The 72,089-nt window shown below is 37.3% G+C and overlaps 2 protein-coding genes across 2 annotated transcripts; one reads left to right on the top strand and one right to left on the bottom strand.

Annotated features, from left to right (window-relative positions):
* Window positions 1-28,151: 28,151 nt before the first annotated feature.
* On the bottom strand, window positions 28,152-34,006 carry LOC131166784 (uncharacterized). Its single transcript, XM_058125355.1, has 5 exons — window positions 33,859-34,006; window positions 30,670-30,965; window positions 29,433-29,681; window positions 28,894-29,345; window positions 28,152-28,704 (listed from the first exon to the last, which is right to left on the bottom strand). Exons 1-5 carry the CDS (start codon window positions 34,004-34,006, stop codon window positions 28,152-28,154), a joined length of 1,698 nt encoding a protein of 565 aa, XP_057981338.1.
* A 3,305-nt stretch (window positions 34,007-37,311) lies between these two features.
* Window positions 37,312-57,063, top strand: LOC131166783 (subtilisin-like protease SBT1.8). Its single transcript, XM_058125354.1, has 3 exons — window positions 37,312-37,619; window positions 38,075-39,366; window positions 56,405-57,063. Exons 1-3 carry the CDS (start codon window positions 37,312-37,314, stop codon window positions 57,061-57,063), a joined length of 2,259 nt encoding a protein of 752 aa, XP_057981337.1.
* The last annotated feature ends 15,026 nt before the right edge of the window (window positions 57,064-72,089 follow it).

Here is a 72,089-nt window from a genome sequence, read left to right as displayed (position 1 = left end):
AGATATAAAATGCCCCAAGAACACGACCTTCTCAAGCCAAAATTCACATTTACTGAACTTGGCATACAACTTCTTTTCCCGAAGTGTCTGCAAAACCTGCCTCAGTTGCTTCTCATGCTCCTCATAGCTCCTCGAATAGACCAGTACATCATCAATAAAAACAACAACAAACTGGTCTAGGTATTGATGAAAGACTCTATTCATTAAGTCCATAAATACCGCAGGAGCATTCGTCAATCCAAACGGCATAACGAGAAACTTGTAATGCCCGTACCGGGTCCTGAAGGCTGTCTTCGAGACGTCTTCTACTTTCACTTTCACTTGATGGTATCCGGATCTAAAGTCAATCTTCGAATACACTCGTGTACCCTGGAGCTGGTCAAACAAATCGTCAATACGGGATAAAGGATACTTGTTCTTGATTATTACTTTATTAATTTCCCTATAGTCTACACACATCCTCATAGTCCCATCTTTCTTCTTCACAAATAACACTGGAGCTCTGCACGGAGATACACTGGGTCGTATGAAGCCCTTATCAAGTAGATCTTGCAACTGATTTTTTTAATTCTGCCAACTCTACTGGCGCCATTCGATAAGGTACTTTGGACATAGGCGATCTACCTGGAAGTAGATCTATTGAAAAATCTACCTCTCGATCGAGTAGCAAGCCTGGTAACTCATCTGAGAAAACATCTGTAAACTCCTTTACTACAGGCATGCTAGCAAGTTTCAATTCATTTTCTGACATCTCTTTCACCATAGCCACAAACCCTTGACACCCACTCAGTAATAGTCTCCTGGCCTAAATAGCTGAAACTAGCCGAGGCGGGGATTTGTACTTGCGACCCTATGAACTTAAATTCTGCTTCCCCTGGAGATCTGAATATCAATTATTGTGCACAGCAATCTATGCTAACAAAATTAGCTACTAGCCAATCCATCCCAAATATAACATTAAACCCGTGCATGTCTAGTACTATCAAATCGACAGACAAAGCCTTCCCTTGAATACCAACTGGACAATCTCGAAGTACCCTACTACATCTTACTACTGACCCAGTCGGTGTAGATACCAACAGTTCAACATCTAATGATTGTGTTTTAGCCCCACATAATTTAACACACCCCAAAGACATGAACGAGTGTGTAGCTCCTGAATCAAATAATGCAATAACTTTAAAAGAAAGCATAATGACAATACCTATCACTACGTCACCTAACGTCTCAGCCTCACTTGGAGTTAGAGTAAACACCCTAGCTAGTGTCGTATTCCTCTACTGGCCCCCACATGGCCCCTGATAGCCTCCCCGATGTGGTCTAGGAGCTGGAACTACATTTGGTGGGGTAGGACAATCTCGTACCATGTGCCTCGATCTACCACAGTGATAGCACACCGGAGCTACATCCGGTGGGGTAGGACAATCTCGCACTATATGCCCCGATCTAACGCAGCGATAGCATACTACACCACTAACTCGACACTCTCCCCGGTGCCTCCTACCACAAATCTGACGGACTGGAGGACCCTGCCCTTTTTGCACCTCGCGTCCTCCCATCTCCTTTCTCCGTCCTCTGCCATGGTTTCCTCTTCTCCACTGGCTCGGTTTATGACCCTATTGGTAGCCGGTAGATGCAGATCTCTTCCTCTATTCCTGCTCCTCTGCATCGAGTCACTCACCAACCTCTGCCAAGGCTGCCCTATCAACTAACCTAGCAAAGTCCTAGATCCACAGCACCACTACCTTCTTGAATATACTCTGCATCAAACCTCTCTCAAACTGCCTCGCCTTCTTCACCTTATTAAGAACAATGTATGGGGTGAAACGAGAGAGCTCGATAAAATGTGTTGCATACTGCTGGATGAATAACTATCCCTACTTCAGACTCAGGAACTCTTCTATCTTAGCCTCCCTCATAGTAGCTGGAAAATATCTATCAAAGAACAGATCTTTAAACCGGTCCCATGTCATAGCTATCAGAGTCACCCTCTGCTGCTCCAATAGTCTCATCGCAGTCCACCACCTCTCAGCCTCTCCTGTCAATCTATAGGTGGCAAAGAGGACCCTCTGTTCCTTAGTACACTGCAGTACAGCCAATATCTTCTCAATCTCCTGCATCCAGTTCTCAGCGGCTACAGGATCAACTCCACTTGAGAACGCCAGAGGATTCATCTTCATGAACTTCTCTATGGTCCACCCATGGCCTGTAGATGGACCACTCTACTTCCTCGAACTCCTAGCGATCTCAGCCATAACCTGTTAAGTCACGCTACGTAATACCGCGTCAGAGTCGGTCCCAGCTGCACCTGATGGTCCTGCTCCATCACTGCCACTCGCATGGGCACTATTTCCTTCTGGATCCATCTTGAAAAATAGCAGTTGCAATTCAGTAATCCCATCCTCATAATTTACCCACCTATCCTCACCACTTATCCCAAATTTTTTTTTTTAACTCATTTCTAATCCGAAGTCCTACATTCTAGGAACACAACCCGACAATAGCTTACTATGATTTTCCTGAAATCGTCATCCCAAGAAAAACACAGAAACTACCACAAAAGTCCTGCCTCTAGATTGTAGAATAAAATCAAATCATTTCCTAAACTCTGGTATTGTTTCCGTTGCATTCTAAAGTCTACAAAACCTAGCAACCTAGGCTCTGATGCCAGACTTTCACGACCTGCTTAATTTCCACATATTTTTTTTTAATAATAATAACAAAATCAACATCACATATTCTAACTCAACAGATCATAGACCACCTGGACCCGTGGGTACTAGGGATACATTAGAGCACAAAACGAAAGCCTAAGCAGCAAAAAATATACATACCGTCATATCATACATCATAATATACCAGAGTTACTACAATCACTGTACTTCCATATATACATCCCAAAAATGAAATCTAGAGACCATTCCCACAAAACCATACTATCCTTACCAAAAACTTACCCTTCAAAAAGGGCCGATAAACCACTCTAGATCAGTGGGGCTTTTCCCGCTCTCCTATTAGGGGCTCCTGACAAGTTTGTAAAATTTAGGGGTGAGACACCTCTCAGTAAGGGAAATAAACTAATATTAGTGTGTGGCAACATAAGTATTCTGTGTTCAACATATACCATACATAACATGTTCAGTACTAATTATCAAATTTGGGAAAACATACATATACCATCAAAACATGGCAGAACATACTGCATTTTTCATAATCATATTTCATCTCATATAATAATAATTACATAAAAACATTCTTGGTAGGTTAGCTAGCTGTTGTCATGTATTACCCCCACATGACTGGGTTGTTTGGCCCGAAGGCGGGACCTGACAATGGTTGGTCGACCACTGCCAAGTCAATCATAAGTCTGTAAGTCCGATGGGTCTGCCAGACCTGATCCGTACACCAGGGGCGGTCAGCACACTTCTTATAAACCACATCGACCATCCAATCTCACACCACTCCGTACAGCGGAGTTAACACAAATATCATGATCACGAAGACCATGGACACATAGCAATGGTACCGTGCAAGTGCTAGCCTAAACCAAGCCAACCAGGTTCTGATACTATATAACATATGTTAAAACTATGATACAGGGATATCTCATATCGTTAATTAATAGATTAATCACATCATTTTGCATATATACATATATCATGAAAATCATCGGCCCGTATATCGGTATTACACATTTTATCATAGCACGGCCCGTACGTTGGCAATCACATCATAGCACAGCTCGTATGCTGGCAAATCACAACATAGCATGGCCCATATGCCGACAAACCATATCATAGCACAGCCCGTACGCTAGCAAATCACAACATAGCACGCTCGTACGCCGACAAACCACATATATAAAAATGTCGGCCCGTACACTGATTTTCCCATTGTAAAACCCATACCATAATCCCATTCCAGAAAATAGTATTTCACAACATTTTATACTCATGCCACACTGAACAAGTTTTCTATAATCAACTTACGATCATATTCAACAATATTTCCCAAATATAAATCATATATATATATATATATATATATATTTCCAAGAATTAAATGCTATATATATATATATTCTCAAAAAGAACTAGTTTAGTTTATCCCCTTACTTGATTCCTACAAAACCCCTAAGAAAATCTTCCCTACACCCGCAGGGTTCCCAACTCAGCAACCCTGGAAACGAAAACTTGTAGAATTAAAGTTCAGTATTTTTGGATGTACAACATTTTCTATAACTTCCACAAAGTCAAATTTGGCTTAGAAAGTCTTACCTCAACTTAGGGATGATTTCTAATGTTCCCAACTAACACCCCTAAAAAAGAAAATTCTCAATATTAAAGTTTAGTATTTTTACGCGTATATCACTTTCTTTAACTGTCAAAAATCCAAATATTGAGTATAAAATCTTACCTTGGATTTGCGATGAAATCCAACTTCGTTTCCCTAACGATCCGCTCTGGCAGACTTGTAGAGAACTTCGCCAGGAGCATCGTGGTGGCTTCGATTTGTCGATTTGGCGTAAAACTGGCCCGAAATCGAAGAGAGAGAGAGAGAGAGAGAGAGAGAGAGAGAGAGAGAGAGAGAGAGAGAACAATGGGGCTTCCTAGGGAGGCTTGTACAATTATATATATATTAATATTATAATAACTTACTAATTGAAGCAAAGTTTCTTGGAGAAGCTTGTACAACTTTATATATATATATTAATATTATCATAACTTACTAATTGAAGCAAAGCTTCTTGGAGAAGCTTGTACAACTTTTTATATATTACATATATATCATAATAACTTATATATATATATATATATATATTTTCCTTATCATACTATTCATTTTACTTGTTAATTTAATTAATTTATTTCATTTTTTTTTTCCTAGTTACTACATAAACATTTATAAATAGCCCCAAACTTCAAAGATTTTTACACCAAGAAATTTCCAACAATCAAAGTTCTCTAAAAAGCTCTTAAACTCTCTTGTGTTCATCCAACTTCAAATACTAAATTGCGGTTGATTTAAACTCCGTAGTAAAGCTTTCAAAGTCTGAATCTTTCAATACTTGGAAGATATTTGGTGATCTAAATTCAGTATTGAGCTTCAATTCTTTGATATTTGAATTACTTTGAAGTATTCTTGTGTTGAATGTTGTACTAACCTACTCTACTATGAGAGTATTTTCTTGTACACAAACTTTTCAATATCTTGATTCTTGTTTATAGACGATTGAAGGTTGTAGAATCGTTGGACCGAACGAGGGAATATCGTTTAGAGAGGCAGGCTCTAGCCTAAAGGAAGGAGTGATTGTAATCGGTATTGTTCCACCCATCAATGGAATTGAACTAGTGAATCCTTTAGTGGTTTTCCAAAGGCGAGAACATAGGCTGGGTATAAGCCGAATCTCGTAAAACCGTGTGTCTCTCTTTTCTTCCTTACTCTTTATTTTTCAGCAATACTTACAACCTGCGTGTATGCTTTAAATTGTTAAATTCTGAGTGTATGGTTGTTAAATAGACTGGAGGATAATACGTTTTTGGTTGATCATCCTAAACTTATTAATCTGAAAGTTTGTTTAAAAACTAAACACAAAGAAGAAGTGTGAGTTTGGAATAACACAGGGCTTACATAAATTCAGCATGCTTTACAATTTATTACAGGGCTATTGATACAAAGAACAAGATTTTGATTATCTTGTTGATTGGATGTGGTTGAATTGTTTTTGTATTTACTTGTTGTGATTTTTGATATACGACAAAGAATTAAACTTGAAATAATTTTAAAAATCCAATTCACCCCCCCCCCCCTTTCTTGGGAAGCTATCCTAATTTCAAGAAGGTTTTCAAGCAATATATATAACCATGAATATATGCTCAAACCTCTCTTGCGTAACTCACAAGTTTTTCTCCAAAGAAATTTTTCAAATGAAAATATGAGAAACTTGCTCTATGAAAATTTCACAATATTAAGAAGTCTTTCAAGCAATCTATATGATTTGATATATGCTCAAGACTCTCAAGAACAACTCAAAAATGATTTCTCCAAAAAATATTTTCAAAATGAAGAGTAGGAGAAATATAGACTTTAAAATCTCACAAGAGTAAGAAGGCTTTCAAGCTAAATACATGAGCAGAGATAATATGTAACAACCTGTTTTTTCATGCTATATATATTTTTTTTTCCTACATATATTAAATGTAAAATTTCTACTAAGAAATATATAGTTATATACTGTGAAATTTCACTACTCTGATACCTTTTAATATAAATCAAACCCTCATCATGAGAGTGTTAGAATATGAGACACAACAAACAACCTAAGCAACGATAAGCTGAATTCATTAAACCATAACCATGTATATACAATGTCAGAGTGTCAGAATATTTCCAAAAATAGCGTACAGTATAGCTCATACCTATGTTACTTAACATAATTGTCTTTGTGAATTTTCTATTCACTATACTTCTAATATTCATTGATACATCTATTATTTCTGTAAATCTAAATATACATTTAATAACTGAGAAAATTTCCCTGAATGGATAACTGTATGTCATGATTTAACCCCTCATGATAGGGTTGTGCGGCCTATAGGCAGGACCTATCAGGATAAGTCACTAAACTCTAAAAGTTAGATCGGCCTCGTCAACCCTAACTAACAGAGAGCCTGTCCACTATATAGGCACGATCGACTGCTGTAAATCCACATACTATCTGAGTTATGTGGTTGCACTCTGAACTATAAATAGCTACGATATTGTGCTCTGTAAATTGATCTGTAATGGTCCATCGGGGTCTGATACTATATAATACATTTCTATATAAAATCTATCTGTTTTACCATGATTCTGTATCAACTGTATTAACCATGATGCTGTAATAAATTGTATTTCTGTATGTCATGGTTCTATGATCTGTATATCATTGTTCTGTGAAACTGTATAGTCATGGTACTATGAAAACTGTAACGTGTTCCTATCTGTATATACTATAAATCATGAAATTATAGAGACTGTATTTCTAAATAAAATTGTATATCTATATAAATTGAATATCTGTATAAAACTATATATCTGAATAGCTGTAATTCTATAATTCAAAACTATTTATTCTATGAAAAATAATTCTATAAATATATATACTCGTGATTCTGTAAAAGCTGCGTAGAGCACTGTACTATACCAGTATTTCTCATGCCACACAAGTAAATAATACTCATTAACCATAGTCAAAAAAATTGTATAATTCTTGCTCTGGAAGATCCATAAACAAATACTATATTTTTTTGGTGAAAATATCAGATTTACTAGCATAGCATATTTCCTTTACTTGACTATTGGAAAGCCCCTAGTATGACAGGTCCTACACCCGCAGGGTTTCCCGATCAACACCCTGAAAAAAAACATCTCTCAGAGCAAAATTTCAGTATTTCTCCGTGTACTACATTTCTTAAAACTATGAAAAAGCCAAATACCAAATAAAAACCCTTACCTTGAATTTGAGGTAGAATTCAAGTTAACCCTACTAGGGATACACTCTAACAGATTTGAAGAGAACTTTCCTAGGAGTGTCGTGGTGGTCTTGGATCATCGAACCAACAAGAATCCGGCACAGAAACTTAAAGAGAATGGGGTAAGGACAAAGAGGAGAGAGAGAGAGAGAGAGAGAGAGAGAGAGAGAGAGAGAGAGAGGGTTTCAGCGTGAAATTTCTACTGCAAAAATTGAGTTTGAGTTATTTATACACTAGCCTTAATCGACAAGGCATGTCACCTCATCGACGAGGTCACGAAGGAAGTTTGTCGACGATGCTTATTCTTTGTCAATGAAATTCAATGTTGAGAAATAACCTCTCGGTATTTTCTCATCGACGACCCTATTCAATTTAATTTACAATTTCTTTTCTCTCCTCCCTATATTATTTAAATACCATAATTCTTTGGGTCATTACATAATAGCTCAAGCCTTTCAAGAAACCCCATAAAAATTTTCTCCAAGAAATATTTTCAAAAGATGAATGGGATAAATTAAACTTTGTTTTTCAAAAGCAGTATAAAATATATGGAATAATCAAATAATATTCAACTAGGTTTTTCAAATAAAGATCTAACCTCCTCCAAGTGATTTGGCCATCTATTTATAGGAAATTTCAAAATATGGTCGTTATATGACAATTAGGCATTAAAATAATATTATTTTCAAAAAATCTGACCATTATATGCCCTAAAATTCAAAATCCTGAGAGGTCCGGTCAATTGGGATAGGCTCCAGTCGACTAGCCTTAGGCAATTTTCCAAATCCCTGAGCTTTGGTCGAATGGGCACTATGATCTGGTCTGCCAGATAGAAGTTCAGTCGATTGGGCTTTTACTAGCTTTGAAGAGGTGAGTCAACTGGGGCTTTACATTCTAGCTGTTTGGTATTACCAGTTGACTAGGCTGTGAGGTCCAATTGACTGGGGCTTTACGAAAAATGAATTCTGGCTAAGAGGTATGGCCGGTCGACTGGGCCTCTCAGGCTGGTCGATTGGGTCCTTTAAAAACATGATTTTTGCCATTATTTAAGTTCAAAACCAATTAAAATCTTTTGTAAAAGATTAATCATTTTAAATAAAATGCTTTTTCAAAAACTTGGAGGTCCTAAAGTCAGTTGTGAGCTTCAAAATAAATAATGAGAAATGCATGCACATATAAAACCTAATTACTATTATAACTTAAAAATGTAAAGTCTTCATGCTTTTGCTCTTCTGATGTCCATGGAATACACCAAAATGATGTGAGCAATGTAAGTATATCATGGCTTCCATATTGCATCATCATCTATACTTTCTAAGATTTAACATGTTCAACACTTAGCACACAAATAAGATGCTGTAATTTGTAATAATCAAAACATGGATAGGGCTCAAAAAGTCAACACCCTATTTTGTTCAAGACCCAATGTAAAAAATTAGGCATTCTCTATGTTCATGGGGGTTCGGAATATTGAATTTTAGGAAAATATATCAAAGAAATGCCATGGAATACAAGAAAAATAAAAAAGGGAATATGCAGAAACATTTAGTTAAATTGAACGATTTACAATAAAGAAGGATGATTTGTTTCCTAATTCAATTTACTTGCTTGATATTTACATGGAAATAAATCAATAGGAAACATCCAGTTGAGCCTATGATGGAAACTCTCTACAAATGGAAAGCACACGCATAGAAAGAAAGGAAATTGCCTAAGATGGTTTGATTTGCTTTTAATGTGAATAAAACCCTAGCACTATAAGAAGAATGCATCCGTAGGGGGAGTGAGGGCCACACAAGAAGATAGGAGTAGAAAAAAAAGAGTTTTGTGCATCCTTGGGATAGCTTAGAAAGAGTGAGGGAGAAAAGAAAATTGTTTGCTAAAAATTCAGCATTGGAGGTGCCTGCATATTCAACTTGATCTTGATGATCAGATAGTGATTTCTCATTCGACTGAGCTCAAATTTTTGCCAAGTTGTTTGTGACTCATCCTTCTTCATTCTGGTTTGTCAAATTGTCATTTGGAGCTTTATAAATTTGGTTTTGTCGCTTGGAAATCAGCCCCATTGCGGGAGCAACTTCCGGATTGGGGGAGAAGAGATCAAAAAAAGAGAAAAAGGAAAGGGAAGCTAAGGCTACAAACCAATAAAAAGAAAAGAAAGCGAAGAAGGCACACAAAAAGGGGTACATCTTCAAAAGGTATGAGTTCCATGCAAAATAGCATTTTTATGTTTATACTTTGAGGATTGCTTGCATCATGTTGATTTCTCTTGTTTATTTGTGTTTAAAAAAATGATCTTTAGTATTTTTATGTTTATAATTTCATGATTGCTTACTTCATGTTTGATTTATCTTGTGTATTTGTGTTTAAAAGAGTGAACTTTGAAGGTATGAGTTCCATGCAAAATAGCATTTTTATATTTATACTTTAATGATTGCTTGCTTCTTGTTTGATTTATCATGTGTTGACCTTATTTGGTCATATCCCATTTTGATTATGACAAATACTCTAATATTTAATGGGTGTTTGAGGTTATGTGCAGGAACTCAAATTGACAGGATCATAATGCACATAGAGAGAGTGAAGTTTGAAGACCAAATTTCTATTGAAGACCCTATTTTTATGTGTTGTAATGTATTTCATTTAAGAAAAGGGTCTGTAATAGTAATTAGGGTCTTTGGTTTGTAATAAGCACACACACATCACATGCATGGTCTAATACGTAAGCGCAAACCAAGAATAACTAAAAATGACCTTAGAAAGACCTTAGGGGTTACCCTTCGGTCGACCGATGCTAAATTTTATCGGTGTCTTCAAAAAGGCCAAGAAATGACCCTGGGACACTCACTCCTGCATACACATGTGTTAGACTTTTTGATAGGGTGATTGTGGAATGAAATAATACCAAAATGCACAAAATGTGCACCTTCAATTAACTGGCCAAAGTAGTTCATTCTGGCTTCGGTCGACCGAACTCGGTCTGGATCAACTGGTTGACCACAACCCAGTCAATCGAGCTATGACAGTTCAATTGACCCTGGTCAACAGAACTCCTAGGAAGTCAACATTTTGACCTCCTAGTCGACTGAGATGAATTTGTATACCACCGACCTCGTCGACCGAGTTCCCACATGTGGGAACCTAACGGTCTAGTCGACCGACCAGCCTAGTTCATTTTCACCCTGGTCGACCGAACCTCAGACATATGGAAAAATTGCCTTGGACATACATGTCCGGTCGACCGAGAGGATAGTTCATTTTTAGCCCAATCGACCAAACCCCAAGAACTTGGGTCGACCGAAAGTGTTTATGGTCAACTGGTGCTCTCGAGTTGGACCTATTTTTTACTACGGTTTAATTTTTAAAATAGGGTTAAAATGTTTTAAAACAAATATAATAATACCCTACATGTCCTAACGACTATAATTTTTCCCATCTCTATATATAGGGCTTCATTTGCAATAATTAGCAAGAGATTAGCCAAAATAATTAACAAAAATTCTCTCAATCTCAAAAACCTATTTTAGCTTATTCCACTCCAAATACTCACGTATATTCATTCCCTTGATACATCTTAGCATTGTGAGTATATTTTGTGTGCTAGTACTTTTTAGGTATTGCTAATACTCCCATTGCCTTGCTAGAATATTTAATATTGATTTTGGGGAGTTTGGCATAAATCCCACAGATTTAACTTGATAAATCTTGTGTGGGGATAAACTAAGTAAGCTTAGGATATTTGCATCTTGTTGCAAGTGTCCAATAGTTTGGTTTTTGTTTGTGCAAATATTTTTTCAAATAAGCAAATATTTTCCAACTAGTATTATGCATATTACATTGAAGAAAACCCTTTTGAACTAGTTTGATTATCTGATTCTTATCTTTGGAATATTGATTTTCTACTGAAGTACTTTTCTTAGATTCCGAGATATTGCTTGTATTGAACACTCTTGAGCATCATACTGATTATATTATATTGAGTGTAGATTGCACATCTACACTACTAAGCTTATAGTTCATACATGTTTGGTGTAAGTTGATTATTACTTGCGCATATTGGGTACATATCTGCTTTACATGAAAGCACAATCACTGTACCATTTGATTTAGTAAATATTGGTGTATTTCCAGGCATGGCCTAAGGGGGCGGTAATCCAGCCCGGTAAGGATTGTGTAGATTGAGGTCAGCCCTGTGCTAATTGACCTGGTTGTAAAGGTTGAAGTCAGCCTTGTGCTAATTGACCTAGTTGTTTTGGTGCCACTCCACCCCTTAAGTGAGCCTATAGTGGTAATCCTTGTGCTTGTTAGCCAAGGCGGGGACGTAGGCAATTAACGTCGATAACATTTATGGGTGTCGTCTCTTTTACTGCTTTATTGTGCATGCTTGATTAAATTTCTATTGCAGTTTAAATTCCATTGTATATTTGCATTGATTTATTTTACATGCACTAGATTGACCTTAGGCTTGCGTAATACTGTTGATTAGTGGATTGACCTAGGCAATAAATTTTAAATTCCCAATTTGCCCCCCCCCCCTCTTGGGGTTGCACCAAAGCTAACAATTGGTATCAGAGTCTCGTAACTTAGACTTAGACGTCATTTAGTAAAAGATCATGGTGGCTCATATTAGTGCATCCCCTTCATGTGAGGGAAGATTGGTCACACACCCACCTATATTCTGTGGTAATAACTATGCTGTATGGAAATTCAGAATGATTGTGTATGTGAAAGCCTTGAATTGGAAGTTTTGGAAAGCCATTGATCAGGGTGATTGTGTGCCTATGAAATCTATTGGGTGTACTGATGTTCCTAAATCTGAGTGTGAAATGAATAACCATGATAGGAACTTAGTACAGGTAAATTTTGATGTCATGAATACCTTACTGCATGCTTTAGATTCTAATGTTTTATGTGAGGTTATGGCGTGTAGTAATGCTAAGCAGATGTGGGATGAAATTGAGAGGAGATATGGTGCATCCATGCAAAAGGAGGTCATCTCTCCATGCGACTCGAGCTCCACTGAACTTGAGGGAGGTAACTAGTGTTTTGTTGCTTTAACTAATAATGAGGTTATCTCAACTCCTTTTGCTTTAGTAGATAAAGATGAAAATGATTCAAGTGTTGATTTGAATGATATGTCCAATTGTGAATCATATGATAGTAGTGATAGTAAGAGCATGCCTACTTATGAAGAGCTACAAATTGAATATATTAGGTCCCATAAGTTACTTGTCAAATCAAATAAGAAATATTCTATACTGAAAAACAAGTATGGTGCATGCATTAAAGAATGTGACTCAAAAGTTCTTGCTAAAAGAGAAAATAATTTGAAAATTAAAAGACTAGAAGGCAAGAATGAATCATTAGAAAAGGAATTAACTGTTTTAAAATCTAAAGTTTCTAATGATGATAAAAGGACCACTTGATTGCAGATCTTGAAAATAAAGTAAACTATATGTCTAAAGAACTTATGAAACTTGAGGATATTTGCAAAAAAATGAAAAACTAAAAAATTCAAGATCTAGAGAAGAAAATAGAAGACCAGTATAAGATCATCTACACTTCACTAGAGGCAAGGAAAACTTTGATAAACTTATAGGTGCGTAAAAATGACCTTAGATAAGGAAGGTATAGGTTATAATGGGTTTGAAAATAAGAAAAGAAAGAACCTATACATGGGATATTTTGTAAAATAATCGAAACACTATGCTAGTACCTCCCCCAGTCCATACATTCACACCACATGCATCTTATGTAAAAAGAAGGGGCACACAAAATTTGATTGCCCATTTAAAAGAAAAAGGTGTGATACCCAAATGAGTATGAAAAGTTAAAGAATCACCAACTCCTAACCTATCGAGAATAAAAGGTAGCAAAATGATATGGGTTGTTAAGAAAGAAAACCCCTTAAAATTCAAGGAAGAATTTGCTCAAACAGGAATTACATGATCACATAATTCTTCCTTAGCATCTTGGATTAGCCATAGGGGGTAGTATTGACTAAAGGCTTAGGAAGTGGTTCGGGCTGAAAATGTAAAATCTTAGTGTATGTCCACTATTTAAAATCTTACATACTAAGTATTTTTAAAAATCAAGCCAATTCGAAAATTCACGCAAAATAACCAATCTAAAATTAATGCATATATTCCTTGGTTGAAATATGAAATTATTGACTATTTGAATAAAAAATTCACTTCCAAATGGACAAGGCAATTGTGCCTGGCATATCATTCTCAAATGCTTAATTCATACTTGAATATACAAATCTTAAGTTAAGCATACTTTGTCCATTGCACAAGCTTGTGGTTTAGGGAATCCATCTCACACTATATATCATTTAATCCTAAACTCATCATTGAACTTAAGAGCCTAAAATGCCTAATAAAATATTTAGTCATCATTCTAGGCTTGAAGCACTATTGATCATAAATTCCAAATACTTTTGGTACTTATTAAAGGACATTTTTTTTTTTATCAAAACTAGAGGCATCCACTAGGGGATTCAAGTTTTACTGTTAAATCAAAAATTCCCTTTGAGCTTAAATTATAAATCCTCTAATGTTGGTTTATATCCTCCATAGGAAATCTTTACCATACCACGATCACATCAGGTAAAGATCCATCCTCTCATTGGTTTGTATCCTTGCTCCAAATTTGTGATCATATCTAAAGGATACATTCCAACCACCAAAGAGCTATAGTCAAAATTCATATACTTTAGAGCTCTTTGCTAAAACAGTTAGGACAATATCTTTAGACTTCCTATCCTGAAAAATGTCTTGCCTATCTTAAATACTCTTCTGAACATAATAGAAATTTACCTATTAAGAGTATTCAATTTTCCTCCGAGCTCTCAAAATTTACATAAAATCATTTAGAGCTTCATCCTCAAGAATTAAGTTAAATGGCTAAAATGATTAATATAGGTTTCAATCCAGATAGATGTACAAAATTCAAAGAAACCTATGCATGAACCTTTACATTGCCATTTAAACTTAGGCCTCTCACACGCATTGAAATTCATATTAATAGAGGCAATATAGGCTTAGAACTCTCAAAGAAATAATCATTGTGACTTTTTGGTCCAATAGGCCTAAAGCATTCATGCCAAGTCTAAATTCATTGAAAATCTTAATAACCTTGGTTGAAGAAAGTTGATAATTAAGAAAAGGCATAAATTGAATAAGTGCATAACTTAGGGGGAGCATATATTCTATCATGATTATATACATTAAAATGCTCTCAATTCTTATTTATGCTTATATGCTTGTATGCTCTTGTGAAAACAACTCTGTACTAATCTCATAACTATCCATTGTTAGTTACTGCTCATATCATCTATTGGATAGTTCATTTCCTTTATGAGTTGTTGATTATACTACCTAATTGCATGCTTAGCTTTGAATGTCTCCTGCATGGCGGATGCAATTGATGTGAAATGCATGCTGGTAGTGGTTTATAGGTTTATAGGTTCTCGTGTGCCTTGAACTGAAATGTAAATTTCTTGTTTGAACCTATCAGGCACAGGTTTTATGGGAAAATGTCCTATATGCAAACGCCACGCTACCGAAATTTCGCCAGGATTTTCCCATATAAAACCTTGTGTTAAAGATGATTATGATAAAATTAATGTTAAAATATTTTTGAAATGATGAGTAAAAACTAATTGAAAATTAAATTTTATCCTTGCATAATCATCAAGCACTTAGAAAGCTGAGCACCTACCCTATAGAAAGAACTTATAGGACTCATATGCATCACTATCGTTTATTGAAATATTAAGACTCTTCTGATATCCATGAACATTATATCCTGTACGTAAAGTTCTATGATTTGATATGAAATTTTTTTGGGTTATGAATTGCATAGAATGCCTTAATATCTATTTCCGATGCAATTATTGTCTATAGGGATGACTATACTGATCAGAGATAAATATTGTTAATAAATATCTAGTATAGTTGTTGAAGAATGGTTTGTGTGCTCACTTATACTTTGGCATATTCAATGAAATCAATCCCTCTCAAATTATAAGTAATTTATAGTATCTAAGCAATAACTCAAATTGATAGGGGGAGCATCTAAACTTAAAATTCCTTTCATATTATGCTCACAAACTTTTGAAGCTTAGATATGGTTTAAATATAGTGTGGCATGTGCTTAAATAAAATAATCTTTGTGAAAATCTTAAGCTGATGTTCATTGCATTGCCACAAGTTGTTTGTGTTTTGCCATACGATCTTGCATGTGAATTATTAAATCTTTACGATTTACATGGTTGTGGTTTTCTGGTTATATTCTTGTATGTGCTTAATTGACCAATCAAAAAATTTGTTACTTGCTTGCATCATATTTGAATTGTTTTTGGCAAGCAACCCCCAGTACATTGTGCAAACATCATAAGGGGGATATATATTGTAATACTTTATGGCAAGAACTATTTTCAAAACTCAAACTTTTTCTCTTGACTCATCATTATTATTATATACATATATGGTTTTAAAGTAGCATAACTGGTTCAGTAACTTCACATAAAAATGCATGCGAACTAGTTAGATTGTGTTTATGCTCAAACCTTTTTTTTTGGTATCATATGTCATGTGCTTTTAACTCAAATCTTTCATGGGTCTTGACTCACTCGAAAAATGAGCAGCTCGGAAGCTATCCCAAGTATAGGAGTTCTGTCGTGTAATATTAAGCCCAAGGGCTAGATCGTCTCCTCAAGGAATGCGTTTTAATCTCAAATTCCACGTTCGTCCAATCGAAAATAAAAATGCACTGAACTCAGTTCAAATTCGGGATCTCAAGTTTGTTCAATTTCACTTTTAACGAATTAAATAACACATAAATTGAAATCCTAAACTAACATGTATTGAACTAAAGAACACTAATGGAAACCTTAACCTACTCAAAGAAATATCAAAGCACGCATTAATTAAGGATGGTAACCTAGAACATGGAATTAAAACACGCAGGAATGGAAACCTAATCAAACACACACACACGCAGAAAAAAAATCAAATCTTTAACAGGAACTAAAAATTACGAATCAAAATCACAATTTAAACGTAGACTAAAAGTTGAACTTTTAATACGAGCCAAGAACTCGAACCGAAGGAACAAAACACGAACAAAGATCTAAATTTAACGAAACACGATAACACCTTTCTCCTTTTTTTTATTTTTATTTAAGAACTAGAATGGACATCACCAAATTAAGGTACTAAATCGAGCATTACCGATCCTAACACATACTCAATTAAAAGAAAAAGAAAATAAGTAAATAGATAAATAAATATTGTAAGAAGAATAAAAAGCCTAAATAAATATCCCAATGAAAATTCGTACTTTAATAAAAAGTCTAAACAACAATCAAAGTCTAAAATAAAATTCAAACCAATTTAATTCAATGCTCAAAAAAATAATAATAATAATACAATAAACATAAGAGAAAAGTTGAGAGAGATAGAAAGAAGAAAAAAAAACAACGGCCTGTGGAGTGCTTTGTCTCTAGAGTCTGGAGCTTGAGTGGAGTCCTGGCCGTGAGGTAGCCTACTGGAGATGGTCAGAGTTAAAGAGGGGCTGGAGCAGAGGGACACCGCGGTGCTGCTGTGTTGTGCTTTGTCCTTCTGCCATAGGGGCTGTGCAGAGATGGAGAGGTTGGTGTGGTGCTTGGGTGGCTGGTTTTCTGCTGCAGAGGCTGTGCAGAGGTGGTGCTCTTGGGTCTGCTGGAGTGGCCGAGGAGGTTGTAGCGGCTGGCTGGCTGGCTATTTGTGGCCAGAGGAGAAGGTTGAGAGAGAAATAGAGATAGAGAGAGAACTATCGGAAGGAAAGAACAAGAGAGAGTTCAGAGAGAGAAATAGAGGAATGAAAAGAGAGTAGTCAAAAGAGAAACTATGGAAGAGAAAAGAGAAAAGAGAAAGGGAAAAGAGAGAAGGGGAACCCTCGGAGGCTGCCCACCAGAAAAAAGAAGAAGAAGGAAATATAAAGGGGAGGGGGATGCGCTGCCCTAGGATCCAGATTCATCAACTTGACCCGGCTTGTCCAACCCGACCCAATTATAATATTTTTTTTCTCATTTTCTTTGTTCTCTGTTAATCGCCAAATTTGATCCTTTTGGAGTCCGTTTCTCACAAAACTCAAAACACAAAAGTTGTAGATAAGCTTTTTCTTTTTTTCCAGAAATTTGAATCGCCTTGATCGGAGCTTGGACGGAAAAGTTATGCATGAAATACAAACAGGTACAGTTTTGATTCTCGAAAATTTTCCTGCGATAAAAAATTATCAAAAATTCATAAATTGTGCAATAAAACTCAAGAATGATAATTTTGGAACTTTGTTAAAATATTGAACAAATTTGGACACTTAATTAAAAATATAAGCCGTAAAGACCGGATTAAAATGCCCAATTACGCAGTTTTCACGCGTAATCAGTCATGATATGTGTCAATTGAAATGTTTTGTGCATATCTATGGTCTAACTTTGTTTTTCATGTCATTTAAATCATTTGAATGACCAGTTGTGTTGTTTGTGTGCTAAATTTCTAAAGTTATTTTGTCATTCATTTTGCATTGTATGGATATTCTATCTTTTGAATGACTGAAAGTTATACTTCTATTTTATGTATTGAGAATATTGAACTGTTTGAGTAGTTGTGGATAAATTTCTAGGTTTTATAAACTCAAACAGGTCCTTTTTATACAAGATTTGTTTTGGAAAATCCTATTTTCAAATGGCATGCTGCCGAAATTTTTCAAAAACTTTCCAAACTTATTGTGTATAAAAATGATATTTTCCTCTTATTTTCCTATATATACTTGAATGTTTATCTGAACCCTTTTTGCTGTTGCCAAAAGGGGGAGAAGTAGGTCAGTATTTGTCATCATCAAAAATAGGGAGATTGTTGACCTTATTGGTCATATCTCGTTTTGATTATGACAAATACTATGACATTTAATGAGTGTTTGAGGTTATGTGCAAGAACTCAAATTAACAGGATCATAATGCACATAGAGAGAGTGAAGTTTGAAGACCAAATTTCTATTAAAGACCCTATTTTTATGTGTTGTAATGTATTTCATTTAAGAAAAGGGTCTGTAATAGTAATTAGGGTCTTTGGTTTGTAATAAGCACACATAAATCACATGCATGGTCTAATACGTAAGCTCAAACCAAGAATAACTAAAAATGACCTTAGAAAGACCTTAGGGGTTATGCTTTAATCAACCGATGCCGAATTTTTTCAATGTCTTCAAAAAGGCCTAGAAATGACCCTAGGATACTCACCCATGCATACATATGTGTTAGAATTTTTGATAGGGTGATTGTGGAATGAAACAATACCGAAATGCACAAAATGTGCACCTTCGGTTAACCGACCAAAGTAGTTCATTCTGGCTCCGGTCGACCAAACTCAGTCTGGATCAACCGGTTGACCACAACCCGGTTAACCGAGCTTTGACAGTTCAATTGACCCCAGCTGACCGAACTCCTAGGAAGTCAACATTTTGACCTCCTGGTCGACCGAGAAAAATTTGTATACCACCAACCTAGTCGACCGAGTTCCCATGTGTGGGAACCCAACGGTCTGGTCGACCGACCGACCTAGATCATTTTCACCCTGGTCGATCGAACCTTAGATACGGAAAAATTGCCTCAGACATACATGTCCGGTCGACCGAGAGGATAGTTCATTTTTAGCCCGGTCGACTAAACCCTAAGAACTTGGGTCGATCGAAAGTGTTTCTGGTTTACTGGTGCTCTCGGGTTAGACCTATTTTTTACCGCAGTTTAATTTTTAAAATAGGGTTAATGAGGTTAAAATGTTTTAAAACAAATATAATAATACCCTACATGCCCTAACGGCTATAATTTTTCCCATCTCTATATATAGGGTTTCATTTGCAATAATTAGCAAGAGATTAGCCAAAATAATTAGCAAAAGTGCTCTCAATCTCAAAAACCTATTTTAGCTTATTCCACGCCAAATACTTACGTATATTCATTCCCTTTATACATCTTAGCATTGTGAGTATATTTTGTGTGCTAGTACTTTTTAGGTATTGCTAATACTCCCATTGCCTTGCTAGAATATTTAATATTGATTTTGGGGAGTTTGGCATAGTTTATCCCACAGATTTAACTTGATAAATCTTGTGTGGGGATAAACTAAGTAAGTTTAGGATATTTGCATCTTGTTGCAAGTGTCCAATAGTTTGGTTTTTGTTTGTGCAAATATTTTTTCAAACAAGCAAATATTTTCCAACTAGTATTGTGCATATTACATTGAAGAAAACCCTTTTGAACTAGTTTGATTATCTGATTTGTATCTTTGGAATATTGATTTTCTATTGAAGTACTTTTCTTAGATTTCAAAATATTGCTTGTATTGAACACTCTTGAGCATCATACTGATTATATTATATTGAGTGTAGATTGCACATATACACCACTGAGCTTATAGTTCATACATGTTTGGTGTGAATTGATTATTACTTGCGTATATTGGGTACATATCTGCTTTACATGAAAGCACAATCACTGTACCATTTGATTTAATGAATATTGGTGTATTTCCAGGCATGGCCTGAGAGGGCGGTAATCCAGCCTGGTAAGGATTGTGTAGGTTGAGGTAAGCCCTGTGTTAATTGACCTGGTTGTAAAGGTTGAGGTCAACCCTGTACTAATTGACTTGGTTGTTTTGGTGCCGCTCCACCTGATAAGTGAGCCTATAGTGGTAATCCTTGTGCTTGCTAGTTAAGGCGGGGACATAAGCAATTTGACCGAATCTCGATAACATTTCTGGGTGTTGTCTCCTTTACTGCTTTATTGTGTATGCTTGATTAAATTTCTATTACAGTTTAAATTCATTGTATATTTTCATTGATTTATTTTACATGCACAAGATTGACCTTAGGGTTGCGTAATACCGTTGATTAGTGGATTGACCTAGGCGGTAAATTTTAAATTCCCAATTCACCCCCTCCCCCCTTCTTGGGGTTGCACCAAAGCTAACATCATGTGTATTTGTGTTTAAATGAGTGAGCTTTGAAGGTAGTTAGGGAGTTTGGCAACTTTGCATGACAGCCTTGGTGGCCAAGTGGGTTAGGATTAGGCTTTCTTCTTCTTCTTCTTCTTCTTTTTTCTCTTGATTTAACACATGCAACCTCAACTTTATTTGATCTAATCAGTTTTGGTTTGAATAGGTTGCAGGGCTGCTTTGGAGGCTCACAACTTAGTTAAGGTTGGGTTTTTTTTTTTAATTTATTTTATGACTTAAATCTTGCGTCCTTAATGTTTATGGATTAAGTCAAATTGATTTCTTGATTTGAATGATTGTTGGCTTCTTTTTTATTCATGTTTCTTGTTATGTGACTACAATGGTTGTTGGTTTCCTTTTTATTCATGCTCCCTTTTATGTGACTACAATGGTTGCTGGTTCCTTTTTATTCATGTTTCTTTTTATGTGACCACAATGGCTGTTGGTTTCCCTTTTTTAAATCACGTTTCCTTATATATTGCCAAAATGGTTGTTGGTTTCTTTTTTAATGGAGTTTCCTTATATATCAACACAATATGTTGTTGATTGTTTTGAAATACTTCATTGTTCTTCCTTTTATAACATGATATGACTTTAATTTGCTCATCAATGCATGCATGTTCTAAAAAGTCAATTCATTGCATATTGGACATTTGGAAGTTAAACTAGGTTCTCTTGTATTTTACCATGTGATATGACTCTTTACCCAAAAATAATGAAAAGTCTTTAAAAATCTCAAAAAAAATTTAGGAAAATTTTTGAAAAATTGTAAAAAAATTATACAAAATTTAGAAAATCTGGGAATGTTTTTAAAGATTCTTTTGCTAAAAAAAATTCAATAATTTATTTCATTTTTGTGTGTGTGTGTGTTCCAATGATTTAAAAAAAAAACAATTAGGTATTTTAGACCTCACCTATATTAACTCTGAGGGGGGGTTTATCTAATAAGATCCCCTCATTTTAAGGTCTTATTAGAGATTCCTAAATCGCACTAAAAATTTTAATCTACTTTTAATTTTATTTATTTATTCATTTATTTATTTATTTTAAAAGAGTTAGTTAAAGGTTATTAAATTTAATTTGGGGATAATTCATGATTAATTAGATACCGTTCATAGAACGGGTATGTAGGGGGTGCAAATACGTTCTCCTTACATAACCAAACTTCTGATCCCAATTCTGGTATAAGTTGACTAAGACTACTAGTTTCTTAGCTTAGGTTTAGTCTAGTGACCAATTTAATGATTAGTAATTAGGTGTTCTAATGGAACCCCCAAAAAAAAAAAATTGGCTAGTGGTGACTCCAAATCAAAATTTTCAATATTATATACCATTATTCCTTGCCTTCTCGAGGCCCCCACTCCCGGGATGTCGCAACAGTGAGGTAGGAAAAAAATCATGTCCTTGGGCAAAGAATTGATTTTTGGAGACAGAAGAGCCAATTAGTTAATACGTTACTTAAGCTCAATGTCAAAATTACTTGTTTAAGGAGGCTACGGCTTAGGAAAAAAAAACATATTTCAAAATAGATTTTAAAAAAAGACGATAAAATTTGAGAATAGTTCTAAAAACTAGAAACTAATGAAAATTTTTTAAGAAGTCAAAAAAATCAAATTTTTTAAAGGTGGTAAAGTTCTCCTTAAAAGATATTTTTAATAGAATTAACAATAAAATTGATTTTTGAAAGATCAAACAAACCCTTGAGGAATTTCTATAAAAGTTCAATTTAGAATTTGACAAATGGAGCTTGAAAGCTCGTGACTGGGGAAATTTTTTTAATCTGCTTGAAGCCATGGCATATGAAGATTTTTTAGCACTAATCAACCCAATAATTTACACGTTGAGAGTCACAAGAGATCCATAACACAATAGGGTAGATAGAGATCAGGAGAGATTTTTTGCATCCATAATAGTTTTAGCATCTTCACGTTTATAGGGAAAAAGAAACCGTCGTGGAGCCAATAAAGAAGAAAAAGTTCTCACATCATTTCTAGGCCAAATTAATTGACTTCAAGTAAAACGAGACCTACCTATAGGATAAAATTACAACTTTAGCAATGGTCATTAATAGAAAGAAGATTAGTTACATACGTGCCGCGCCAACTTATAAGAAGGGGTAAGAATAAATCTAAAATAACTTGAAATGAAATAATAAATAAAAATTTATAGTCTTGAATTTATCAAAATATATATATGTATATATATATATATATATATATATATTCCTCGACGACTCCACCGAATAAAACTTAAGACTTGATTTTTTATTGTTGTTTCTTGTTTTATTACTTAACAAAGTAATTAGTTTAATGTCAAGCTTATCTAGCGAAATCTTTTACTAAACAAGGACTTGAGTGCCCTGGACACCCATGTCTTAATATTACAGATACAGTTCAAGAGGACGCATTCCATGGAAGATCAAGGAATTTCAAACTACATCAACAAACATCATAAGTTCTAATGTGGTAAACAAATTTACCCATGACAAACTCCTGCCAATCTGAAAACAAAATATACTCACCCCCAATACATCATGGAAAAATTGGACATCAAATCTTACAAGCCACTAAACCAAATCAAGGTTTGTATTTATGGAAACAGTCTTTATATTTGTTGCAATGGACCATTGCTCATCGGGCAACATCAGGGACTTCTCTCAAGATTTTCAAATGTAAAAGCGATAACATGGGTATTTATATGATTAGTCTAGATATGATTAGCTTGATTATAGGGTCTCTATATGTTGATATATATGCATCCGTATCGATGGATTTTTTTTATAAATGAATAAAAAATATATCATTCCAAGTTTAAATTGTTCTATCAAATTCATACATGAAACAAGATTAGAAAAATAGGAAAATTAGGTGTCATATCTAACTATAAATATGTTGTGGGGTAAAAATTGCAGGAATGCTCCTTCGACTTCCGTTGACCTGAAAGGGGAAGAAAAGAAAGGCTTGGAGGACCCGGGGTGTACTTCGGGGGATCACTCCGATGCCTAAGTAAGAAGAATGCTTTTAGAGAGGATGAACGCAACAGTAGAATAGTGTTGAGTGACTTACCTTGGCCTCGTCTCCAGATCCCTTCTTATAGGGGCTCGAGTTAACCGTATGTTGGTTCGTATTTATTGCACCAGGGCGTGAATCGCTCCCCAATCATAAAGTGCTTGCGCATATTACTCGACTATTTAAGCCGCTGGTGTGGATCTCTCCTCCTCTTTATTAAGTTGGAGCTGATAACTCGTCAGAATGTCTGACTCAGAGAAGGCGCAAGACAGGTGTTGACGTGCCTTCATTGGCTAGATTATTTTGGGCGTATCAGTTGTCCCCCCCTCAGTTTCAAATTTGTAGATGAAATTTTGAATAATTGCTTTGTCTGCATCTTTCCCTTTAGAAGGTTCCCTATTTTTTTTTTGGGCATGGTTACAGAGCTGTTTTGCTGAGCTGCTCGTGTCGAGCTGTTTTGCCGAGCTGTCCGAGCTGCTCCACAGAGGGAAATTGGCCGAGCTATTTGAGCTGCTCTATGAAGGGAAATTGGCCAAGCTATTCAAGCTGTTTTGCCGATCTGTCTGAGTTGTTTTATCGAGCTCCTTGAGCTGCCCCACTGGGGGAAATTAGCCGAACTGTACGAGCTGCTTCATGCAGGGTGGTTGGCCGACCGGTTCCATGGAGGAAAATTGGCCGAGCTGTCTGAGCTGCTCCATGAAGGGAAGTTGGTCGACCTGTCCGACCTGCTGCATGCAGGGAGTTAGCCAACCTGTCTGACCTGCTCTGTGCAGGGAAATTGGCCGACTTGTTCACGTAGAGAAATTGGCCGAGCTGCTCCATGAAGGAAATTTGTCCGACCTGTTCCATGAAGGGAAATTGGCCGACCTGTCTGACCTGCTTCGTGCAGGGAAATTGGTCGACCTATTCCATGGAGAGAAATTGGCTGACCTGTCCAACCTATTCCATGAATGGAAGTTGGCCGACCTGTCTGACCTGCTCCATGCAGGGAAATTGGCCGAACTATCTAACCTGTTGCACAGAAGGAAATTGATCGACCTATTCCACGGAGAGAAATTGGCCGAACTGCTCCATGAAGGAAATTTGGCCGACCTGTCCAACCTGTTCCATGAAAGGAAGTTGGTCGACCTGTTTGACTTGCTCCGTGCAGGGAATTGGCCGAGCTAGTCCACGGAGAGAAATTGGCTGACCTACCTCATGAAGGAAATTTGGCCGACTTGTCCGCCCTGTTCAATGAAGGGAAGTTGGCCGACCTGTCTGACCTACTCCATGCAGGGAAATTGGTCGAGCTATCCGACTTGTTGCACGGAAGGAAATTGACCAACCTGTTCCACGGAGAGAAATTGGCCGACCTTTTCCATGAAGGAAATTTTTCCGACCTGCCCCATGAAGGAAATTTGGCTGACCTATCCTTACAGAGCAATTATGCCAGTCAGTTCGTGCCCAGCTGCTTCATGGAGCAAACTTTGTCGAATTAATCTTACCGAGTAGCTTCGTGGCCTTTTACGTCTACTGAGCTGCACTTATCTACTAGGCTGTTTTTGGCCTTCCGCTTCATGTTCTTACGTCTGGCATTTTCGCAAATGAATTGTGCTCATCTGCTGGGTTGTTTTGGCCTAACGAGTCGTGCTCATCAGTTTGGCCTCTGTGGCTGATGAGTAGTGCTCATCTGCTGGGTTGATTTGGCCTTACGAGTCGTGCTCGTCAGTTTGGCCTCTGTACCTGATGAGTCGTGCTCATCTGTTGGGCTGTTTTGGCCTTACGAGTTATGCTCGTTAGTTTGGCTTCTGTGCCTAATGAGTCGTGCTCATCTTCTGGGCGGTTTTGGCCCTACGAGTCGTGCTTGTCAGTTTGGCCTCTACCACAGGTGAGTCATACTTAGTGAGTCGTGCTCATTTATTAGGTATTTCATCTACTCATTTTTCCGAGGCGTTGTCACATCCTTCTTATCCTACGAAAGATTGATAAATGCGCCATACCTTGGGAAGTGGGTTGGATGAAATGTTCTCATTTATAGTCGCCATTCTGACGTTGTGTCCGAGGTGATGTGGTCTTTCCAAGGCACCGTTTGTCCTTGGGAAGCCGCGGTTGTGCATATGTCAGAGATCTTCTATGGGTTCATGGATTCTCTGTGTCCTTTTTCTCCCTCGAGACGCAATCCCTTTTTTGCATATGAGAATTTTTGAAATTCCTGCTTCAGGGATTCATGCCGTCATCTCTTTATAAGGCCAGAAGACTCCTTCATTCTGCACTCATCTTCATTCTAGAGGACTCCTTCATTCTCTTCTCTTCTTCAGTCCACGTGGTCCCTCATTTGTTATTAGGTATGCTCTCCCTCTCTACTACATGTTTGTTTTGTTGTTCTTCATGTTCTTCACTGTTCTTGCATTCTTTGTATGTTTGATTTTTTCTTGTAAGACGACTTTGCTGTTTGTGTGTGGAATTTTTCTGTTTTGATCTGCTTTGGCATCTTTTCCTCTTTGTTTTTGTTGGGTGCTTACCCGTTTGATCCGTTGATAGAGGTATTGTTTCGTTCACGCTTTGTTTTCCTAATAGAGTCTTCTTCACAGCCTTTGAGGGTTCCTACTACAGTGAGGAACGCTCATTGTGACCTCACCGCCTCCGATTTGCAGAATGTTCATTATTTTTTTGCTATACCACAGAGTATTACTATTAGGTTAACCCTCGGTTTCCGAGTTAGCTTTTGATCCTGGCTCCGAGGAGCTCTGCCTCTATACAGATTACTTAGACTTGGGTCTCAGGCTCCCTTTTCCCCACTTTGTCTCTAATGTATTATGTGTTTACCGAATAACACCTTCCCAACTTGTTCCGAACTCTTATCTCTCGCTCACTTGTTTTGCCTTCCTTTTGCTCTGCCTGGGCTACCAGCCTACAGTTCCACTCTTTAAGAGTTGTTTCCATATGCGAACGCATTCTGTAGAGAAGGAGCTATACTATTTCAACTCTCTACCAGGTTATAAACTTTCTTCGCGCGGGCAGTTCTTCCATACATAACTCGAAGTCTCGGTACTTCTTTGCCTAGGGGGAGTTGAACTACATGGGCTCTTTCTTCTGTTCTTCTCCTCTTGATGGTAACGTTGTCTATCCTTTATCCACCTTCTTTTGCAGGGCTACCAATAGGTTATCCACTGACTCACCTTTTTTCCTTTCATCCCTTTTCCTTTGTAGTTCGGATGCGCCACCTTCTTCCAAGACTTTCCCCTGAAGAGCAGGTCATCCTGAAAGAGTTGCGAACCCTTGGAGAGCAGGGTATTATCCTTTACGAGGAGCTGCTCCAAGAGCGTGTCCTCGTGCATTGGGGGATCAATCCCGTTTCCTCAAGTCTTTCCTCGCCTCTCATTTCTATATATGTGTTCAGATATTATCTCTATTGTTGGTGTTTTTACTTCTTTTCTCTCTATCCTTGCAGATATGGACTTCACCAAATATGAATCTCTCATGGGGGAAGCCAGGAAGCAAAGGGTGAGTAAGAGTAGGAAGAAGAGAAGGGAGATCGAGGGGGAATCCTCCCAAAGAGATGCTCCCGCTATAGGTGATTCTGGTGCCCTTACTGATGAGATCAATACTGCTCCTCCTCCGATCCCCCAAGCTCATACTGAAGCGAATTTTCACGAGTCGACTCATTCTGCCTCTGCTCTCCATCGAGTTGTACACGCTGAAGATTTTGTGCAGGCCCAGTGCACTCTTCTTGATGCTCTTTCAGCGAAGATCCGCCACACCTCATACCAAGTATATATTCTTCAACTGGCTTTATTCTTCTCCCTTTATACATAGTTTTGCTGTATTTTGTATTCTTCCTCAGCTGGTGACAATGGCTTTGCCGAGATGTACCAGCAGTCCTTGGATGCCAGGGAGAAGTATGTTGTTGCTCAGAACGAACTGCGTGAGGGCGAGGTCCATGAGCGGGCTCTGCAAGCTGAGGTTGAACGCCTTTGTAGGGAGGAGTTACCTGCCAGAGAAGCTATCGCTGCTGCTACTGCCTCCCGAACTGTAGTAAAGGAGTACAAGGACTCCAACCAATTCGTCATTGATACCTCCAAAGCTTACCGGGTGGGATTTAGGAGGTGCCGGGATCAAGTCAAAACCAAGCACCCTGAGCTTCCGCTGGACGGTGTGAGCTCACACGGTTATGGCAATGAGAGTCCTGAATCCGTGGAAGATCTGGATGAGGATGAGGAAGGGGAGGAGGAGGAAGCTGGAGAGGGGAGTAAAGCCAACTAGTCTGTAGGAACTGAACTTGTAATATAAATTTTTCAAACTTTGTTGACGTAGTACAACTATTGTAATTGGTACTTTTATTACTGCACTGTAAGAAGCACTTTTTAAGAATAGTATTTTTTTAACATATCTGAGTTCCATGTGTTCTTAATCTCTTTCCCCCCTACATCTTCCAACTTGTATGTCCTTGGCTTTATCTCGATTTTGACTCTGTATGGACCCTCCCAGTTTGGCTTTAACTTGTACGACCCTGACTCCAACGGGTTGTTCCGCGTCTTCCTCAAGACTAAGTCTCCTAGCTAGAAATTCCGTACTTCGACGCGATTGTTGTAGTACTTTGCTACCCTTTGCTAGTACACTGCAACTTTTAAACTCGCCTGATCCTGTCTCTCTTCCAGGAAGTCTATTTCTGATCTGAGCTCTTCGTTGTTGGTCTGCTCGTTAAAGTATTGCCTTCGCCAGGAGGGTATCCCTACCTCTGCTAGGATGACTGCTTCTGCACCAAAGACAAGCATGAAAGGGGTTTCCCCTGTTGCCGCTCTCTTGGTGGTGTGGTATGCCCATATGAGGGAAGGGAGTTCCTCTGCCCATCTACCTTGCATAGATTCGAGTCGCGTCCTCAGTCCGTGTAGTATCATCTGGTTCTTGTTCTCTACCTGTCCATTGCTCTGGGGGTGCACCATTGACGTGAAGAAGAGCTTAATAGATAGATCCGAATAGAACTTTTTGAAGTGCTCATTGTCGAACTGCCTCCCATGGCCTGTAACTATCACCCAGGGGATTTCGAAATGGAAAACCACTGATTTCCACACGAAGCGTGTAATGTTCCACTCTATTATGGTGGCTAAAGGTTTTACCTCTACCCACTTAGTGAAATAATCTATTGCTACCAACAGAAACTTTCTTTAACCAGTCACCTACGGTAAAGGTCCCAGGATGTCTATTCCCCACTATGCAAAAGGGTAGGGACTGGTTAGAGGGGAGAGTAGATTAGAGGGTACGTGTGGTACTGCTATGCATCTTTGACACCTGTCGCATCTTTTAACGAGCTTGACCGCGTCTTTCTTCATTGTGGGCCAGTAAAATCCCTACCGCATGGCCTTGTGGGCTAGGGCCCTACTGGCAAGGTGGTTTCCGCTTACTCCTTCGTGGATTTTCCTTAGTACGTATTTTCCTTCCTCATTGTTTAGACAACGAAGGTAAGGCAATGTTAGAGATCGTCTGTACAGCTCCCGGCCTATCAGCGTATATCTTGCTGCTTTCCTTCTCACTTTCAGAGCTTCCTTGTTGTCCTCTGGTAGGGATCCGTCCTGAAGGTATAGGAATAAAGACGCCCTCCAATCATCCTTGCTGATTTCGAACTCCACTGAGTTAATTCTGTCCTCCTCATATGACGGTTTCCCTATCCGCTCTAGATAAATAACGTCTTTCCATTCCGAACCGGTTGTTGAGGCTAATTTCTTGAGTGCGTCGGCCTTTTTGTTCTTTGCCCTTGGTACGTGTTCTATATCGAATTGAACGAATGCTTTCGCGTATTCTTGGGCCTGAACGAGATATTTCTTCATTCTTTGATCCCTAGCCTCAAATTCTCCTTTTAGCTACTCTACCACCAACTAGGAATCACTCAATACCTTGATATGTGCCACCCTTAATGCTTCTGCCAAGCGTAGGCCCGCTAACAAAGCTTCATACTCTACATCGTTGTTGGTTGCTATGAACTCCAGCTTTAGTGCGAAAAGAGTTTCACTGCCGTTCGGGGATGAAAGGATGAATCCAGCTCCCCCTCCAGCAGTGTTAGACGACCCATCAACATGTAGTGTCCATACGTCTAACTTAGTGGATGACTCGGAGAGCCTTTCTGTTGTAAAATCAGCGAGCACCTAGGCCTTGACAGCGGGCCTTGTTTGATATTGTATGTTGAACTCACTTAATTTGATTGACCACTTCGTCATCCTTCCTGAACTCTTCGGGCGCTATAGAATTTGTCTCACTAGTAGGTTTGTTAACACAATTACCTTGTGGGCCTGAAAATAGGGCCTCAATTTTTGTGCTGCACAAATGATAAAGAAGGCGGCTTTTTTCTCTTTGCAATAGTTCTTTTCGGCTCCACTGAGCACCTTGCTAGTGTAATAAATGGGCTGATGCCTCCTGCCTTTTTCCTGAACCAGGACCGAGCTAACGGCATTTTCCATGAATGCTATATACAGGAAGAGGTCTTCCCCATTCTTTGCCTTTGTCAAATTAGGAGGGGATCCGAGGTATTGCTTAAGCTTTTCGAAGGCTTTGGCTTACTCCTCCCCCCATTCAAATCCTCCCTTCTTTCGTAGTGCTCTAAAGAAAGGTAAGCCTTTGTCCCCTAAGTAGGAGACAAACCTGCTGAGGGAGGCTATCCTCCCTGTCAAAACTTAGATCTCCTTTTTTGTCCGTGGGGCCTCCATCTCTAGCAGCGCTCTTATTTTATCTAGGTTTGCTTCCATACCTCTATAAGTCACCATAAAGCCCAGGAACTTTCCTATAGAAACACCGAACACATACTTCGATGGGTTTAGTTTCATGTGGTACCAGCGAAGGAGTTCGAATGTTTCTCTCAAGTCCTTACAATGTTGCCCTGCTTCCAAGATTTTTACCAGCATAACGTCCACGTATGCCTCCATTCTTTTTCCGAGATGATTTTAAAGATCTTGTTCAACAATCTCTAATATGTGGCTCCTGCATTTTTTAGCTCGAAGGGCATTACCCGGTAACAATACAAACCCCTTTCGGTGATGAATGATGTTTTTTCTTCGTCTGCTCGACTCATAGGGATTTGGTTGTATCCCGAGTAGGCATCCATGAAGCTGAGGAGTTCGTGCCCCGAGGTTGAATCACTAGCTGGTCGATTCGGGGAAGAGGGAAGCTGTCTTTTGGGAACGCCTTGTTCAGGTCAGTGAAGTCTATGCGAGTGCGCCATTTTTCGTTCGACTTCCTTACTAGAACCATGTTGCTCAGCCACTCCGAGTAGTCTACCTCCATGATGAATTTGGCTTGCACCAGCTTCATCACTTCCTCATCGATTATTTTGATCGGCTCCATCGCGAAGCTCCTTTTTTTCTGTTTCACACGTCGGTGGTTGGGGTCGACCTGCAGCCTGTGCTCTATGACTGCAAGGTCGATGTCGAGCATGTCTGCAGCCGACCAGGTGAACAAATCAGTGAATTTGTCCAACAGTTCACTCAGCTCTGCTTTCAAGGTGTCGGGAAGGTGATTTCCGATCTGTATATTTCTCTCCTAGTGGCCTTTCAGTGGTATATGCCTGATGTCTTCATCTACTATACTGATCTGGGGATACTCTCCCCTTACTTCTAGATCTTCCACTATTAGAGTTTCTCTAGCCTCCATCTTCCCTTACAAGGCCATTACATAGTAGCTCCAAGCAGTGGCCTGATCTCCTTTGGAAAATCCTATCCCTTGTGGTGTAGGGAATTTGATTTTGAGGTGGTATGTTGACGTTACAGCCCAAAATGCGTTAAGGAAAGGGCGACCCAAGATTACATTGTACACCGAAGGTCGGTTGACCACCAGGAACTCTGTCAACGTCATAACCTGCTATGGGGTCATCCCTATGGTCACCGGTAACATGATTGTACCCAAGGGGTGAACAATGTCTCCCCCGAATCCTACTAGTGGGGTCGAGACCGGCTTGAGTCATTCCTTGCCGATCTTCATTCCAACTAGGACCAACCAGAACATGATGTTAGCCGAGCTCCCATTGTCTATCAATATGCGTCTGACCATGTAATTGGCCACAAGTAGAGAGAGCACCAGTGCGTCATCATGTGGCTGCTGCACCCCTTCTTTGTCTCCGCTGTCAAAGGTTATGATGTCATCTTTTTTGTTTCATTTGCTACTAGTTTCCCCTTCTCCATCGATAGCACCTCTTTAGCATATCTTTTGTGGGCACTCCCGCTATCTCCTCCACTAGCAGATCCTCCGACGATCACTGCAATCTCCCTTATGACCTGCTCTTCCTTCTACTTGGCAATGGAGCCTCCATGATTTCTTTATTGAATGGCGGCTCTGAGGACCTCAGGGATGCTTCCCCGTAGTAGGGTTTGGTTCTGCCCTCTTTCATCATCTTCTCTATATAATCTATCTTTTTGATTCTTTCTTCGAGCTCCGTGGATCTTTGCTGGTTGACGTCCACGCTGTTTGCATCTTCTACCTTCTTGTTGGGGTAGGTTTTTTCCTCGTTCTCCACTGGTTTGTTAGCTTGCTTGTCTGCACTGGGGTTCTCTTGAGGTTGGTGGAGGACGTGCCCTTCTTGACTCTTTTCTTGTAAGAGTTGGTTGAGCATATCCTTCATTTCCTTTTGGAAAGCGAGGAACTCCTCCCTACTGACACCCGATGACTCCGCGAGCGTGGATTGGATGGACTGGGATGATTCTTTTGCAGTAGGGATGGAGGTAGAACTGTGTGAGGTCGGCATTGCTGGAATGTCGAAAGTCGAGAGCAAGATATGGTCGCCTCTTAAAAGCAGCTTCCAACAAATGGCACCAACTGTTGCAGGGTAAAAATTGCAGGGATGCTCTTTTGACTTCCGTTGACCTGAAAGGGGAAGAAAAGAAAGGCTTGGAGGACCCGAGGTGTACTCCGGGGGATCACTCCGATGCCTAAGTAAGAGGAATACTTTTAGAGAGGCTGAACGCAACTGTAGAATAGTGTTGAGTGACTTACCTTGGCCTCGTCTCCAGATCCCTTCTTATAGGGGCTCAAGTTGACCGTATGTTGCTTCGTATTTATTGCGCAGGGGCGTGAATCGCTCCCTAGTCATAAAGTGCTTGCGCCTATTACTCGACTATTTAAGCCGCTGGCGTGGATCTCTCCTCCTTTTTATTAAGTTGGAGCTGATCACTCGTCAAAATGTCTGACCCGGAGAAGGTGCGAGACAAGTGTTGACTTGCCCTCATTGGCTAGATTATTTTGGGCGTATCAAAATATATCACTCTTCATTGTTTTTCTACCAGCTACATGAGCAAATTGGAAAAAAAAAAGAAAAAAAGAGCATATACCTCTGTTTTCCTGCAATGTCATCATAGATAGTTTAGTCATAAATTAAGTCTAAATGCCTAGTCTAACAATAAAGATATTTTTTTTTTGACAAATAAAGTAATGTCATAATAAAATAACATGTGCGAAAAGAAAAAAAAAAAAAAACAACTTCTACGTCAATCTTCCAACAATGCCATTGTAGATAATTTTGCCATAAATTAAGCCTAGCGGCCTAGTCCAACAATAAAGAATTTTCTCTTGAAAAATCAATTAATGTTATAATTGAATGCAATATATCAAACTATTTGTTAATTTGCTTTTGAGCTCTAGAAATTAGGAATTTTTTTATACGTAAAACAAAATAAAATAATAGAAAACGTACAATAATATGTGCACATGTAGTCATTCCATACATACAATGTTTCAGTTTTGAAAAATTAAAATATATTTATATGAATTCAATGAAAATGGAGGACAATTGACAAAGTTAAAGGAAGACATGCATGTTTGTTTGAGTGAGTCCAAACTTTGGTGGTTGTGTAGCATGCTTAAATTGTGGATCTACACAAATCTCCAAATTTCAAAAGTCTTAACTTAGTTAGTTATTTTATTTGACTAACTTTGATACCGGCGCGTGTCATGGTGCATTGCCTCGCAAAAAATGTAGTAAGAATTGAAGGTCCCCATCTATGACGTACTGCCATGCGTATGCATGTAAACCCCAACTAGCTGTTGTAAACTCTTTCTTTTTTCTTTCTTCTCATTGAACAATTTATTTTTCAATTATCTACAATGCGATTGTAGATAATTTAGCCATAAATTAAGACTAGTTTCTTGGTTTGATAATAAAGAATTTTCTCTTGACAAATCAAGTGATGATATAGTAGAATGCAACATATTAAATTATTTGTCAATGTGCTTTTGAGCTCTAGAAGTTGGGAATAAAACAATAGAATTGATAGACCCCAAATATATCACATACCATAAGTTCAAAGGAGACTAGAGCCCAACATTGATGAGGGCAGTTACCACCCAAGTCAATTGCTCGGCTAGAGCAATTGACGCTAGCGCCATGATGACCAGAGTAATCTATGCCAAAACTGTAAGAACCGGAGCGATTCACGCTCACACCATAATTTGCCAATAAATGGCATATCACCCTTGGGTCAAACTCCATCGCTATAAATGGAGATTCAGAAAAGAGGCTAAGTATTTTATTCTAAACTCTACTTTACTGTTGCATAAAAAACATCTCAAGCCAATCCCTAACTTAGGCGTCAGAGAGATCCCCCGAAGTACACCCCGAGTCCTCCAAGCCTTGCTTGTTTATCTCTTTTTAGGTGGTCGTGATCAAGGATCATGAAGGTCGTTCAATTTTTGGCTGCAACAGTTGGCGCCGTCTATGGGAACTTCTTGAGAGGCTTTCTATTTTAATCCTTGATCATGACTACATCAAATAATTGAAAGCCGATGCATTGGCTCGATTGAGATTGTCCGAAATGCTGTCGTCAGACACCTATATGTACTAGATGTCGCCTAATCCATCATCGATCGGGACCCTACCTAGCGCAAACTCTTCATTCACGGCCTTGGATGGGACACTACCATCAAGAACCCTAGCAATCTCTTCTCTACTTACGGTGACCTCATAGAATCCGCCGCGATCCTTAGCAAGGTCACCGGGAAAAGTAAAGGGTATGAATTTATTACGTTCAAGCACGTCAATGGCGCTTTGGTCACCTTGAAGAAGCTAAGTAAGAAAATTGAGGGACGAATAACCGGGACCCATCTTATGATATTGGGAAATTATGGATCTAATGTGAAACAATTGATGTTTCTATGCGCAAGATTTATCTAGCCAACGTACCTATTCTCAAGGTATGATTTTTTTCCCCATCATACAATAATAATTCTAAAAAAAAAAAAATAGATGCCACAGTTTCAATGCTTGAAGAGCTCCGCCTTAATGGCTAATAATAATTAATAGGATGTTCAAGATATTTAATTAATTGAACAATGACCTATGCACCAAATGCATAGTGGGGTCATGACAGCTGCACTGCTAACCAAATAAACAAAGCAAAGCTTTGAAATTCCAATGGGTTGGCCGAATGCACCATGGGGTCGACAATAATGACTCTTGCACATTCATGCGCAATGAATAGTGCTCTAACCAGTGAATTTGAAATTGCAATTGAAAATTTGAGTTGAAACTACAACGCACATTGAAATTGCACAATTGTAGCAACTGCAAACAGCAAAACCCAAAACAACAAAATCGAGCTCCTTGGTGACATTTTGTCAAGCCCCTAGAACCCAATCAGCTGAACAATCCACACCATAATCAAAACAAACAGTAACAAAATCACCATCGTCAATGATAGACATCTCGCAGATCTCAATCTCAAACTTCAATATGCCACTACACTCACAACCCCATGTCCAACAAAACCAACATGGGACTTATGGATCAAATAGGATACAATCGAATAAGCTAAGTTTATAGACCCCAAAGATGACACAGATGACACGAAAATAGTCTGCGAAATCTATAACACTGCACGCTCACCTGCAGTTCCCTTTGCTGCAAATGATCGAACACTTGGTGCATACACGTCCAAACCCTTTGAAACAAATCCATCCCAAACCTATTTCGAATCTTAACTGATATTGAAAATACCAGAACTCACATATTTAACCCCAATGAAATCAAAACTATAAGAACCTATTGAATTGAACAACTATTCCAACATCATAAATTACCAAAATGTTACTAAAGATATAGCCCAAAAAATGAGCACAGCTCATTAGGCAAGAAAGAATAAGTCCAACAGACGAGCAACGCTCATGAGGGCAAAATACTGCCCAAAAAATGAGCACAGCTCATTAGGCAAAGAAGAATCAATCCAACTAACGAGCAACGCTCATGAGACCAGAAGACTAGCCAAAAAATGAGCACATCTCATTAGGCAAAGAAGAATCAGCCCAACTGACGAGCAACGCTTATGAGGCCAGAACACCACACAAAAAATGAGCACAGCTCATTAGGCAAAGAAGAATCATCCCAACAAAGGAGCAATGCTTGTGAGGTTAGAAGACTGCCCAAAAAATGAGCACAACTCATTAGGCAAAGAAGAATCAGTCCAACTGATGAGCAACGCTCATGAGGCCAGAAGACTACCCAAAAAATGAGCACAACTCATAAAGTAAAGAAGAAGTAGCCCAACTGACGAGCAACACTTGTGAGGCCAGAAGACTGCCCAAAAAATGGGCACAACTCATTATGCAAAGAAGAATCGGCCCAACTGACGAGCAAAGCTTGTAAGGCCCAGAAATGGCCCAAAATATGAGCAAAACTCATTAGGCCAGTAACGGCAAAAAAGAAGAGCACAACTCATTAAGTCACAAGTAGCCTAAAATGCCTCGAGAAGAGTTGCTCAACCGAAAAAAAAAGAAAAACAACAATAACAACTTTTGATTTTTGGAAACAAGCTTCAAAAATTCGAAACTGAAGGGGGGATAATTGATATACCCCAAATATATCACCTACCATAAGTTCAAAGGAGACTAGAGCCCAACATTGATGAAGGTAGTTACCACCCAAGTCAACTGCTTGGCTAGAGCAATTGACGCCAGTACCATGATGACCAGAGTAATCTACGCTAACGTTGTATAACCGGAGTGATTAACGCTCGCACCATAATTCGCCAATAAATGGCATATCACCTTTGGGTCAAACTCCATTGTTATAAATGGAGATTTAGAGAAGAGGTTAAGGTATCTCATTCTAAACTCTACTTTACTGTCACATAAAAAACTTCTCAAGCCAATCCCTAACTTAGGCATCAGAGAGATCCCCCGAAGTACACCCCGAGTCCTCCAAACCTTATTTATTTATCTCTTTTCAGGTGGTCGTGATCAAGGATCATGAAGATCATTCAATTTTTTACTGCAAAAAGAACAAGTATAATAATATGTACACATGTACTCATCTTGTACATATATAGTGTTTTAGTTTTAAAATTTTAAAATATATTTTTATGAATCCTTTGAAAATGAAGGACAATTGACTAAGTTTAAGGAAGACATGCATGTTTGTTTGAGTGAGTCTAAGATTCAAAATATTTTATTGTTTATATATATATCCTAAACAATGAAAATTTTAAGAATTAAAATGGGGCCAATATAAGTGGGAAATAACTTTGGTAGTTGTCTATCATGTCATTTGTGGATCTTCACAAAGTGTAACTTTGTTGGATCTTTTATTTGATGAACTTTGTTAGTTGCACATGTTATGGTGATTCATATATAAATCCTATTTTTTTTCCAAACCCAACCTTAAATTTTTAAGTGGAACTCTTCTATATAAGTCACTTGCTGATAACCAAACAAGTTTTAAGTTGGACCTTTCTTCAAATCGTATCCAACAATTACCAACAGAGATCACTTTGAATTTACTCCTCTCCAACTAATTTAACAAGTATGGGTTTGGTGGCATGGCTCTGCTTCTCTGCACTCCTACAATGTGTATTAGTAGTGGGAAAGCAAACATATGTAGTGCACATGAATTATTATATGAAACCCTCATCCTATGCAACCCACAAAGATTGGTATGTTGCTAGCCTTGAGTCCCTCCCCTCCTCCTCCTCTACAAACTTTAGTCTCCTTTACATCTATGACACAGTCTACCACGGGTTTGCCGCCTCTCTTAACCTAGAACAGGTCGAGGCCCTTCGCCGATCCAACTCAATTTTGGGCGTCTATAAGGAACAAATTTACACTCTCCACACCACCCGTATGTTGGGAATAAAAAACAAATTCCCGAAACCCTTAAGAAACAAAATAGCGGAAAAATAACGCCAAAGAAAATCAATCTCACGCACAAGACAATATTTACGTGGTTCGGCAATTTTGCCTACGTCCACGGAGTTGCAGGGATTTCAATATTATCAGGTAGAAAACACAGAGAGTGCGAAGATACAATACTCTCCCTCTCGCTCTCTCGCTGGTACAACCACGCCAAACCCTAATCACCCGAAAGCAATCCCTTTTATATGTTGCACCTAGCGTTCTGTTCCGAATGGGCTCCAAAAATTTTTTTCGGGGGCGTTGCCGAATAGCCTTACGGCCTTACGGCCCAAGCCTTCGCTCCATGGACTAAGCCTTAGGATAGAGAAATCTCTAATTAAATAGGGGTCGCGTTGGCACCCAAATTAAAACATAACTAGGCTCCACAAAAGCCCAACACCCGTACACCTAACTTTCTTGGCCTCAATCACCTTAAACACACCTCGATTGGTAAAAGATTGATCCAAGCCTACCAAAACGTCATTATTGGGGTCATCGATGTGGGAGTGTGGCCAGAGTCTAAGAGCTTTGATGACTCGGGCATGTCACCGATTCCAAATACGTGGGGTGGCAAGTGTGAGACTGGCTCTGATTTTAATAGCTCGTGCTGCAAGAGGAAGCTCATTGGCGCTCGCGCCTTCTTCAAGTCATACGCAGAGGCCACGGGACAAAAAAATATTAGCCTGACACCTCGAGATCAAGATGGCCATGACACTTACACCTTAAGCATGGCGGCTGGGTCATGCGTTAGTAATGCTAGCCTTTATGGATATGCTACCGGGACAGCATACGGAATGGGCCTAAAGACGCGAGTCACGGTGTACAAGGTCTGTTGGGAACAGGGATGCTTCTTCGCAGACGTACTTGCGGGCATGGAACGTGCCACAAAGGATGGTGTACACATGCTTTCAATATCTTTGGGAGGTTCGCCTGATCCGTATTATGATGACGTCATTGCTGTGGGGGCATTCGCGGCAATGGATGGGGGAATTCTCGTTTCTTGCTCCGCTGGAAACAGAGGGCCTGCCGAAGCTTCTGTAGTCAACGTGGCACCGTGGATCTTGACTGTTGGAGCTGGAACTTTGGATCGGGATTTCCCGGCTCATGCCACGCTGGGAAACGGGAAACGAGTCGCAGGTGTATCCCTTTACAGCGGTCAAGGGATGGGCAAAAAAGCAGCATCGCTGGTTTATGCAAATGGGAAAAATAAAACATCGAGCGGACTTTGCTTTCCTAGTTCACTTGAAGGGAACATGGTGGAGGGGAAGGTGGTGGTGTGCGATCGGGGAATCAGCGATCGCGCGGCAAAAGGAGAGGTTGTGCGCGACGCAGGTGGGGCGGGGATGATATTAGCGAACACAGCCGGATATGGGGAAGAGTTGGCAGCAGATTCTCACTTGTTGCCAGCCATGGCAACGGGGCAGAAGGCCAGTGATTTGATCAGAAGGTATGCCGAGTCCGATGAGGATGCTACGTGTTTGCTGAGCTTTGAAGGGACTGTGTTGGACGTGCGACCGGCGCCGGCTGTGGCCTCATTCAGCTCCAGAGGACCCAATATTGTGAATCCACAGATATTGAAACCGGATTTGATTGCGCCTGGAGTAAATATTTTGGCAGCTTGGACCCAAGAAGCTGGGCCTACTGGTTTGGACAGCGATAAGAGGAGGACTCATTTCAACATCATGTCTGGTAAGCTAGCTTCCCTCACTACTTAATTTGATATAGAAAAAACTTTGACTTGTCCAAAAAAAGGATCACGAGTAATATGGCATTATATGATTTGTTTATAAAATTTATTAAATGTAAAAAAGTCATTAAAATTCGGACAAATAGTTGGATGTCATGCCACTTGTGATTTAGTTCGTGATGTTTTTCTTGTGATGAATAACAATACTCTTTGATATATTATTCATAGGAAAAAAAAGTATTAATTCTTCCTCTTATTTGGAATATGGATTTCAAACCTTCAATTTGAATTAGGATGAGTTTGAATAAATTTGAATATAATTTTATACTATATATTAACTAAATTCAATACTGTTCTAATTCTAAAATAAGAAAATAAAAAAAACTAGAGGCGGTTGACCGACCTTTAGGGCAGTTTACCAACCCTCTCTAAATCTAGTCATTGGCAAAACCCTTAGGCAGCCAACTGAACCCTCAAGGCAATGAACCAACTTGTTCTTGAATTTTTTTTTCACATGTCCTTACCTGATTGGCTAGAAATCTTGGGCCAACTACGTGTTCCTTTAATGCTACATGTCAACCTCTAACATTGACATTTAAGAGGTGGCGGTTATTGATTATTATTTTCAAAATTGAATTTTGCAATTCAAACTTGAAAATGGATTTTCCTCTAATCCCAAAGGTCTATAAAAGAACCGTTTAGGGCAGAGTTTAGGAAGAAAATAAGAGGGTAAGAAGTGGACATTATGTGAGAATAAAGAGTGCAAGAAGGTGAGTTTTCCTCGGAAGAAGAAGAAGGGAGACTACACCCCATCAAAGCATTCAAGAGAATTTTGGGAATGTTTTCCTCAAGGATAAGCCTACATTTGCTTACAGAAAAATATTAGCATTCAGAGGTTGGTATCCTTCGCTTCTTCTCATGTCATTTTCTTACATTTTCCATGCATGGTATGCCATAATCTATAGAAGCATGTTCTAGGATTCACATACATTCTCCCTCATTTCTCTTAGATTTCGATGGTATTTTGTATGTAATTTTATAATGTTTTTATCCTTTTACAATGTGTATATCGGTATGCATATGGAATGTGTCAAAAAGGGCACAAAAATTGGGAATTTCAATGTAGGTAGTTGACTAGCCTGTACAGATGATCGACCAACCTGTGTTGATAAGAAAAAGTAGTTGTTGGAGCTACACGCGGTCAATTGGCCCTCTGAAATTTTAGTAGGATGACGACCACCGAATCATAAGAGATGCAAAGTTGACACATTTTTCCCTTGTCTCCGAGATTTTGCCTCCACTTGACTTTCTACACTTTTCTAAGTGTAGACTAGTTGTCTAATGATGATATTGTAAGGGATCTTGTGATTTTCATACAAAAAAAAATCACCTTTTTTGTGAGATAAAGCATGATCACTCATGCTTCTCTCAAAGCAATTTGAAGGTTTCAAGTTTTCTTTTCACAAAACCTTGGAGTCACACACCCATCATACGACTTTTGGTTGTTCTCCAAGTCTTTACCAGGTTTCAAGTAGGGTTTGTAGTTTTTCTTCCAAAAATTCATAATATTTACAAGATTTTTACAAAAATGAAAATTCAAGCGCGACATAAAGGTGAAAAAGTGATTTTTCAAAATGTACAAACTTTTTTTCAATTTCTATTTTTATGGAGAATCCATAGGTTCTAAATCAAGAACAAATGCTTTTTAATGAAGGTTTCAAGATTAATCAAGGTTTTCAAGCATTTTTCAATAATGATTTTGAATGATTGCTTTCTTTCAAACTTGTTTTTGAAAATGATTTTCAAACTACAATGGTTTGATTCCTCTTTTAAGGATATGTAGGCAATCTTCTTTGTATTTTCAAACCCATTTTGCATTGTTTCATCATTTGCATTCTTATGTATGTTGTATGTATTCTTTTGTGTTATTTGTTTAGTGTTTTTATTAGGCGTCATATGTAAGTCTTTTAAGAGTTTGCTTTCTTGCAAAAAATCGTTTCATGTGGAATGTATACACACACAAGAGGTAAACACAACAACCATTCAAGGGAATGAGTGTTTTAGGGTGCTAACCCTTTAAATTCTCAAAAATAGGAAGTTAAAATGTTACCTTCCCTATGCAAAATTGTATTCTTGAACCTATTATCTTCAAAAGGGTTTCCTTCATTTTACTTCTTCAAATAAAATAAAATAAAATGGTGACTACGTCTTTAAAAAGTAAAAAGGAAAGTTAGATTAACCATTGGTTTGCATAGTCTATAGTTGTTAGTTTTCAAAATCATCACCAATTTCTAACAACCCAAATGGGTCCCCAAACCTAATGTTGATAGATTTGATGAGGATATAAGAGTTAGGCCACCATGTTTGTGTTTGTGTGTGGTTTTTATGTATGTATGATTGTTTATGTTTATCGTTCCATGTCATGTGATATTTATTCACTATGTGCTATTTTGGTTGATGTTGTATGCCATGTATCATATCTTTTTCATATCTATGCATTCGTATTTCATGCGTACTCTAATTCACACATTTCACTACACCGCATGAGTCTTATACCCGGACTCCTTACCTTGTAGGAAATAGGAGAAGGAATAAATAGTAAAGACCTTTGTGAGCCTTGTCTCCCATATAGGTCTTGTAAGAATACCTTCACTCGGTTTTTTCGCCTTGAAGACAATTTAGAAGCCTTTATAGTTGTGTTACATAGAGTCTTACCATGCACCTAAATTTTTTTTTTAATCATTACTCTAGGATATAGATTTTACCCGATGTTTGAAGTTGAACATAAATGTTATGACTCATGGAGCCATAAACATGATCCCTAGGAATATGCCAACATGCCATACTTTGCATGATTCATCTCTTACCATTGAAATAAAATGCATAAGTGCACAACATGTCGATGAGACCTATCAACATTTGAAAAAAGAGTATGAACTTGAAAATGATGCCATTCCACGAGATTTTCTAAGTACTTGGCTCAACAAAATGAACTTGTGGTAATGGGGTAAGATGTGGCTGGAATCCTAAGATGTTGGATTTGCCTATCCATGGAGAAGTTTCAATGCATCCTATGGTTGTATTGTAGATGTCCTTAAGGTATACGTGGATTGGGAAGTTTTTGATTTCATGATACAAGATTGGGATCCCATTTTCCGATGCTTCATATTTTTGCCGACCTATATGGTTCCCCTTATAGAAGAGTATGAGGAGTTGCTCCAAGTCCCTAAGAGTGCACATGACAAGGACTTATCTAATCTAAAAACCAACCTAGTTTGTGCCTTGATTTGAGCCATGGGAGGTAAAGCAAAATAACTAAGAGGGAAGACTCAAAAGAAGGGTGAAACTAAAGGGTTGCATTGGAAAGACTTTGAGAAGATCTTCATGGTGAATATAAAAAATTAATTCCACAACCACAGCGAGTAAATGAAAGCAAAAACAATCACAATGACACCAGGAATTACGTGGTTCGACAATTCCTACATCCATGGAAGCAAACGACAAGGATTCACTATCTTATTGTGGAAACTACAAGAGTAATACAAGAATCCTCTCAATTCTCTCTTCAACCACACTTGGCACCCTTGGAACACAAAAGGAACAAAGGCACCCTATATACAATGTATGATGAGTATATATAAGCATCCTCGAAAGTTTCCCCCTGAGACCCAACCAAAATAACGTTCAAATTATTCAAAACTCAAAATCTGCGTAGGATGTTTTGAGCCAAACCGTCGACGGTTTCAGATAAGATTGAATCTTGCCCCTACAACACTGCTACACTCTGATTCCTTCATGACGTCCCTCAGTATGTGAGACATAATTCACAACAAACTCTACCTTGGCGAACATACGCCCCTTAAGAGAAACCAAAAAACATGAACCCGTTGCTCCACCTTGAACTTTGGAACATTAGGTTGGGATCATCTCCTTTCTAGCACTTGGAGACAAACACTAAGTCCAAGCAACACCACTTGAACTTGCTAATGACAACTTCATCTTCTACCATCAACCCTGATACAATTGTAGATGCAACACCTGAATACTTCATCTTATGCTTCCAACAAGGCCTTCCCAAAATAGGAAACACAAACGCTGCTGCAAGCCTTCTATCACCAAAACCCCGTACATAGTCTTCAACAAGTCTCATAATTGACAATCCACTCTTTTGCCTACCGAAACACCTTATAACACAATCAAGAGGGACCTTTGACATATCCTGGACATCACAGCCCGTCCTTGGGTGTCGAGGGGTAGACATTCCATATTGATTCTCTACAAACCCCCCCCTGAGATGACAAAAGATGTCTACCTGCAATTTCGTCCATAAAGCCACCCTGAGATAATACCTAACACATTCATGTCAAAAACTTTCAACAGAGTTCCCAACTGATAAGCCTCAGTCAAGGCATTCTTAGCCAATAACATGTCATTCACACACAACAGATACATCACTCCTTTGCATCCTATCACCCTCTTCCACACTAGAAGCCTCACCAACTCACACACCTGGTACATATGCAATACCTCCCTTTCCTCCACCATAGCATTCATCCACCTATTTTTCCCTTTACCATGCATTGCAACTTGAAAAATAGTAGAATCCTTGCTACTGGTAGTAATCAATGTATAAAACTCAAGAATTCAAAATTTGTACCTGAGTGGTGGTCTAATAGTTCACATGGGCCCACCGTGATTCTTCTAGTCCGATGAGCTAAAACTCTCTGCAATATGAACATTGTCACCTCTGCCTTGAGTACGTAGCTCCACCTGCATCACATGTCCATTCATACTGTGATTATGTTGACCTGAGATAAAATTTCTCGCATTTTTGCCCTAAGAATCTAACTCCACCTAAATTACATGTTCATTGCTACCGCAGTTTTCTGGCATTTGTTTCTCTTCTTTTACCTAAGTACACTGCCCCATGGCTTTATCACCAAAGGTCATGTCCTTGATCACCCCTTTGTTTGCCACAGGATCACCCAGCTTACACCCACCTTTCCTATACCCTAGAAAGATGTACTGTTTGGATATAACACTAAGCCTAAATCCTTCATCACTATAATAGTGCACCAGTGGACATCCACTCATATATAACCAAGTAGTCTATTGCAAAACTTGCCCACAATTCACTTGCAACTCTCCCATCTAGCGATACCTTTGGCGATCGGTCACATGAGAAACACGCCATACTCACTGATTTCATCAAGAAGTACCCTACAAGCCCAGCATATAACCAACCTTGCTCACAAAACTTCTTGAATGAAACCAGCATACTTAGTCCCAATGTCTGACTTGAAGATCTCTCTCCCATACTGGTACTCCAACTCAACCACAATTTTAACCTGGTAAACACATCAACATCAGGCTTGTGCCATATGAGATAAACCAAGACTTTTTGTGATACACCCACGAAAAACATGTCTGCCCCGTGATGCTATCCTCACCGGTCCCCAAACATCTGAATACATGTAGTCATCCATATGCCTTAACCGCATATGCCACAGAATATCTGACTTAGATTCTACAACTGTAGCTCCACCTACAACTATAACACCCTGCAGTTTATAGATATTTCCTGCTATCTTTTCTCCTTTCATCACTATCGAGTCGCCTTCACACACTTTCATTTCCCCACTTTCAAACTTGTAACTGTATCCATTACAGTCTAAAGTGCCTAATAAAATTACATTCTTCCTTAGACCTGGTATATATCTTACATCATATACGGTTCTCATAACACCATCATACATTTTGATTTTGACATTTCCAATAACAAGTATTTTGCATGAAATATCATTTCCCATCAAAATACAACCAATATTAACTGACTTATAGGTGTCGAACCATTTTCTATTTGCTTTCATGTGATAAGAGCATCTGGTATCTAAGATCCAAGAATCATTCTTGAGGCTCTCGAACCCAATGAAACACATAGCATATCCCCACCACTGGATTCTAAATCTTTCTCCACTACACTTGCAGATTTTGACAAACCTTTAGAAATATATGGGTTTCAATTTTCGTCAAACTGCTGCCGGAGAATCCTCATCCATGATGTGATACAACACGTCATCAACCAAACACAGTCGGATGGTTGATAACCCCTTTCCTTCCAACTCATTCCAAGTTGCTTCATCCATACTTTCCAATTGAACTATGTATAATGCTTTCACCATCCCTTGTTGCACCAAGAGATCCTTCACTCTTCTCTGCCAAAAACCAAAATTCTCAATTCCATCAAATTTGACAATGTCAAATTTTGCAAACAAAGTCCTAGAGGCCATTACAACAGTGCTCTGATACGATATGTAAAAACCCCTCAAAACAATGCACAACGAAATAACAATATTTATGTAAAAGGATTAAACAAAACAATAGAGCAATCTAATGGTGAATATACAAAATTAATTCCACAATCACAAAAAGTAAATGAAAGCAAGAACAATCACAATGACACCTAAATGTGTAGCAAATATCGTTCTAGATCCCAAAAAAGATGAAAAAATAGCCCGAAGGATGATTTTCCATTACCTCACATTGACATGGTGGTAGATAACGTGGGTGGACACAAGTTATTCTTATTCATGGATGGTTTCTCTGGATATAACCAAATCAAGATGGTAGAGGATGATAAAGCAAACCACGTTCATCACTCAATAGGGCATACTTTGCTATAAAGTGATGCCCTTTGGATGAAAGAATACTAGTACTACATATCAAAAAGTCATGGTCACAATATTCCATGACATGGTGCATAAGGAAGTTGAAGTGTGCATCGATTATATGATTACAAAATCCAAAACAGATTAAGAACATCCACAAGTGCTGAAGAAATTGTCTAAATGACTGAGGAAATACAAGTTTAGATAAAATTTAGCTTAATGCACTTTTGGAACAACTTCTGCAAATTATTGGGATTCATAATAAGTTAAAAAGGAATCTAGGTTGACCTAGCTAAAATCTCAACCACAAAGAAGTTGGAACCTCCTTATACTAAAAAACAGGTATAAGGATTCTTGGGAATTGAAGATTGAACTATATAGCTCAATTCATAGCCCAACTAACTATTACATGTGAATTAATCATTATACTTTTGAAGAAAGACAATCTTTGCATTTGAAATGAGAAGTGCAAACAAGTCTTTGACAAAATCAAAGAATACTTGAAGAATCTTCCAATGTTGATGCCACTCATACCTAGAAAGCCATTGATTCTCTATCTGAAAGTACTAGAGGAATTTATGGCTTGCATGTTATGTCTAAATGATGAAATAGAGAAGAAAGAAAGATCTATCTACTGTCTCAGCAAGAAATTCAATCAATGTAAGTCAAAATATTCAACGGTGGAGAAAATATCTTACGCTTTAGCCTGGGCTAAACATAGGATAATACAATACATTTTATATCAAATGAATCACTTGATTTCTCTTATGGATCCATTGAAGTATATCTTCAAAAAATCGGTACTATCAGGATGGAAAACTTAGTGGAGCATGCTATTATCAAAGTATGATGTTGCCTACAAGTTTGCTAAAGCAATCAATGGGCAAGTCGTAGCTAATCACTTGGCTAATCATGCAATGGAATAAGATGGAACATTAAGTCTGAACCTTCTAGATAAAAAATCTTAGTAGAGGAAGAAGATGAAGATAAATGGAAGATGTACTTTGATAGAGCGACAAATGCACGGGGATATGGAGTAGGAGCATTGTTGGTATCACCTAAAGGGGAACAATTTCATGTTGTAATGAAGCTAACTTTTCCCTCTACCAATACTGTTGCTGAATAGGAAGCTTGCATAATAGGACTCAATGTTGCACAAGTTAGGAATCCAAGATTTGGAGATATATGAAGATTCCACTCTTATAATATGTCAAGATGCAGGGGCATGGAAAAACTAAAGACTAAAAATGGATCCCTTATTAGCAATATATGGAGAAGCTTGTAAAACATTTCAAATTCATGTCCTTTGAACACCTACCAAGATCAGAAAACAAATTTGCTGATACTTTGGCAAATTTGGCTTCTATAATAAAGATTAGAGATGAAGAAATAATTCTATCATTGAGTATAGATGTACAAAGTGATCCTACACATTACATGGTTATTTAAGAGATAGATAGGAAACCATGGTACTATGATATTAAACAATATTTAAAAATCAATAATATACAACACATGCATCTTAAAATTACCATCAAACAATTCAAATGCTATCAATGGGATACTACCTCAGTGGAGATACTTTATATAAGAGAGGGTTTGATATGACATTTTCGAGATGCATGGATGCAAAAGAAGGAGCTCATATTATGGAAGAAATGCATGGAGGGCTACGTTTAACACACTTATATAGGCACATATTGGCAAAAAGAATCCTAAGAGATTGTTATTATTGGACAATGATGGAAATAAATTGCATAGACTTCATTAGAAGGTGTTATAGAGGTCAAGTATATACAGATAAGTTGAACGCATCATGTTGTGATTCGATGCCCACCAACAAGCACCTGGTTCAGATACCAATTACTGTGACAAGCAACTAGAACTCGAAACCACTTGTTGATATTCGCAGATGCACAGCGGAAGCATACTCTCACACGCTCACGAATCAAATAAACAACTAATGCAAGAACTCGACAATGAACTATACGAACCTATCAATCACTTAACAATGAGAATCAATGAAAGCAACAACCAAAATACAAGATTTAATGTGGTTCGACAATTTTCCTACATCCATGGGAGTAGCAACCAATTTTCACACTATCTAATATGTATAGAAGACCTATAGTTGATCTAAAACACTTCTATAGCAATCCCTCTGAGGAAATCCCTCCGATTATCCCAATCTACTGATCTCATATTCAAGAATTCATAACTTGTGCTGACTGAAACCATCTACAGTTTGACCAAACTATCGACGGTTTGGAGCAGAAAAAAATACCCCGCAACTACTGCCTAAAACCATCGATGGTTACACCCCAAACTATCGATGGTTTGCCCTCCATGGCTGCACCTTGTTCTCTCCCTTGGTCCCTTGTGTCACGGTGCTTTCTCTCGGTACATGCATTCCACTTAGAATATGAACCACGTCCCCAACAATCTCCACCTTAGGGAATATTCACCACCTAGGATAAATTCGAAAGCATAATCCACTATTGCTCCACCCGAGCCCATAGATTGGAACCCGCCTCCCTTATAATGCCTGGAGACATAAACCAAGTCCAAGCCACACTTGAACTTGACCATGGTAACATGAACTTCACCTAGATGAACACCCAGCTCCTTGAATGATCCTCTGAACTACAAAGCCACCTTGCCAGCCTCAACCTCTGCTAAGAACTTTGATCCAATTGTAACCAAAGCACCCTGAGATTATACCCTAAACTTCTAACAATTAGGCCTTCCCACAACGTACCCCATTGTAAGCCTCCTGTCATCCAAGCCCCCTGTGTAGTCTCCATATGTGAACCTTTCAACTGATGGAACCCTCTGTTGCGCCAAAGTAGCTAACTGCAGTGGTATAGGACAACTTTAACATGACCCGAACATCACCGTTTGCCCCTGAGTACTGAGCGGTAGACTGTTTACTTAGATTTGCCAACGGTGTACCAGTGACCGGTTTAATACTAACCATGATAAACCTCACCAACACTTGATCCACAAAACCACCTGAGATAACCACAATCTCCATGTAGTTTTGTCCATACATCTGCCTTAAGATAACAACTTATGATTACAAAGTCACCCTAAGATAATCATAATCTCCTTGTAACTTTAACCTTACGAATATCCAACCCAAGAATACCTTTAGCAGCACCCAACACCTTCATGTCAACTTCCTTTATCAACAGAGTTCCCAACTAATTTACCTCAGTCGAAACCTTTCCAGCAATCGATATGTCACTCACATAAAACCATAGAATACCTGCCCACTTGCTGCCTATCTCCTTCTCCCCCTCTAGGAGCTCCACCAACCCCTACGTAATTCTTATACAATACCTCCATCTCCTCCACCATGGAACCTATCCACATACCCTTCTCCTAGTCATGCACTGCCTCTTGAAAGGTAGTAGGATCCTTTCTTATAGTAGTGGTTGTACAAGACATAAGATCACACTTGGGCGGTGGCCTGATAGTGCCTTTAAGCCCATTGTGATCTTGCTAGTCTCCTGAGCTTGAACTCCCAGCATTATGACCAACGTCATCTCTGCTTTGATTTTGAAACTCTACCTGCATCACAATCTCCTTTCTGCTCCAATTTATCCTATGATATCGCAAGTCTCATGAGTTAGAACTCTCTGCACTTCTACCCTGAGTCTCCAACTCCACCTGCACAACATGCTCATTGCTGCTACTGCAGCTTTCTAGCATCCATTTCTCTTCATCTACTTGAGTACGATGTCCCATGATTTTAACACCTAAAACCATGTCTCCACCAATTGCCTTCGTATTTGCTATTGGATAAACCAGTTTGAACCCATATTCCTTATATACCAAAAAGATGCATTGTCCAGACATAACACCAAGCTTAGATCCCACCTCATTAGAAATGTGCATGGCTAAACTTCCAAAGTCTACTGCATAACCAGTCCAAGCCTCTCTTGTAACTTTCCTATCTAGTGATACCTTTGGCAATCGATTAACTGAGAAACACACCATACTCACTGACTTCACCAAGAAGTCCCTTGCAAGCCCTGCATATACCATGCCCTGCTCATAAAAATCCTTGAACACCATCGTACTCAGAACCAATATCTGACCTCTCCCGGTCTAGTACTCCACCTCAGCCACAAGTTACACCTAGCAAACATCTCCAACTTGTGCCGCATGAGATACCCCCAGACCTTTCATGATAACTTCACGAAATACCCATGTCCAACCCGTGATGCTGCCCTCATTGGTCTCTAACCATCCATAATAATGTAGTTAAGAATACTCTCCATTTTGTGTGTGGTTGCATTACACAAAATGATATTACCTGACTCAGAACTTTCAGATGCAACTGCACCTTCAATTGTATTACCCTGCAGTTCATAGAGATTCCCTGCTATCCTCTATCCCTTAATCACCATCAATATACCATCACACACCATCATCATTCCGCCTTCAGGCTTTTAACTATACCCGTTACAATCCAAAGCACCCAATGATATCATGTTCTTCCGTAGATCGAGTACATGTCTTACCCCACACAACATCCTTACCACACCATCATACATCTTGATCCCGATATCCCTCATTTCGAAAACTTTGCAGACCGCATCATTTTCCATCAGAATGGAATTAGGACTCGATAATCTATAAGTGGTCAACTAGGTTTTGTTGGACGTCATGTCACAACAACATCCTGAGTCTAGGATCCAAGAACCTATGAGGCATTCCGAAACTAAAGAAATAGAAAGCATCTCACAATCACTGCTCCCCGAGTCCCCTTCTTCCACTACATTTTTAGATTTTGATGAACCCTATTGAGCTTTTGCATTCCCCTTCTCCCACTCTGGAAATTCTGATTTTATATGCCCTAGTTTGTCACACTTAAAATAGTTAACATCCTTCCTCCTCTTGGATTGAGTTTTATTACCACTCGATCCACTATAGGACTTGCCTCTCCCATGATCCTGATTACCCTTCGCCATGAGCCCTTCACCAGGTGAGCCCTCATAGCTAGCCTTCTTCCTTTGATGGAACCCCAGCAATGCACTCATGATGTTCTCCAACTCTAGGGTTTCTTTCCCTCAAGTTAGCGTCGTAGTTATATTCTAGTATATAGGCAACATAGGTAGGGAATTCAGCAGCATCAACGTTTTTTCCTCCTCATCGAACTTCACATAAACTCACCCTAGATCACTAATAATCTGATTAAATGTGTTGATCTATTGAGCCAAGTCCGAACCCTCCGCTATCTTAAGCCAATATAACTTTTGCTTAAGATACAGCTTGTTCGTAAGTGACTTGGACATGTACTTGCGCTCTAGTTTTAGCTAAACTGCCACGGATGAGTCCTCATCCATGATGTGATACAACACATCATCGACCAAACATAACTTGATAGTGGATACAACTTTCGCTTCCTACTCCTTCCAACTTGCATCATCTATGCTTTTCACCTTCTGTCCATATAGACCCTTCACCATTTCTTGTTGGACTAGCAAGTCCTTCATCAACCTTTGCCACAACCCGAAGTTCCCCATTCCATCGAACTTACTGACCTCAAACCTCGCAGAAGAAATCCTAGCCATTGAGAACCAATGGCTTTGATACCACTTGTTGTGCACAACTGGCACTCTGATACCACTTGTTGTCATTTGTTGCCCACCAACAAGCACCAGGTTCAGATACCAATTTTTGTGACAAACAACTAGAACCTGAAACCACTGTTGATATTTGCGGATGCGCAGTAGAAGCACACTCTTACACACTCATGAATCAAACAAACAACTAATGCAAGCACTCGATGATGAACTATACGAACCTAGCAATCACTCAACAATGAGAATTAATGAAAGTAACAATCAAAACACAAGATTTAAAATGGTTCGGCAATTTGCATATGTCCACGGCAGCAGCAACCAATTTATGACCATTGATTACTTCACAGAATATGTTGAGGTTGCATCTTATACAAGCATAATAAGAAAGGTCGTAGTCAAATTCATCAAGAAAGAAATAAAATGAAGATATAATAGAATAGATTATCTTAAATAATGCTAAGAATTTAAACAACAAGACGATGAAGAAGGTGTATGATCAGTTTAAAATCCAGCTTTACAACTAATCCACTTATTGTCCCAAGATGAATAAAGTTTTTGAAGCTACAAACAAGAATGTAAAGAAGATTTTGGAAAAGATGACAATTTTCCACAAGGTTGGCATAAAATGTTATCATTTGCATTATATGTCTATCGCATAGTTGTTAGAACTTCAACAGGGGCAACTCCATATTCATTGGTATATGGAATGGATGTGGTCATCCCAATAGAGGTGGAAATACCCTCTCTCGGAATAATTATGGAATTTGAATTGACTAAAGCATAATGGGTTCAGAACATACTTGATCAATTGAACTTCTTTGATGAAAAAAATTTGAAAGTTATACACCATAGAAAACTATACTAGGAGAGGATATCAAAGGCCTACAATAAGAAGTTCAGTCTCGAAGCTTCAAAGAAGGAAGCTTGGTATTGAAAAAGATCCCTAAAAATAGAAATGACCTTAGAAGAAAGTTAACTCCAAACCACGAAGGACCATTTGTAGTGAAGAAGGTTTTCTTTGAAGGTGTTTTCATTTTAAATGATATGGATAATGGAGTTATACATCAACCTTGTAATTGGGATGTAATCAAGAAGTTCAATCCTTGATGTCTACACTTGTATCCAAGATGAAATACCTTTCATTTTGATCAATAAAGTGCAAATTTTCTCTATCTTTGCCTCAAATATTTAAGTATTTTGTGACTTGAAAGAAAAAAAAAATTTCCAATTACATCTAAACTACAGATGAACTTGATCCTAAAAAATGAGGTATGTAGACAACTTATTGAATGAAATGGTTGGTTCAGTCCAAATAGTTACAAGTTTGGGTTTTCAAATGAGTAACTTGCATGAAAAAGAAAGTTTTAGAATAAATAATACTTAAGAAAGAGCTTATCTAAGGAAATTTGATCAATCCATACTCAACTAAGAATCATAAATCAACATTAGGGTAGTTTTTGGAAGTTTTGGAGATTTCTTAAATGTGCTTTCAAAGGTAACATTTTTTTATTTCTTATCATGAAGGAAGAGCTAAAGTGTTATCTGTGCAATCAATAAAGGTCTTGTGCTACCCTAACCAACCTTTGCCTATTCTAAAAGCCTTTTCAACCTAAAGGCCCTTTCATTGTCCTTCAAGAAAAAAATTTGTCTTTTGTTTAGCAATAAGCACCGTAAAATGATGCAAGTTTTAAGGGAAGAATGTAAATAATCAAGGTCTTAGAAAAAGAAACTAGTGTATATGATCAAAGGCTAGCTTAAATAATGATAAGAATCACTAAGGTTAGCTCAAGACAATAAAATTTCTACATGGAGAAAGAGTAAAAAATGACATCTCTATCTTTTCTTGACATTTTATACCTAAACTGTTAATAAAAGAGGGGAAGCTATTAATAGACATTTTTAACCTCTTAGAAATAATGTCTTTTGGATATGGGAAAAGTGGTAAGAAAAATGAATATAAGAGGAGAAAATAAGTTAGAGACGGTTGACCAGCCCTTTTAGGCAGCCGACTAGCCCTCTCTAAAACTAATCATTGGTAAAACCCTTAGGCGGTCAACCAATCTGCCCTGAAATTTTATTATTTTGACATGTCTTCACACAATTGACTAGAGATCTTGGGCCAACCATGTATCCCCTTGATGCTATATGTCAACCTCCAATATTGGCAGTTAAGAGGTGGTAGTTCTTTTCAAATTTGAATTTTGAAATTCAAAGTTAAACATGGATTTCCATCTAATTATGAAAGGTCTATAAAAGAAACCCTTGGGTAGAATTTAGGAAGAAAAGAATAGGGTAAAGAGAGGACATTCTATGAGAAGAAAGTGTTCAAGAAGGAGAGTTTTGATTGAAAGAAGAAAGAGGGAGACTACATCCTATCAAATCATTCAAAAGCACTTGGGGAAGGTTTTCTTCAAGGAGAAGTCTTCATCTGTCTAGTGAAAAGGATTAGCATTGAGAGTTTGTTACTCTTCTTTTCTTCTTATGTCATTTTTTAAAAGTTGCCATGAATGGCATGTCTTGATGCATGTACTAGAAGGAGAGTTTTGATTGAAAGAAGAAAGAGGGAGACTACATCCTATCAAATCATTCAAAAGCACTTGGGGAAGGTTTTCTTCAAGGAGAAGTCTTCATCTGTCTAGTGAAAAGGATTAGCATTGAGAGTTTGTTACTCTTCTTTTCTTCTTATGTCAATTTTTAGAAGTTGCCATGAATGGCATGTCTTGATGCATGAACTAGGATTCACGTGCATTCTCTTCCATTTCTATTAGAATTCTATAGTGTTGTATATGTAATTTTGTAGGGCTTTTCTTCTTCTTCAATGTGCACATGGGTATGCATGGGAAAAGTGCCAAAAATGGCATGTAAATGGGGAATTTTAGTGCAAGCGGTTAACTAGCCCGTGCTAATTTGAAAAAGTAGTCGTTAGGGAAGCACGTTGTCAATTAGCCCTCTAAAATTTCAATAGGTGGTTGACCACCAAATCCCAAGAGGTGCAAAGTTGACACCTATTTCCCATTTTAATCCAGGATTTTGCCTCCATTTAACTTTCTACACTTTCATAAGTGTAGATCAGTGTGTCTAATAATGATATTGCAAGGGGTATTTAGATTTTCATGCAAAAAAAATCAACTTTTTCAAGAGATGAAGCATGATCACTCATGTTTCTCTCAAAGCAATTCAAAGTTTTCAAGTTTTCATTTTACAAAACTTTGGAGTCACACACCCATGATGTGACTTTTGGGTGTTTTGTATGTCTTTACTAGTTTCAAGTAGGGTTTGTGATTTCCCTTCCAAAAGTCCATAACATTTACAAGTTTTTACAAAAAGGAAAATCATTTCAAGGTAATCACCTATGAAGCAACTTGAGGGTTAAGAAATGATTTCTCAAAATGTATGAACTAGTTTTAATATCTATTTTTATAGAAAATCCAATATAAAAACTTATTTCTAAATCAAGAACATATCGTTTTTCAATGAAGGTTACAAGATAAATCAAGGGTTTTAAGTATTTTTCAATAATGATTTTAAATGAATGATATATTTTCAAATTTGTTTTTGAAAATGGTTTTTGAACTATAGATGACTTTATTCCTCTTTCGAGAATACGTAGGTAATCTATTTTGTAAATTCAGCTGTACCAAACAAAAACTCAAACCCCCTTTGAATTGTTTTATCATTTGCAACATGCTTATGTATGTTACATGTGTGTTTTTTTGTATTATTTGTTTAGTGTTTTGATTAGAAGTTATATGGAAGTCTTTTAAGAGTTTTCTTTCTTTCAAAAATCACTTCAAATGGGATGCACACACACACACACACACAAGAGGTAAGCACAACAACCATTCAAGGGAATGAGTGCTTTAGGGTGCTAACCCTTTGAATTCTCTAAAACAGGAGTTTAATGTGTTACCTTTCCTATGCATAAGTGTACTCCAGAAGCTAAACTCTTTGAAGAGTTCCTTATTTTCGTTTTCAAGAATAAAATATAGTGGAACCTCCATTTAAAAAAATATATATATATATTAAGGCAAGTTAGATTAACTATTGGTTCGGATAGTCTATACATGTTGGTTTTCAAAACAGTTACCAACTATTGGCAACCCAGGTAGGTCCTCATAACCCGATGTCAATAGTAGGTGTCTAATAATTACTCACAATTTTGAAAGGATTATGGGGGTATCTTTAGATCCTTGGAGAATGTGTATCCTTAGACTTAAATGTGAGGCCTAATAATCACGTTTTGGGATAATATTTTAGGATCCATAATGTACTTTTTTTGTTTCCTTCTATGAGTCATGTGATGTGAATAGTTCACCACCAAAAATGAGTTTTTTTTTTTTTTTTTAATAATACTATTTGTATTAATAATTCTCATCAAGATGATGGAGTTAAAAAAGAATTTCTTAGAATTGCGCAATTGGAAATTTGAGTTTATTTTCTCAAAACTCAATTTCCATTGACATCGAAATAAGAATTAGATTAAAAAAGACCACAACATTTTTGGTTGTTTAGACCAACACAACTAGACCTATTGGTTTAGACAATGATGAGAGAAGAATAGAGTTCAACATCATATCTCTTACTCTTAAGCTAGTTTTACGACTACTTGTTTACACCTGCAATGCTATTGTTCACATAGCCTGATCATCAAAGGTGTGTTTAGCACGCAGAGAAGAATGATTTCAGGTTGGCAATTGTAAATTTCTTTGTCACTTTAACTAGATGCTTTATTATTAATTGCTTTAACTAGATGCATGTACTTCCATGTTGTAATATAGGTACCTCTATGCTTTGTCCACACATTAGTGGATTAGCGGCCACGGTCAAAGCAGCCCATCCAGAGCGGAGCCCAAGTGCTATAAAGTCGGCTTTAATGACAACTGCATATACACTCGATAACACCAATTCTCCTCTCCTTGATCTCACAAACAATTTAACTGCTACTCCATTTGACTATGGTGCCGGGCATGTTAACATAATGAAGGCCATCTCACCAGGCCTTATATATAATATTTCTACGAATGATTACATTACATTCCTATGCTCCTTAAACTACAACATTAGTGTTGTAAAAGACATCGTCATGAATACCTTTGTTAATTGTTCGGAGAAATTCATTGATCTAGGTCAACTAAATTACCCATCATTCTCTGTTATGTTTAAGAAAAATAGGACCATTCAGTACTCTCGAGACATAACAAATGTTGGGCCAGCAAATTCTGTATACAATGTTTCTGTGTATGGACCACCCACTGTGAGAGTAACTATGACCCCTAGCGTAATTACTTTTAAAAATGAAGGAGACAAGAGTATGTACACAGTAACATTTGAGTCAATAAAGGATGGAAATAGGGAGGAGAGATTTGCATTTGGGTCGATTACATGGAGCAATGAAGAGTACAAAGCCACAAGCCAAGTTGCTTATTCGCGGGCATAGTTCGTTAGATGTTGTGACGGTGAAATTAAGTTAGTATTTAATATTGACTATTCCCACAAAATTTGTATCCGCTTTACTAATGTACTAATATAATAACATCTTTTAATGACGACTTAGTAGTTTAATTGCAAGACTTTGTTATTTGCATTTGTTAGTATACTAATATTGTGATATTTTGTAGTAGTTTAATTAATTAGAATTATTAGAGAGCTTTAACAACTATTAGTTCATAAGGGTCACATATACTTATTTATACAATTTATTTAATAAGTTTCAATATAATTTAAAAATTCATTTGAATAACATCATCGAGAAAAGGAGGGCAAAATGTCTTATGCTTCACTAACTAATGATGGAAAGATTTGCCAAATGGGTCTTTTATTTTAATGCTTCGAAGTCTCCCCAGTCTATATTTTATCGTAAGCATGATTAGTCACTTAATTGTTATCATATTAAGCTTGCTTAGGGTATTACACTTACCTATAACCATTTGTCTTATATACATTAGATGGGTTATCATCATGTAAATACTAGTATAGGGTTTATTTAGCAGGTAGCTAGAGTAATGCCTTGGGGAAAATGGGGAGTATTGCTTTTGTCATATTGATGTTTCATCATGCCAAAATGAGATTAGCCTCGAAATTTCTTTAGGGGAAGGTGACTATTCATCAATCTTGTAAAACCCACTAACTTTTGTAAGGATGCTTAACCTAGTTGCTTCCATCAATTAACATATGTTGCTTATAGATGTGTAATAAATGAATTGCCTTACTTTATGGTTCACTACTTGGCTTTATGTTTACATTTATGGTTGCTTACTACTTTCACTTAATTTCTCTCCACTAATTGTGAACTTGTTAGTTCAGTTATTTGAATCCAAGAGCGAGGATTAATTAAGTGATTAAATATTTTTGTCAACTATTAATTAAATACAATTACCAAGAAAAATAAGTGCATGGAATCAAATGAAAATTCACCTAAGTAAGCAACCACAAACAAAAAAAAATTATAATGGTTTAGTCAACTTGAGCTACATTCATTCCCCAAGTAAAAATTAAGATTTCCACTATATTAATTGATATTACAATCACCCGTGCACGTTGCACTTAGGCTACCTTGTCCAAATAACCAACATGTGAAAGCCCAATTGGGCCAACAAGCCACAAATGGCTTAACCAAGACGAACATCACTTCATCTAAATGGTCTCTTGATCAATAGATCCAATTTTCTCAAGAGATATATAAAACAATGATAATACAATAACCTAAACATATATTTCAATCGCTTTGCTTAATCAATCCAAAAATGAGATCTTAACAACATTTAGTCGATTTAGCAAAAGTGAATATTTTTTTTTTTAGTTTATTGAGAGGAATGGAAAATTAACACAATGAAGCACTAGTTATTTTCAACCAATGCCAATTAGAAGCTTGCAATGTCCAAGCAAGAATCCTATTATCAGCACAGCCAATAAACTCTCGAATTCTATTGACTTTTTGTATCCTATCTCGTTTTCGATAATGACAAATACAAGGTATTTAACGTTTTCCTTAAGTTTGTGTGCAACATCATTCTTACTTAAATGGGCAAGATCATATGGTGTGTATGGTGACTCGAAGAAAATAATGAAGACAAAGTGTTTAAATTGTTGTAATTTATATTTCATTCTTTCGGGTTTGTAATTATAATTCCAATGGTCTATAATAATTTGCATATCATGCATGTAGGAACTACAAGCTCAAAGGCCTTAGAACGACCATAGGTCCCTACACATCACTTGGAAATCGAGAGACCTTAGACAAGCCGGTCGATCGACGCCAGGTGTTTTAGGCTAAGTTAAAATGCCTAAAACCTTAGAAAAGACCCTAGGTCCTTCCACTTACATATAATATTGTTCCCAAAATCACATATAATATCAGGAGAATCAATTGAATTAAAATAAGACTTAAAGGGATAAAAGAATAGGGTTTCGAGCGACCGAACCTTGCTGTTCAAAACACCTTAGTCGACCGAACTGTTGAAAGGTCGAATAGTTGACCTGACTTCGGGTGATCGAACCAAAAGGGGCACCACTGTCCTCGGACAACCGAACATCCATTTTTACTTTTTCCACCAACTCGACAGCCTGAACTTTCACGTTCAAAATTGCCTCGGGCTACTGAATGCTCAAGTTTGGTAAACCAAACTTGATACTGGGTGACCAAATCGCGGTCTTTTGGAAAATCGCCTAGGTTCAGCAAACCGTCCTCTTTCACAAGCACCCAAACTTCAAAAATGTACTTTTTGTAATGTGTCTGTTCGAGCGACCGAACCACAGGTCAGGCGCCCGAAACTCTCAGGTTGCACAATTTTTTACCGCAATTAAGAGGGGTTAAATAGGGTTATTTTTCCTAAACATTTTTAAAATAAATTTAATAATACCCTGTGCATCCTCAACGGTTATAATTTTAATCTTCTCTATATATAGGGGTTCATTTGCTCACATTAGCAAGCAATTAGCATATTGATTAAGTAAAAAATCCTCTGAAATTTTCAAAGTCCTATTTCTTCATACAAACCCTATACACTCATATAGTACCATTATTTTGAGAAATCAAGCCTTGTGAGTGTTTATTCGTTGTTCTAGTGTGCTAAAAACCCTCATTTGTCTATTGCATATTTGATTTTCGGATTGAGGGTTTAGCTAGGTTTTTCCCCAATTTTATTTGATAAATCTTTGTGTGGGAAAAATCTTATAGCTAAGTGAGTCTTTGCATTATTATTACAAGACTCATTAGGCTTGTATTTTTGTGTGTGCAAAAATCTTTTTACAAGCTCATATTTAAATATTTCTTTGTGCTTTGATATTGAGAAATTATTTTTAAGATATTCTGATTATTCTTGGTAGAAATCTTTGAAACCCTAAACTATGATTGAGATTTTCATCTTTACATAGTTTCAAAGATTAGCTTATTGACACTTTTGTGCTTGAATTGAGATAGCCATTACTTTGAGTGTTGATTGCACATATACACCATTGAGTTTATAGTTCTTATATTATTCGTGTGCATTGATTATAATGTGCTGAGTTCTTGTACAAATCTGCTTGTGTTAGAAACACTTTTCATTGTATGAAAATATTTATCTGATTGTATTCCAAGTGTGGCCTGAGGGGATTTGATCTAGCCCATAAGGATCAGGTTAGGGTCAGCCTTGTGAATTTGAGCTAGGGCCTTCTCCGCCCCACAAGAAGAGTGTGTAAAGGTTGAGATCAGTCCCGTTAATTGACCTAGTGGTAATTGGTGCTACTCCACCCATGAAGTGAGCCCTTAATGAAATCCTTGTGCTTGTGAGCCAAAGTTGGGATGTAGGCAGTAGTGGCGGAACCTCAATAACATTTCTTATGCCTACTTTTAATTTTCGCACTTTAAATTTCAGCACTTAAATGTTTTCGTTTAATTTTTTAAATAACTGATTAGGATTGCATAGAAAGACCCTAGGTTGTGAAATACTGTTAACGTCTGGTTTAACCTATGAATAAGTTTAAAATTCCAATTCACCCCCCCCCTCTTAGGAATACACCAAAGTTAACATTTGGTATCAGAGCCTCGTGGCATTGACTTAAACGTTTGTAAAAGATCGTAATGGTTCAAATTGGTGTATCCTCATTCAGAGAGGGACAATCACCTTCTTGCCCTACATTATTTTGTCTGTGAACTACACCCATTGGAAAATGAGAATTAGCATATTTATAAAATCTATGGACTGGAGGGCTTCGCAGGTGATTGTTAAGGGAATTTGTATGCTTTGAACGAAAATGATACTAACTTAATGCATGCGAATTCATATGCCATGGATCTGTTATATCGTGCTTTAAGTTCTAATTTGTTTCTTGAGATCATGGCGTGTGCTAGTGCTAAGGAAATCTAGGAACAGCTCAAAAAGAAATATGGAGAGACCTAGAAGAAGGAAGAGACCACCACCCTTGAAGTATCAAGTTCTGATGTTCCGGGTGTGGTAAATGATAGGGTAATTGCTTTAACAGATGTAGAGGTATATGATTCTATCTCATCCTCTATTGATGATTCTTGTGCTGAATGTTGTAGTGTGTCTTATGCTAAATTGTCTGTTGATAATACTGTTAATGATGTATGCAATGATTCTGGTGAAAAATATTATTATATATCTTATGATGAATCATCTTATACTCTTTGTGATAGTCCTGTTGAACAAGCATGCAAAGATTCATATAATAATTGTGATATATCTTTTAATGAATCATGTAATAAATTTATTGCTAAGAGCATGCCTTCCTTCGAAGAACTAGAAAAGAGTTTTTTTTTAATGCATAAGTTTCTAGTTTGGGTGTCTAAGTAGGAAAATCTTTTTAAGAACAAATATAAGAAGCTGACAATGCAGTTGGAAAACTTGAAAGAACATCATGCTATTATAGAGAAGAAAAATATTGAGAAAATATTGAATATTAACTGCTTAGAAGGAAATGAAAAGAAGAATAATCATATTAAACCCTTGGGAATTAAAAGAAATAAATCTTTAAAAAAGGGTTCACATTTTAAGCCCTGTAGTCATAAAAATGTCTCAATGAGTAAAAGTTGAATAAATAAGCATAATCTTTCACGAGTATATAAAATTTTCTTATGTCAAAAAATGAAATGGATCTTTTAATCTAGTGGTCCATCTAGAAGTGCCAGAGGCTTAGATAAGGAGAAGGTGTGGGTAGTTATGAAAGCAAACCTTGTAGGATCTAAGGGAGATCAGATTCCAATAGAAGTTATATAAATATTTTAATCTTCCCTTAGTTCCTAAGCTTGGGGGTTGTGATGATTGTAGGCTGAGGGAGTGGTTCGGCGTTAAAATATATAAACCTAGTATCTGCATCCACTTCCAATTGGACATGACATCTTTGCCAAGTAATTGATTTCAAATGCTTAACTCATGCTTAAATATAACACTGTAAGTTAAGTCATTGTTGTCCATTGCATAAGTTTGAGTTTTAGGAAATGAATCATTCTAGTTAAACATCTTGTCCTAAACTCATCTTGAAAGCCTAAAATGCCTAATAAAATGTTTAGCCTTCACTCTAGGCTTGAAGCATTATTGATAAATGACTAATATATATTAAGTGCTCATCATAAGACATCCCTTCTACTCATGAGCTGTATCCTTGCTTCATAATTATAATTATATCTAAAGGATACATACCACTGTCCAAAGGGGTATAGTCAAAATTCATATACTTTATAATGCTCTTTTCCAAAAATGATCAGGACATAATCTTTAGCTTGCCTAACTTAAATAATGTCCTTCTTTTCAAAAATACTCTCCTATACATAATAAAAATTTAATCTTTAAGATTATTTATTCTTCCTTGCTTCATAAGCTCTCAAACATTAAATCAAATCCAATAGAACTTCATATCCCTTATGATAAGTTAAATGGCTAAGTTGGGTGCAGCAGGTCTCGATTTGGATGAGTGCATAAAATTCAAGTAGACCTATGCACATGCAGGTTAAATTGAAAGTCATTTCATCTTGTGCCTCTCACATGTATTAAATTCATAAGAAAAGAGGCAGACATAGGCTTATTACCTAAATGAATACTCATTGTGTCTTTTTGGTCTGATAAGCCTAATGCATCCATCGCCAAGTTTAAACCATTAAAAATTTTAAGATCCTTGGCTAAGATATTTAGAGATGAAAAAGGCATAGAATGAATAATTATATAACTCAGAGGGAGCATTTATCCTTCATATGTATATAAATTAAAATGCTCTCATATTCTTATATCGTTTATGTCTTTATGCCTATATGTGTATAGCATTGCCGCACTATCCATTTTTCTATAAATGGCTAAAATTCCTTTGATGGATAGTTTATTTTTCTTGAACTATTGATTACTGCTGGATTGAATGCTTATATTGAAAGCCTCCTGCATGGAGGATGCAGTGATGTGTATTGCATGCTGGTAGTGGATATAGGTTCTCATGTGCCTTGAACTGAATTATAAATTGCTTATTTGAACCTATCAGATATAGGTTTTATGGGAAAATGTCCAATTTACAGATGACATGCTGCCGAAATTTTGGTAGATTTTTCCCAAAGTAAAACTTTGTACAAAGATGATTATGTTAAGATAAATGATAAAACATTTCTAAAAGGATGAGTGAAAACTAATTGAATATTAAATTTCATCCTTGCATAATCATCGAACATTTAGGGGAGCCCAGCTCCATCCCTATAGAAAGAACTTAAAAGGCTCAAATGCATCACTTCACTTTTTGAAATATTGAGGCTCTTCTGGAAACCTTGATCATAATATCCAACTTTCATGGTTTTATGATTGTGATATGGATTGCTCTTGGTAATGAGCATTATAGAATGCCTTAATATCTATTTCTGATGCACTTGTTGCCTATAAGGACAACTATACCAATAAGGATAAATATAGTTGATTAATAATCAATATGGTTGGTTTAAAAGTTTCAAAATGATGGCACTACTAGGCATAATGAAATATTTCTCTATCTAGTATAAGCATTTTATTGCATCTAAATTAGGATTCCAAACGATATAGGGAGCATTTAAAATTAAATGTCTATCATATTATGTTGACAAACTTTTTAGCTTAGATCTATTGTTGAATCAAGTGTGGCATGTGATTGAATGAAATGTTTTATTGAAAATCATAATATGAAACATGTTGATTTGCCACAGTTATTTAATTTGCCATATGATCTTGTATGTGATTGTTAAATTTTTAGGATCATTATGGTTATGGTTTTCTGCTTATATTTTAATATGCGCTTAAATATTCACCAGAAAAATTCTGCTTGCATGTGCTTTAAATTAAAGTTTCTTTTTCAGCAAGCAACCCCCAGTACTTTTTGAAAAACAACAAAGGGGGAATATTTTTTTATGCTTTATGGCAAGAACTATTTTCAAGACTAAACTCTTTATCTCTTGCCTTATTGTTATTAGTATACATATACATAAATACATACAAATATATATATATATATATATATATATGTTTTTAAATTGCATAATTGGTTTCGGTAACTTCACATGAAAATGCATACGAACTAGTTAGATTGCTTTATGCTCAAACCTTCTACTTGTTATCATATGTTGTATGTTTTAAAATCAAATCTTTTACGGGTCTTATGATATGATTTAGATTGTTATGGTTTGTGGATAATTCTGTTCTAATCATGTTTGTTATGTCATTTTAAGTTTGAATGACCAGGTATATTGTTTGTTTGCTTATTTGCCACTCTTTTCAAAAACAGTTATATTTTTTATATGCCCAAAAATCTTTTAAATAGGGGATGTTCTCTTAAGCTAATATTTTTAAAAAATGCTTAAAATGTTTTACTTAGTTTAACCCTTTTTGTAAATGCCAAAAGGGAGAAATACACTTCCAAAAATTGGTATGCATATTCTTAGACGGAGCTTTATTAGACCCATTTTTGCATTTGTATTTGTCATCATCAAAAGGGGGGAGATTGTTGATTTTTTGAGTCCTATCTCGTTTGTGATAATGACAAATATGAGATATTTAACATTTTCCTTGAGTTTGTGTGTAGGATCAGTCTTACTTAAATGGGCAAGATCATATGGTGTGTATGGCGACTTGAAGAAAATGATGAAGACAAAGTATTTAAATTGTTGTAATTTATATTTCATTCTTTTGGATCTGTAATTATAATTTCAAAGGTTTGTAATAATCTGCATATCATACATGTAGAAACTACAAGCTCAAAGGTCTTAGAATGATCCTAGGTCCTTACACATCACTTGAAAAACGAGAGACCTTAGACAAGATTTTGGTCGATCGAAAGTCGACCGACGCCAGGTTTTTTAGGCTAAGTTAAAATGCTTAAAACCTTAGAAAAGACCCTAGGTTCTTGCACTTACACGTAAGATTGTCCCCAAAATCATATATAATATCAGGGGAATCAATTGAATTAAAATAGAACTTGAAGGGATAAAAGAATAGGGTTTCGGGCAACTGAACCTTGGTGTTCAAAACACCTTGGTCGACCAAGCCGTTGAAAGGTCAAATAGTTGACCTGACTTCAAGCGACGGGACCAAAAAGGGCACCACCGTCCTCAGTCAACTGAATGTCCATTTTTACTTTTTCCACCAACTCGGCAGCCTAAACTTTTACGATCAAAGTTGCCTCGGGCTACCGAATGCTCAAGTTTGGTAAACTGAACTTGATACCAAGTGACCTAATCGCCTAAGTTCAGCAAACCGTCCTCTTTCACGGGCACCCAAACTTCAAAAATGTACTTTTTGTAATGTGTCTGTTCGGGCGACCGAATCACAGGTCAGACGCCTGAAACTCTCGGGTTGCACATTTTGTTACCGTGATTAAGAAGGGTTAAACATGGTTATTTTTCCTAAACTTTTTTAAAACAAATTTAATAATACCCAGTGTATCATCAACGGTTATAATTTTAACCTTCTCTGTATATAGGGGTTCATTTGCTCACATTAGCAAGTAATTAGCATATTGATTAAGCAAAAAATCCTCTGAAATTTTCAAAGCCCTATTTCTTCATACAAATCCTATACACTCATATACTACCATTATTTTAAGAAATCAAGTCATGGAAGTGTTTATTCATTGTTCTAGTGTGCTGAAAACCCTCATTTGTCTATTGCATATTGATTTTTAGATTGAGGGTTCAGCTAGGTTTTTCCCCGATTTTATTTGATAAATCTTTATGTGGGAAAAATCTTATAGTTGAGTCTTTGTATTATTATTGCAAAACTCAATGGGCTTGTATTTTTGTGTGTGCAAAAATATTTTTATAAGATCATATTTGAATATTTCTTTATGCTTTGATATTGAGAAATTATTTTTGAGATATTCTAATTATTCTTGGTACAAATCTTTAAAACCCTAAACTATGATTGAGATTTTCATCTTTACATAGTTTCAAAGATTAGCTTGTTGACACTTTTGTGCTTGAATTGAGATAGCCATTACTTTGAGTGTTGATTGCATATATACACCATTGAGCTTATAGTTATTACATTATTGGTGTGCATTGATTATACTATGCTAAATTGTTGTACAAATCTTTTTGTGTTAGAAGCACTTTTCATTGTACGAAGATGTTTATCTAATTGTATTTCAGGCATGGCCTGAAGGGGTTTGATCTAGCCCGTAAGGATCAAGTTGGGATCTGCCTTGTGAATTTGACCTAGAGTCTTCTCTGCCCCGCAAGGAGAGTGTGTAAAGGTTGAGACCAGCCTTGTTAATTGGCTTGGTTGTAATCAGTGCCGCTCCACTCGTGAAGTGAGCCTTTAGTGGAATCCTTGTGCCTGTGAGACAAGGCAGGGACGTAGGCAATATTGGCCAAACTCCGATAACATTTCTTGTGCCTACTTTTAATTTCTGCACTTTTAAATTTCAGCGCTTGAATGTTTGCGTTTAATTATCTAGATAATTGATTGAGATTACATAGAAAGAATCTAGGTTGTGAAATACTGCTAACATTTGGTTCTTCTAGGAATAAGTTTAAAATTCCAATTCACCCCCCCCTTGGGAATACACCAAAATCAAAAAATTCTTTTTTCTTCTATCTTCTAGATGCATTGAGATGTTTCTCTTTCATGTATCTTTATGGGTAGACTGTCTTGAGGGAGAGTTTTTATATATACAAAGAGAAAGGAAGGACCATCTCAGCTACTATAGAAAGCAAAAACAATTCAATTTAACAAGATATTACACATTAAATATTGAACTCAAATTTGAATTTTTGTGTGGCCTTAAGGTCATCTATAGCTAAAGATATTGTTTTGGCCGAGAGAAATTTTGATTGAGATTCCATTTCCATAGTGAAAAAAATTCTTCACTAAGTTTAGGATCTTTGAAAGTCAACTATATTTGAATTACTCCCAAAGAATGTAGCTTAAATTTGAAGTCCAATCAAGCTTTAGAAAATCTTGGAACTTTATCGCGACGTGCCCTCGACGGGCGAGTAGTGCCCGAGGATGGGCGAGAGGTTATAAATGTAAGAAATTGAAATGGATTCGCCACTAACCTATTATTTACCTAGGTGCAGTTAGAACACTTAATTACTACTCATTTTTTTTTTTTTGCCACTAGAATAATCTTAGGCCAAAGAACCAATAGTCTTGGTCTATTTTTACTAGAGTTGAGATTGAGAATTTAGTTATGTGAGGGGAAGGTATCAGCACCCCCTACGCCCCCCTTCTACAAATGGTACATAATTAACTATGATTTGTCCCTAAATTGAATTCAATGGTCTTTAATTAACTCCTTTAAAAATAAAACAAATAAATAAGTAAACGTTTAAAAGGGGAATGAGAATTAAGATGCGATTTAGGAATGTCTAATAAGACCGCCAAACGAAGGGATCTTGTTAGATAAGCCCCCCTCAAATCTAATATAGGTGAAGTCTAAAATACCTCTTTGCCCTTGTTAAAATCATAGGGATGCACTTAGGTAAAAATGAGAAAAAACAAATTTGTCAATTTTTGAACAAAAGAGTTTTAAATAATACCCCCATATTTTTTTTTTAAATTTATATACATTTTTGTGATATTTTTAATATTTTTTCTAAAATATTTAATATTTTAAAAGACTTTTTCCCATTTATTTTGGACTCAAAACAACTCAAAAATATATTTTTTTTATTTTTTCCAACTTTCAAACTATTTTTCTTGATTTTTCCTAATTTTTCTCTATTTTTCCCCAATTTTAAAAATTTAAAATCCAATTAAAATTAAAATTAAACTAAAAAAAATAAAATAATAAATAATAAAAGAATGGCTAAGAAAAACTAGATCGATTTGGCTTGGTTGGACTTGGTGGGCCATGTACGTGTCCACCCACAATGGGACACGTGGCGACTTCTCATTTTTTTCCTTTTTTTTTTTTTGAAATATATTGTAGTAAAGTGACGTTGTCATGATGTCACTTGCCACGTGTCGGCCTATGATTAATTCTGAAAGTTTGGCCAGGGTTGCTGACATGGCAGCAATCTAGTCATCTAAAGAAAATACAAATTAGACGGCCAGGATTGCACCACGTCACCCCCAAAAATGCTCAAACAGGGTTGTGCCACGTGTCACCACTCAGGTGGTGATGCGTGTCCCACTAAACCCTAGGTGTAAAAATCCTTTGTTTGTCCTTATTCTTCCTATTTCTCTCATTCCCTTTCTCTCTCCTCCTCTACGAACTCTCTCTCTCTCTCTCTCACTTCTCTCTATCTTCTCTCTCTTTTTCCTTCTTTATGTTCTCAGTTTCTCTCTGATCTCTCTCTCTCTCTCTCTCTCTCTCTCTCTCTCTCTCTCTCTCAGTTCTCTTTTATCTCTCTCTGCACGCACATGCACACACACACTAAAGGTTTGGGTCCTTTAGTGTTTAATAATTCATTTGAGGCACCAATTATTGACCAAAAGGATGGTAGGCCATTTTTATGCTAGCCAAAAAGAAAATCAAAGAAAAATCCCTTGACAACCCTGTAGAGCTTGAAAAATTTTCTTTCTTACACTATCTAAGGATCATCCTCCCACACTGGGGCAATGATAGAAAAATTAATACGAAGCTCTGAGGAAATCCAAAATGATTAATGAACTAGTCCCCCTCGCAAGAAAAATCGTAAGATGTAGTAAAAAGGGGAAAGCACAAAAGAGAAAGGAATATAATAAGGGGCATGTTTTATTGGTGATCCTTAGCCAAATATTACCTTTGACAAAATTGATGATCTTGGACCTTATTAAATCCTTTTCTTCTTTAACCTATACCCTACATTACGGTCCAAATGAAAGTCCTAACTAGATTGACACATATTGTTGTCTCAAATGAGTTATTAGACTCATTATTGAGTTTGAACTATGTTATGACCTGATCGTAATAAGGTACGTAAGTAGCTTGTTAAAGCAAAAAAAAACAAAAGTTTAATCAATATTTTGCACTATTTGGGGCATAAAATTTCATTCTGGGCTAGTTTTTTTGAGGTTTAGTTTCCCTTATCTTCTGGAAATCTATATCCTTAGCCTACGTTTCATCTTGTGTCTTTGAGTCCACCCTGAGATTAGAACACAAATTAAAATATCCAATAAGACACTTACTATAATTCAGGATTAAAGGGCTGAAATGTGGTTGTAAGACTCGATCAAGAAAACATCATTGGAGGTTGACATCAGATTTATAGTAGAATAATACAAAAATGGGCACAATATATGAGCAAAAGAAGTTATGCTCAAACAAAAAGCAAGTTCGAGTCATCAAGATGAAGGGACATATTGAGGTGTTTGCCAATTGATTGGTTTTCTAAGTTGACATTGAAGCTACATGGTGTCGAAATACTGGTAAAGTCACTTCTTATTAAACTAGCATAGAAACCAGAAAAATTGATAGATTTGTGCATTTCACTTCCATACTTATATGAAGTTGTATTATCTGATTGCATATTTATCCATTTAAATTCAACGTGGGTTTAAACACTAAGAGCATAGTTCGGAAAGAAATACCATGGTTAGAGATATTCAATGAAGCTCATTCCAAAATTCTCAAGATAAATAGGCTAATGGACAGAGGATGCACCAAGTTGTGAGATAGCAAAAGGCCCGAGGCATTCACATCAAGAAATATAGTTTATGTTTTCTACCTAAGATTAGCATTTCATCAACTAGGACATCGATAGCAAAAATTGAGGTTTGAGATACACAAGACTAGAGTTACAGAGTTTTGTTCTCCCATCAAATAGGTGTCAGGATCTCAAGACAGAAAAAGGTTGTCATACATTGAATGCATGGCATCCGAAATGTTAGGAAACAACATGCATGCATATCATCATATCATGCACCCAGTCATTCATGGCATATATGTTTTCTTGCATAGGCTTTGCATATCCACTTTCATTCTTGCTCAATAAAATCCTTATTTTATATGAATTCAAATGGTCGGAGTTCTACTTTGGGACATGGAGCATTGCTTCTCAGATCCAAATGGTTATTGCAAAAATGTTTTTTAAACACTAAGGCATCGACCCTTAGATCCAAGTTGGCATTGCAAAAATGTTTTTCAAATATTGGGGCATCAATCCTCATATTCAAGTTGTTATTACAAAAAATATTTTCAAGTATTGGGGCATCGGTCCTCATATCCAAGTAGTTCTTGCAAAAATATTTTTCAAAAACTAGGGCATCGGTTGTCAGATCCAAGTGGCTTTTGCAAAAAAATAATTTTCGAATATTAGGGCATTACACCTCCAAAATTTTAAAAAATCACTTCCATGTTGTTCTTACTATCTCATTCATTTGAGAGGTCTCTTCCGAATTGTCTTGACTATCTCATTCATTTGAGTGGTCTCATCCAAGTTGTCTTGACTATCTCGTTCATTCGAGTGGTCTCATCCAAGTTTTCTTGGCTCTCTCGTTCATTTGAGTGGTCACATTCAAGTTGTTTTGACTATCTCGCTAATCCGAGTTGTCGCAATCAAGTTATTTTGGCTACCTTAGAAAATCCGAGTAGCGATATCCAAGTTGTTTTGTGTATCTCAGTAATCCGAGTAATTGCATCCAAGTTGCTTTGACTACCTCGAAGGCTTGTGGCATTGATGATGTAGGATGGGATGGATCCACCTAATCCTACTGTTCAACCCTCACACTAGCACATACACTCAAAACACTTCAAATTAAGAATTTAATTATCAGAACATAAACACCATACATCATGCTATATTTCACATGTTGTTGGAATTTTGAGAAGGTGCATGATGTTGTTCTAAAATAAGTCCCAATTGGTCTTTCACAAAGGAATCAAGTTAAATATGGAAAAGATGCTATTTCATAGATTCAAAATTATAAGTTTTATGTTAGCAAACTAATATTCATACAATAAATTTAAGCTAGCAAGTATCAATATTGAATTCGAAGTATTCAAATGGCTTATCAATATTGAATTCGAAGGATTCAAATGGCTTAACAAATAAGGGATTTTAGGCAGCAAGCAAAAGGTTTGCACAATATATAGTAAGGGTTCAAACACAAGTACTGAAATTACCAAGAGAATTGTTTGGATGACTTGAGGTTGTCCAATAAAAGTTAGCCCACACCGAAGTCATTCGTGCAAACTTTGAATCACCGAGACAAATGTAGCAATGCAGTGGAGTGATGATGGCTGCATGGGTATGAAGGTGTGGTTGTGTGGGTGTTGGATAGAAGGTGGTCTTGTGGTGTATGGGGAAGATGATGATGGAGTCACTGGATATAATAGTGGTCTCTCACCACTTGATCTCTGGAGAGAACGCATAGCCTCACACTACACAATCAAAATGATTGGACAAGCTTTTCAAGCTTAACAATGGAAAACTTCAATATTCAATATTCAAACTTAGTTGTATTTTCAGGTTTTACAATGGAGATATATATGCTAACTTGTAGGGGGGGGGGGGGGAACAAAACTTTAACTTAACTAATAATTCCCACACAAGGATAGGAGACATAGCTAGTTAATACATGCACACAACTTACTAACAAATTAAATGCAAACACAACTTACTAAACTCACACATTAAACACTCTCACATGCAATCTAAGCTTAAGAGTCATGCAATATTACAAATTAAATACAAACATATGCTAAATAATGTCAAATTAGTGTGGGGCCCATTGGAGCCATGTGGGGTCCACATGGGTTTTGAACTTGAATTTCCTTCAGCATATCAACTGGGGTCTTCTCACACCGAAAGTCTTCAAGATAATCCATGTGTACCTACAAACAATTAAGAACCGAAGTGGACATCTGGAGGTCGTCCACGTGTCACCATGTCTACAAAAGAAAGGGGTAAGGCACATTGATCCTAATCATCTCTCCTGGGCTGAAAAGAATTCTTCTCTGAAGAATGAGAAGTGATGTACTGAGAGTACAATTTTGGGTTGAGACGAAGGAGGTCTTCTTTAAGAATCCAGCTTTTCTCGAAAAGTGGGTTCTTGTGTACGGGTAAAGGTGAGGGCAAAGGAAATTTTGAGCTTTCAG

Source organism: Malania oleifera, chromosome 10 (assembly GCF_029873635.1).
Source record: "Malania oleifera isolate guangnan ecotype guangnan chromosome 10, ASM2987363v1, whole genome shotgun sequence".
In the NCBI taxonomy this organism is placed as follows: Eukaryota; Viridiplantae; Streptophyta; class Magnoliopsida; order Santalales; family Ximeniaceae; genus Malania; species Malania oleifera.
This window is presented reverse-complemented; position numbering and strand designations above follow the sequence as displayed.

Coding starts and splice junctions, on each gene's coding strand:
- LOC131166783 (XM_058125354.1), top strand. CDS start 37,312: ATGGGTTTGGTGGCATGGCTCTGCTTCTCTGCACTCCTACAATGTGTA. Junction 37,620..38,074: donor CAAATTTACACTCTCCACAC/CACCCGTATGTT, acceptor ACAAAAGCCCAA/CACCCGTACACCTAACTTTC. Junction 39,367..56,404: donor TCATTTCAACATCATGTCTG/GTAAGCTAGCTT, acceptor GTTGTAATATAG/GTACCTCTATGCTTTGTCCA.
- LOC131166784 (XM_058125355.1), bottom strand. CDS start 34,006: ATGGAGTTTGACCCAAGGGTGATATGCCATTTATTGGCAAATTATGGT. Junction 29,682..30,669: donor TTCCCCGAATCGACCAGCTA/GTGATTCAACCT, acceptor GTCAAGGCCTAG/GTGCTCGCTGATTTTACAAC. Junction 29,346..29,432: donor TAAGGGTGGCACATATCAAG/GTATTGAGTGAT, acceptor TATCTCGTTCAG/GCCCAAGAATACGCGAAAGC.